The sequence below is a fragment of the Aquila chrysaetos genome, chromosome 4, assembly GCF_900496995.4.
Source record: "Aquila chrysaetos chrysaetos chromosome 4, bAquChr1.4, whole genome shotgun sequence".
Lineage (NCBI taxonomy): Eukaryota > Metazoa > Chordata > Aves > Accipitriformes > Accipitridae > Aquila > Aquila chrysaetos.
The window spans coordinates 59,790,163-59,862,251 of NC_044007.1; the positions used below are offsets into that span (position 1 = coordinate 59,790,163).

At 37.4% G+C, this 72,089-nt stretch overlaps 4 long non-coding RNA genes across 4 annotated transcripts; 1 reads left to right on the forward strand and 3 right to left on the reverse strand.

The window, feature by feature from the left end:
* Positions 1–8,610: 8,610 nt before the first annotated feature.
* LOC121233275 lies at positions 8,611–12,398 on the reverse strand. The gene is made up of 3 exons (XR_005932301.1): positions 12,329–12,398; positions 10,339–10,525; positions 8,611–8,952 (listed from the first exon to the last, which is right to left on the reverse strand). It is a non-coding gene; the product is annotated as an uncharacterized LOC121233275 (long non-coding RNA).
* Positions 12,399–19,316: 6,918 nt separating this feature from the next.
* LOC115340847 lies at positions 19,317–37,112 on the reverse strand. The gene is made up of 5 exons (XR_005932300.1): positions 36,875–37,112; positions 36,222–36,344; positions 35,788–35,906; positions 23,669–23,785; positions 19,317–20,301 (listed from the first exon to the last, which is right to left on the reverse strand). It is a non-coding gene; the product is annotated as an uncharacterized LOC115340847 (long non-coding RNA).
* An 18-nt stretch (positions 37,113–37,130) lies between these two features.
* On the reverse strand, positions 37,131–52,969 carry LOC115340062. Its single transcript, XR_005932299.1, has 9 exons — positions 52,560–52,969; positions 52,048–52,136; positions 48,239–48,308; positions 45,362–45,438; positions 41,598–41,621; positions 41,452–41,516; positions 38,952–39,052; positions 37,441–37,493; positions 37,131–37,342 (listed from the first exon to the last, which is right to left on the reverse strand). It is a non-coding gene; the product is annotated as an uncharacterized LOC115340062 (long non-coding RNA).
* Positions 52,970–66,309: 13,340 nt separating this feature from the next.
* LOC115340858 lies at positions 66,310–69,640 on the forward strand. Its single transcript, XR_005932306.1, has 4 exons — positions 66,310–66,617; positions 67,389–67,495; positions 68,649–68,693; positions 68,777–69,640. It is a non-coding gene; the product is annotated as an uncharacterized LOC115340858 (long non-coding RNA).
* Positions 69,641–72,089: the final 2,449 nt, after the last annotated feature.

Here is a 72,089-nt window from a genome sequence, read left to right on the forward strand (position 1 = left end):
TTCAGTGGAGCCAGCAAGTAGCTATCTGAATTTGCTTCAGAAAAAACATGACTTACCATTGTCTACAATTTGAAACTAGCTTAATTTTTTTTGCATCAGGCTGGAACTAGTCACACAAATTTTTAAACCCAGTGACATTATGTGCAGAATTCTTGAAATCCTTAGAGGGAATTTTTAAAGCTTGATAGTCAAAATGTTACAGTTGCCTTACTTAGCATTGCAGTAGAACATTGCTGATGGATATTTTATTAAAAAAAATTATTGTTAGTAAAATATTTTAAGGTTAAATAACCTTAAAATATATATATATAACATTAGTGAAATGTATAGATTGTCTTCTTAAAGCCTTCAGGTACTCATATGACATAAAGCTAGGTCAATTACTTCCAGAGTGGGTCAATTTGCTTGAGGATGAGTAACCAGACTAGATAGCATTTCTCAACCCACACTTATCATAAGGTACTTCTTACAACTTGAGAAAAGCTAAAGAAAAAAGTGTCGATACTGACATACTAAAGTGCCCTGCTGAAGGGACTCTAGGAAAATAGCTCCTAATTGCAGTCCTCATTTAAGACATTGGATTCAGTGATATTTTCCCCGTCATGTATTCCTTGTCTATTTTTCCTGGAATCTTGCCAGATCTGATAAAACTTTCAAAAAACTGTATCACTTACATTTTGGAAAAAATTTACTAGTAGTATCTAATCAATTTTTTCAATTCATGATTGAAAGGTGCTTTGTTTTATAAATTATCCTATCTTTCAGTAATTAAGTAGAACAGACTTTGAAACAGCTTTCAGAAAAGACAGATATTATTGTTTATACTTGCATTTGATTCTATTCTATCTTTCAATTTTTCAAATTTGTTTTTAAGAATCCTTCAAACATTGCACAGAAAGGTGTTTAACTTTGTCCTTTTGTTGTGGTTTAAACCCAGCCAGCAACTAAGCACCACGCAGCTGCTCACTCACTCCCCCCCACCCAGTGGGATGGGGGAGAAAATTGGGAAAAGAAGTAAAACTTGTGGGTTGAGATAAGAACGGTTTAATAGAACAGAAAAGAAGAAACTAATAAAGATAATGATAACACTAATAAAATGACAACAGTAATAATGAAAGGATTGGAATTGGAATGTACAAATGATGCGCAGTGCAATTGCTCACCACCCACCGATCGACACCCAGTTAGTCCCTGAGCGGCGATTCCCCCCGCCCCCACTCCCCCCAGTTTATACACTAGATGTGACGTCACACGGTATGGAATACCCCTTTGGCCAGTTTGGGTCAGCTGCCCTGGCTGTGTCCTGTGCCAACTTCTTGTGCCCCTCCAGCCTTCTTGCTGGCTGGGCATGAGAAGCTGAAAAATCCTTGACATTAGTCTAAACACTACTTAGCAACAACTGAAAACATCGGTGTTATCAACATTCTTCTCATACTGAACTCAAAACATAGCACCGTACCAGCTACTAGGAAGACAGTTAACTCTATCCCAGCTGAAACTAGGACACCTTTTGATATCCTTCATAATATTTTTCTCCTGTGATATCCTCTTTTCTGTTGTGTTTTTATTTCATACAGTTCTTTCTCATCCCTTACTACTTCCCAGACATTGTTATTTCCTTCAACTATTTTGTTTTTACATATAGCATTGTCTTTCCTTAGGAAACAATGCTTATCTCTCATTATGGGTTTGTATTCCAATACATAAACCCAGAAACATACTCTATACCCACCTACTTGCTGTGACATTTCAGTTACTTTATGACTACGTCTCCAGTGAAAATGGGCCACATTTCACAGGGGCTATTTCTGGCACAAATAACACTTTTGCTTTGGTTGGGCCACATGGCTCTTAATTCTGAAATTGAGATTGCTTGGAGCACAGGAGGATGTAGGCTACTCTTTGCACCTGTCTGAATCTGGTTGTCTTCCATTCCAAATGAAGGACTCAACAGAGGGCAAATAAAATTTCCAGAACCACAGCAGTACCTGAAAGCTCAAAGTTATAAAACATCATACAACCAAAAACTTCATTTTCTCTTCTGTCTCTTTCTAGTTATTCTTTCCAAATACATACGGCTTTTTCTCCGCAGCCTTCTCCCTTTCCTCTGAAATGGAGGGATGTTTTTTAGGGGTATTATTGTTGGGTGCCTGTTAGACAAATGCAACTGAGATATAATATCAGAAATAAAGGATCATCAAGGAACATTTCATTTATGCAAGATTGGAAAGAGACTAGAAGTGCTAGGTTAAGACTGGCAGTTTCTCTCACACTGAGCAGAGTATAACTTTTCTTGATAATTTATTCTTCTGTAAATTGCATCAGCAGCAATATTAAGACAACATAAGAATCACATTCTGAAATATCATTTTCATTATCAAGAGTAATTATCAAGAAACATCTTTTTAACACGTTTTGGTTCATCTTAATTATAGGAAGGTTTATAACACTTGTTATGGTGGATTTAATTCACCCTAAGTGACGAATGCGAATCATTATCATAATAAGAAAATATAAATCAGACAGCAGATTTCTCTGTACTGTATTTTATGATGCTTAGTCATATCTTTAGACCTCCTAATTTTCTTAGGGAAAAATATAGATGTCTATTGTAGGGTACGGTTACAAGTAATTATGGAAATATGACTGGAATAAAGGTGGTGATCTAAAACATCATGACAATCATAACCTTATTTTATTTAGAAAATATTCCTAATTTTAACTAATATTAAACATGTTCAGATTTTCCTGAATATATTAAAACTATTGTTTATGGGTATGGGGTTCTCAAGTTTTTATTCACTTATAAGCGTATATGTTTTCTTGCCAGTTCATTTTTAAACTCTCTAAAGTCATCATTTAGACTGGCCTTCTTAATTAGGGCACACACACCTAAGCATTTCCTTCACTATAACCTAATTCTACAGTCTCAATGCAGGTCAATTTTAGACTATAGTCAACTGAGTAAAAGCATTTGCTTAATAACTTAAGTGGGTGCTTAAGTTATTTAAAAATTGGACTCTTATAGGCAGGACTGGACTATGGCTACTCTCCATAAGACTATAAATTTAGAAAAATCTTAGATACACTTCTGAGCTTTCATTTTAACTTTTATCCATATAACAACTTGAACTCAGATGTTTGACTCCTGAGCCTGAACAGCTTGACTTGATTCCTTAGGAAAACAGTCTAATTATTTTACCTTTTAAAATATACTAAATATCCTAATGTGGGAATGCATATTACTGGAGGAAAATTGCAGATGCTAGTAGAGCTACAATGGAAAGGAAGAGTGACACCATTAAGCTACTTGTCCCATCAGTGTGTGGTTAGTATAGAAGCTAGCAACCTTGTTTTGGAAAATTGACAACATATGAATATTGCTGCTAAATTATATTCATAGACATGTGGACTATTATGCATATGATAAACTGCAGGCATAGGAAGTGCTCTCAAACATTAACAAATCCAAAATACAGGAAAATATATTTCTTTTAAATTCTTTAAGGAGTAATGTTCTGAGGTGTTATGAAACTTTAGTAGATGCAAGTTTTCTGGAAATAAATGTGAATTTCACATGAACCAGTGGTTCCAACTTTAGTGATAAATGCTCTGTTTCATTATTAGAAGCATTAACATTTGAATGATCATATAGGTATATGGAATTTCAGACCCTTTCTTACACTGTTGAAATGACCCAGTGTTCACAGGTCACGGAGCATTGCGCAGTACAGGAATGGAGTCTCTTAATTGTTATTCCCAGTCCAACAAAACTGCAGGTTTGCGGGGTGGGGCCTACTGTTCAACTTCAGACAGTTTTTGGTGATACCTGTTTTCGCTGTGATGCAATTCAGCTGTGCCCCTCTAATGCTGTGGTGCTAACAGCTAGAGAAATGACTATAAATGTGTGATATACGAGCACAGATTTGCAGAAAGTCGCAAAAATTACAGACGCTGTACCATGGGGATCAGATATTACTTAATCCACAAAAATCTGATTGTTTTTACCTTAAAACAGGAGGCTTATTGTTTGTCCTTTCAGTGCCTGGAGGATTAGGCTGCAAATGCCTCAGTGCCACAGGTACAGTCTTCTGCCTCCGAATGGTTTCGGCAGTAACACCTGTCCCTGTCAAGGTGCACTGGGAAAGTGTGCATTGGGATGTTTAAAAATGACATCGTGGCAGTTGAGATCATTTAACATGCTCAAGGTAACAGGCTCTTGGCTTAATCACAAGGGGCTGGAGTCAAGGCATAATCAGTGATGGGTCCTTAACTGCAGGATTTGCTCCCCACCTCGGTTCATCGGAGCCTGAATCTTGCTGATTTCTCAGGCATGCCACAAGACCCGTTTGTTCTCTGAAGCTTTTCCAGAGGTGAGAAATAAAATGAGGAGAGTTTTCAGGTGATTTGACAGGATCTGGAGAGTCATTGTCAGGTTTGTTTTAAATGTAGTGCATGACAGCGTCTGTAAATACGCAAGGAGTGGGAAGGCAGGCAGGCACAGCTCACTGCAGATTGAATTAAACTCCACGCAAAACATTTTATTAGGTTCTAGGGGTACAATACTTTCCCAAAACTTTAGAAACACCCTCCTGCTCATGCTTATTTCAGTCACTTAGCATTTATATCTGGTTAATTAATAATTCAGTATATGGACTCCTCATTTGCAAGACGTTGTGCAAGGCAGGGCCCATGCGACTAAATGAAGCTCTATTGACTAACTTAGAAGTTTGCCTGAGCTGAAGAATTGAGCCTTTATGCATTTAACTTAGCTCTGGAAGAAATTATCTATTTTTCAAGGAATGTAGTTTTTTCTCTTCACTTTTTCACTACTTTTAAGTAAATATTTATTTAGACATATTTAACTTTGGAACATAGAAACTTTGAGATTCTTTTTTTGTGCCCAGAAGCACCCAAAAGCAGGTATACTCTGTAGAAATGAAGGAGAAATCAATGCTCCTCCTATGAAATGAGAAAACTTAAAAACATTGTGTGGAGAATTATGATGAAAGTGGGCCTTACAACCTGTATAATACAGAAATATTGCTGTTCAATTTTTAAGTGGACCCAGCTCTAATGAAAAGCTTGACTTACTGCCTAATCTTGCAATACAAGCCAGTGAATTTTCATTTAAATACCCATGAGAATGTTGCGTATAAACATAATACAGAAGACACAACACTATTAAGATCTTTAGGATACAGGTTTAGCAAATGTATCTGTCTGAGGAAGAATATCTTTTCCTCAGAGCTGTCCTACTTATGACAACGCCTCTAAAAAAACCGCAGACCCCCAAACAAAACACTCTCCGCACTTAATAGCTGAATTCAGCTGCAGATTAATTTGTTTTCTTAGCCTGAAGGGTACTGCATACTTCACAACAGAATGGGTACTGAAGTGCTTGCAGAGTGCATGATGAAGACCGGCGGGTTTATTTTGTGAGTTATTCTCCACTAGCTACTGTTCTCAAGTTAGGCTGTATTTAAAAATGTTAGTGAAGACAAAAAACCAAATTTGTTATTTTTCAGAGGTTTGCTAGTTTTATGCCTGAGTATATTAGGAAGCAGGGCACACAGTGCTGTACTGCATGCTACTGATTTCATTTTTCTTTTTGCATTGTTCTGACAGCAAGGTCATTTATCTTTTGGATAAGGAATAAGAAGCAAAAAGAAAACACGAAAGCTATTTGATTTGAAAGTTGTGCTGTGTTGAGAACATTTTGCCACTGCCTACTGCTAATTTTTATTCCATCACAAGCAAGGACACCTCCTCATCAATAAGTTGACTTGGTGATAGGTTTAGCAGGGAAGCCAAAGAATTGATGGGCATGATCTAGTAGGTTAGGATTACTTGCATTGCAACTGCTTATTCTTTAATTACATGGAGGACTAAAAAGGGTGAAGAGGAAAAAAAAAAAAAGGTTACCTTTATTTGCACGCTGTTGGGTAGTTCCAAAACCAGCAGTCTATGGGGGGAAAAGCTCACACTTTTCTCTAAGAAACTCACCTTTCTTGAAGGACAGTGCATTGGAGTAAGTGGACCGCACTACAGTATGCATAAAAAAAAAAAAAAAAAAAAGTTGGGTTTCAAAATAAAATAATAGGGTGTGCAGTGAAGTGTCTCATTCCAAACCTCTCTTCAAAGTATCCTAGAGAGTTTTCCAAATAATGGAAAACTATTCTACTGGGTTCCTGCTGCTTTCTCTGTGAGAAGGTCCTTGAGCTGCAAGATTCCACAACAGGTGTGAGATGGAAAGTGTTCACTTCTCCATTCCCTGCATGCCTCCTCCACAACAGCTCTCCAAACACTTCCAGATGGAAATCAGAAACTGACATGAAAACAATCCTCTTTTGAGATAAGAAAGGGGGAAAGGTGTTTCGTGAAAGACTTTAAACTTTCAGATTTGATTCCCACCCAACCTCCCTCTCAAACTTAAATGCAACTAACTTTTGAAAGGCTTTAATGAAGAAAAGAGAAAGAGACTGGAATAGACCATCTGAGTAGTCAGTGCTCTTGACTGGGATGGCAAGGGTTCAGATAGATTTTTACAGTTTATTCTAACAGCTTCTGGACACTTGCATTTTCAAATTAGAAACATTTTGTCTGAATATTCTGTCAGCTTTTTTCCTGCACTGAAAAGCAATAGACATGACTAACAGAAAAGTCATTGTTATTTACTGAATTCAGAGGCATTTGAAGAAAAAAAAATCAAGTACAAAGGCTTACAAAATTTGTAAAGGTGCATCTGTAAGTGCAGAAGAGTTTACTGATCTTAGATCTTTGAAATCCTCCAAGGTAGTCAAAGTAAGTATTTCCAACAAGGTACATCACTTAATTCCTTTTGTTTCAGTCAGAAACCCTGTACTTCTGCTTGAAAGACTATCAAGAAAAGAGTGGTCAGAACTAATTTGAAATGTTTATAATGGGAAGGCAATCAGAGATTTTCACACTGTAATTGATACTGAACATAATACAAAACCGGAATGTTATCTGTCTAATCAGGCTTGATCTCTTTTTTTTTTTTTTTGTTTGTTTGTGAAATGCTGAGGGGTGTGAGGTTTTACTTTCACTTCTTTTTTTTTAATTCCTTCAACAAAAACTTTTACAAGTTCACACAAATGATGCATATTTTCTATTTTACTTTCCAAACAGCTTGCATGCACATAGACCTATAACAGGCAAATTGTAACTCTTCTTCAGATACTGATTTCCCTGACATCCAGCAGCCAGTCTCTATCTTGAGTTGTTTACCCTTCTCTGTATGTTGTTTCCCCATTCTGTTTCATGTCACACAGCCTAGACTTGATTATTGATATCTGCCTCAAATACTGTTACCTCTATTGCTGATTTCTGGACTAGTGACTTTGACCCTTACATTTACCTCCATCAACGCATTCCTTCCCACAGCAGTTCTTCTCAGCTGAAATACAATGCTCTGCATTGACTACCAAGACATATAGGGAAAGATGTTTAAGCATGGGGAGATATACACATTCATCTCTGTTTTCTGCATTAGTGTAGAAACATATATGTACAAGAAATGAACATTAAAAATAAAGACAGACAATAAACACTAAGCTTTAACTCTTTTGAAAATCTTTCCCATGACAGAAGTACACATTCTTATTGTATATACATACTACTCCTTTCAAAAATCTGAAGTGTTTGAATAACCAAAGCTGAAATTGGAAGGATTATCTGTAATCCTCAAGCATTTCATCTGAAGAACTGATGACTTGCACTCTACCTAGCAACTTAAACCTCAAGTAGGGTTAGATGATGACTGACATAGTAGTCATTTGCTCATCCTCATTTCAACCGTGTACTTGTGCTATTCCACAAGTGCCATTCTGCTATTTGAAATTATTTGTCTTGCCAGTAGCTTTTAAACCAGACATGAAAAAAAATCATTTTCTAGCAGAACTTTTGAAATTACCTTTTACCTTCTGAATCAGTGGGTTTTAATGTAACCATTTATAACAGTTGGACTGATTCAAGAACTTGTTCAATCAGCAGCTCCTTTTATGAATATTCATCTTCCGCTTATCTTAAAATTGGATTTCATAGCTGTCTGTTGCCCGCTGCTTAGAATCATTCAAGCATTTGGCATAGACTTGTGTTATGTTTGCACTTTTGGGGGGTAGATTCAGCCTTTTGTTCACAGTCACAAGGTGCTTTGCCCACAGCCAAACCAGTAGTCATCTCCTCTGGGTGGGAGGATGCAGCTTCCCTGCACGAGACGATGGAGTGCTGAAAAAGGACTTTCTGAAGGTAGAAACATACCAGTCAAATGAGAGAACTGGATCCAGTATAAATGTAGACTGTATGAATCTGCCAATTGGCATCCCCGTACAATGGAGGAGAGGCGTAACAGCCCATGGGTAGAACAGTCCCACCTCAGGCTTTGTAGCTGTTAGGAAAAAGCTTTGCACACATCTTGTACCTCTGCCTCTTCCATCCACTGTGTGAAGGTCTAAAACCAAATGGTTGGGCTATTCAGCTAAAGGAGAGTACAAGAAAATTTTTGCCTTCAAAAGAAGAGACAGAGAGAAAGAGAGAGAATAGCAGTGATCCAGTGGTGTATATGCCACAATAATACCAGGCGAGAGGAGCACAAATGGCATAGGCATTCACACAATACTGTTTGTTACAGTTTTTATAGTCCTGAGCAAAAGTGGATAGAGTATGTCAGAGCTAGGTGATGCTAGTAACTTTTTCCTAGCCAAATACAACAGTTAAATTTAATTTTGTATTGCTGTTCCATGGTTATTAAAACAGTGACTGTGTGAAAAATGATATTGTCTTAAAGGATATGCTTCTTTAGGGTACACTTTCATAATTTGCCAGAGATTCACCAGCTTTAACTGAAGTCCAGTCAAATCTGTTAATTAAAACTAATGGAGCATCTGTCCCAGCTCTGCTTCCCTCTTCATAATTGTGCCCCCTGCAGAGCTATTAAAAGAGAGGAAGAACAAACTTGAACTGTATTTTTGTGTGCCTAAAATAACAAGATGTCTTGTGTCAGAATATTTATTAGTGTTAATTCCCCAGACTGACATTTAGATTTCAAGTTGATTTTTAGGAGTCAGGTTTAGTTGGATTTTAAAAAGTATGATTAGCAGGTTTTCAGTTAGGGACAAACAAATAAAAATTACTGTTTGGTGTTAAACATGAAATATTCCCATGATAGCTTTATTCAGCAAAAGTAATGAATAATCATATTCAAGACCCATCCACCCAAAACCCACTACTAATTTTGATTAGCCAGAATATTATGAGGTTGTGTGGGTCCTTTTTTTTTTTCCTTACAAGAAAACAGCACTTTGCTTTCATGTATACTGCATGACTTGGTTCTGTACAAGATTCAGAACTTGCATTAGCGCTGCCAATACCACAGAAAGAGTGTGAGTGGCTGAGAAAAAAATTAATTGAGGTGGCATAAAATCCAGACAGCTGTGCTAATCACATTTAAGATTTGTCTCATAGATGACTGACCACCAGGTTTCTAAAACAGACCTCATCACTTTTCTCTCCTAGGTTTTATGATCATTTTAATGTGTTTTACCATTATTCCAGATGTATGCTGCTGTCTAGTTTCTCTTAATACGTGAAAACTGAAAAAAGTTTTACACCCTGGTATCTAAGAGACCTTCTGATCACGAAACATTTCATTTATTGGCTTACTGTGAGGTGACATACAGTACATTTGGCAAACAGAAGCAACTATGGTGGCATGGCCATGAAACTAGTCTCCAGGTCGCAGCAGATTCAGGTCCCTTCTCTCTGTAAAAGTTAGGTTTCCTCTGAGTATATACAAAGGTATGATTGCATCACTCCTGAAGTCTGTACATGAATTCAAATTCATTTAAGACTATTTTTAGAGCCAGAGAGAAATTAGATGTCCCAGGCCCTGAGGAATTTCAGTGTCACAATGTCTACTTTTTTCTCAGGTGGTAGTGAGAACTGTCTGATTTATTTTAAAATAGAAAATTTTCAATAGCAATATATTGTAATATATTCATTTTTTATTTTATCTAAGCTTTTAAACCCCCCCCCCCCCCCCAAAAAAAAAAAAAATTAAGTGGAACATCCCTATACAATTCAGGTTTTTAAGAGATAGGCAAGGGCCCTGTAACCTGAAATGCAGACTTTTCTAATATGTACAGGATGAATCCATTTCAGTCAATACTGACTGATGGAATTAAAATTGCAGTGAACTTTTCTCAGTTTAAGCATAAGAAATATAAAAAAATCAGTAACAATCCTAAAATGAACATACTCATAATGAATGTTATTGGTGCTCACAGTACAAATCAACATAGAAAATCAAAAGCTTACTCTCAGAGTGAGCAGTATGAAAAATGGTTCCAGTTAGCTTTGATCCGTCATTACAACTTTCTGACTTGGAAACACTTTACATGTTCAAAACTGGTCAATGATTCACTCCACAGTCATTAAACAAACATCAGCACTTGTAGAGATCCTCAGTGCTGTAAGAAGAAAGCTAATTTTCAATTGTAGCAAGCTGTAACAGAGATAAAAGAACAAATTTTCAGGACTAATATCACATCAAAATAAGCTGCGTGTCTTTATACTCAGTGACTTGTTGTAATTCTAGACTATTGACTACTTCCATGGAGCATTTTTTGGATGCTGTCCATCTTCACGGTGGATTATTTTTGCAATACATACACTTCACTAAAGCATTTAAAACCATTATCCTTGATGTAATACAAAGATGACATAGGTTATTACCATTATCTGGCTACTCTTTGGCCAACTACATGCATGATACAAAAATGTTATTTAAAGTAAGCATAATTTCTCCCTTTCTATATCATTGCTATTTGTTACTATGGTCATAATCAGTGATCGATAGTGGCTATAACCAACTAAGACAGGCACTGAGCATCAGTCATTACTCAATCTAGAACTGAACATGTGTTATCAGTCACTGGTAGGAAGCACATCCGTTTTTTTAACATGAATGAAAACGAGTTTTTTAACAAATGCCATGTCAACTTCTGACATAATAAAAATCAACACTAGCATTCTTCTATTTTTTTTCTGTGTAAAAAGGCTTCAAATGTGAAGACAAAATACCCATACCTAAGAAATGCAAGTAAAAGTGGTGTAAATCGGCATAGTGATACTGAAAAATAGGACCTTTCTTGTGGATGATTACCCTTTCAGATGGCCTGGAAGAGAGCACAGACTGGGGTAATGCAAAAACTGGTTGTACTTCCTCAAACCATACTTAAACCTATACTCCACTCATGTATGTTCTGAAAATTAATTGCCCAAGCAGAGCATTTAGATTTTTACAATATGATAATTTCTGTTCTTATAGGTAAAGTTGGATTAGTAAGGAAAAAAAAGACATTAACAACATGGACATTTTAAACTGCCATCATTTCACTTTAGAACGAGCATCTGGCTGAGATATATGGGCCAATCTAATCCTCAAAGTAAATTTTTTGCAGCTCATTTACACATCACTGAGTTTATATGTAATTCAGCCCTCATCTAGAGGTGGTTTTTAGGGACAAACAGTTAAAGGAAAGTTCTTTCCCTTTTTCAGTAGAACAAACTGGACTGATTTAGTCAATGCTGACAAAAATGATACAAAGTGAGTATTAATCAAATTATGGTAGCAGACAGAAGGAACAATACATTGGTCCTGATATAATGAAAAAACCCACAATCAGTGTTTCCAATTTGTGAAAATAAAAGCCATAGCAGACTGAATTTGGATTCTTAGTTTGTTAGCGTCAAAGTGTAGCAGTGACAGAGTTAATCTTAGAAGATGTGACTCTCTGAAATTTCTTCATGGAAGCTATAATAATAACAGTACTTTTCAGTACGCATTCACCAGGAGAAAGAAAAAACATATAGAAGTATTACTAGTTACTCCAACTGCTTTGCAAGGTGCATATATCAAGGTCATTTCAACATAAACACTGAGAGAAAACTCATCGATGAAACTGGTTGTTCTAGACATAGATTTCCTTACTTCTGCACAGATCTAGAAGATGGAAGATGTGCATCAACACACCCTATTTCTTCTCCAACTTTGTAAAAGCTAAGTAGTAGGTATGAAAGTGCTGTGTTAAAGTACAAAGTCTCCACTTCTGGCCCTCAGAACTCACATAAACCTGCTGTAAAAAGCACATATATTATAAAGTTGTACGTTGTCTCTATGTCTGTTTTGCTGCTTGGCAGAAAGATATAGGCTCGTACCTGTCAAAGAAAATTTCTCTCCAGTGGTATAGCATCCACATTTTATCAGAACGGAAAACTTTAGTTTTGGTAAAAACATTAAACCCACCTCTGATCTGACAGGAGATCCTGGGAAGACTAAATTTCCAAAAATATAGCAGCTAATGTTATCTGGTTTATCTGCAAAAATGATTATATTGACCAAGTGAAAAACCTTTGGAATCAGCAAATTTTTGTTTCTGTACCTCAGCGTGTTAGCACCAAATGAGAGTGGAAGAATACCACTTTCACATATATTGCAGCAAATACATACAGATCTGTACATTTGACTTTGAACTTCTATTTATGCTTAGATTTTTGTCATTTAAATAATACTAGCAATTGGGAAGACTATATATTTGTATTTTGTTTCTTAAAAATAGCTTTTTCAGTACAAAGGTTCTCTTGGACACACTTTATATTAAGGCTACATTTATAAGTAGCTTATCAATTTTCAACAATTGTTATTGCCACTGGTTAATTGCACGTTACAGCATCTGACTGGAGAAAGTTTGGTTATAAAACAGATTGATAAGCAGTTGCAACACATTTCGCAGATGAGCTTATATGTAATTACAGCACATGAGCTCCACTCCGGAGTATGCTTATTACAATCTATGTTAATTATTTATTAAACTTTTTCAAATTGTACTGTTATAATGAAGTACAAATTGTACCATTACTCAGAGACAGTGCAAAGGCTACATGTGCAAATTTAGTTGCCATGCTTATTTTTTTATGAGTTTAAGGATCTTACTGTCAATTATAAGAAAATTATTTTTAAGAATATGTTTAACCTTAGTGATTTTATATTAACATAGAATATCAGTTTTGAACATGGAAGTAATGAGAGTGTGCACTTCAAATTTAAAGGATTTATATTAAGGCCACTTAGAACCATATACTGAGAACAAAAGAGAAGACAGCACTTTCTCACAGCCAGTAGTTAGATTATTGTTGCAGGCAATGGGATTATGGTATTGAAAGCTCTGAGCCAGAATGGCTTTCCTTCCATGAGCTTTTGCAATTCATATAAACACATTTACTTCTCAAGATACTCTAGTACATAAATTTTCATGTTGAAAAGTACCAACGCTACTCAGCTACTTTTCCGTTCTACCATATCACCTCACTGAAATATACCTTTGCCAAAAGCCTTTGAGCAAGCTCATTTTTGACCTGTGAAGGAAGAAAATGGAGCTGCCAATGTTCTTCTTTGCTCTGAGGAGAAAACACATCTTTTCAACCACTTCTGCAGTTCTAATCACTTCCTTGACAAATACAATTACTATGGTTTACGTGGCAGAAGCCTATCACAAAATCAACTCAACCTGTGTTGCTGTCTTTCCAGCGGCACAAATGCAGGGTGTTGATGTTCAGGGGAGAACTGGTACCTTTCAGTGGATCTTCATGCATAATCTTCTTTCTGCTTTCTTCACAGTCATTAGGTGGTGTTGATCATGCACAAAGGTGACACTCAAATGTTTTTGTAGCACCTGAAGTCTATATTACCTTAAAATCTGAGGTAAGCCCACATCACAGTGATCCAATCTTCTTTCAAAATGCATTTAATGGTTTAAATAGTTTCACAAAGGTAAAGGGCAGTTGTGAAATTAATTAAATGTAGATATAAATTCCCCAAATGTCTGAGTTTGTTCAGATGTGGATTATTGTTGTAGGTCCATCTCTAGTTATGTTTTAATTAAGTTTTCAAAACTGAGACAGGGAAGAGGGAAACTTTTGTTTAGAAAACAAACACACATTCAATCCACGGCCAAAAGAAATAATAAAAATGACCAAAAAAACCCAGACATTCACAAGGAAACTTCAGCTCTTCACATCTTAATCCAGATCCCAAGTTCACTCATATGATTTACATAAAAAATATAAGACATTTTCCACAGTCAGAGAAAAATGAAAGTCAAATGGACCTCAACTGACTTAGATGAAACAGGTCTAAAGCCTGATTTCTTGGAGCAGAAGAAGTGCAGTCATCCCAAACATTTTCATTTTTTCCCTCCCCCACCCTGAAGAAAATAATTATTTTCATAGTAAGAATGATTCTCAAAAAGAAACTTTACACATGGCCTAAACATCACAGTAGTCATGGTAACCTCATCTTAACAGTAGGACATCTTGATAAAAAAAGATAGACGTAACAGGAGGCAAGCTACAAAGCGCGTCTTTAGAGCAGTTCTGAAATAACTTCTCTGAGGTAAATGATGATAAAGTCTTTGTTCCTGTTGTATGGTTTGAGCTGTTTCCCTCTCTGTGTGAAAGCAGTGCATTTGCTCTAAACTAATTTCAAACTATTTACTTTAGCTACATATTTTTTTCAGTGGAGAGTAAATATCGAAACCTAGGTATCCAAGTTTAACTCCTACAATGTACAACTAACTGGAAGAGCCTTGATTTTCCACCATGCTGTTTACCCCCTTGCATCCCTGGGTTTCCCTATAAGGAAGAAAAAAAACCCCAAAATGTGTGTAGTGATGATTTCTAGAAGTATTTCCATTTCCTTCTATGGGCAGCCAATTGGATGTTAAAATCGAAATTTCCAAAGTATTTAGTTGCCTTATTTCCAACAAAACTGAGTGGAATTAGACATTCATGTATCTTTGAGTCTCTGCGTTGACTGACTTATTTAAGAAAGTGTAACTCCTAAAAGGATTTGGCTTAACTGATGCTGAGGTAAGAACCTTGTCACCTCACCTGTCTGTAGACTAAAGGACAAACCAGAAGTTTTCAGTTCATTGAGGTCAGAAGGTAACCTCCACTTGAATCTTTAAAGTTGTTTTTTTCATTTCATCCACAAGCTTGTATATTAATTATAAGTGTTTTTCACTAGGCAGATCGCTATCCCCAAGGTTAGGGGGAGTCATGAAAAGACATTCAGACAATATTGAAATAGTTAATACTATCTTAAGCAAATACTGTCCTTTTGCCTTAAAACTATGCATTATCTGAAAACCCATTGAAACATATAAATCTACAGGTTTATCATACTGTCATTAACTTTTTTTTTATTCTTCTCTATATTTACAAATCTACTTCATTTTCAGGTTCAACAGTCAGAAAAGATTGAGAATTATTTACATTGTAACCTAGATTCTTCAGCTAGTTAATATACAAAATATATTCCCTCACTCTCAAAGAGAAATGGACTCCTGAACCTTTTACTTGCCATTGCTCAAATAGATTGGACTATGAGCACATGTGTGAAATTTTGAAAAATATTTAAAGTGTTTAATTTTCTTGAGTTTTTAAATAGATAACAGTGAAAGTCAGAGACCAGTCCTCAGCTGGTATAAATTGCAGTAGACTAGGGAGAATGGCAATGTGATGATTAACACCTGCTGTGCTCTGGCCCTGAAACGTCATCACTTCAGAAATAACTATTGCTGTGCTGTCAGTATAAAGAAATTATTTTCTTTTTCCTACTCTTAAAAATACTTCTTAGTAAAAAAAAAAAAAAAAAAAAAATAATCTTCTGCCTTAATTTCTTTTTTCCCCTCCTCTGAAAGTAGAAAAACTGTACGAAAACGTACTTTGTGACTGAGGCATCAACAATGTAATTAATTGGTACTCCTATGGGTTGTATTAAAAGACAGGACGAAAAAACAACTGGGCTGTTTCCCCAGCTCAAAGTCCTATAGATTGGGGACGGATGGATGGCAAGCAGTTGTCAGAAAGTATGTGTGGAAGCTGCTGAATATGTTTAAAATAATAAAAAAACCCCGCAAAAGATGAACCAACCTACAAAGCAAAAAAACCCATCAGTTAACAATGGGGAAAAGCTGACTCTTAACTCTAATCTTGATGGAGATTGTTTTACCTGGCATTGTTTTCTCTTCTTTTTTTAAAAAATTATTTTCTAAACTTTTATCTTCTTTTTTGTGTGTTTCATTTTATTTTGCATTTTTGTTTGGTAACCCAAACTAAGGATTTTTGGGGCCATGATTTTCACAACTGGTTGCACAGCTTTTTACTACTTGCCTGATATTTTCTGAGAAGACTGCTGACACAACAACATTATAACATTCTTAGAAACAGATTCTCTGCTAAAGTTTCTGATTATAAGCAGTAATAACAACAGAACTGCCATGTAAATTTAAAAAAATTTGATCCATGTGTTTGATAACTAGTAAGGAAATAAAAATAATTAACAGCCCCAAAAATACACTTGTATAAACTAACCTTCTGTTAACTATTTTTTTGAGATTCAGAATCACCAGAGCAACAGCAACATATATACTCCACTGAGAGTGCAAATAAGAGAGAGGGTGCTGAAGATATTGCTTCTTTTTCACTACAAGATTTCAATTTAATGTCTGAGTTTGCATTCCTAGCAACCTTGGTAATGCAGACTTCTCATGGAAAGTACTGACGTTCTGCAGGGTGCTGTGGTCACAGCACTAGACTATGCAGAATGTGCAGTTGTGACAGCTTTCATAATTGGTCCTTTGCTCCAACACATTTTCTGTCATGGCTGGTAGCGAAACTTTGTCTTTATATCTTGTGGAATGATTTGGCACATTCTTTCCAAAATATAATTAAGTCATTGACTAATTCTCTTTCCCTTTTCATGCTTTTTGGGCTGTTTCTCCTGGCAATACAGAAGTACTTGTCAGGTATTTAAATAAACAACACCTCTATAGATGACCTGGTTTTCAGAACTTATTTCGGTTTTGGTGTTTTTCATGGTGTGTGAGGCAGAAGAGGATCCTTTAGAGATTGTAACAGGTGTATTGAGAATTATGCTAAGTCTCACCCTGGTTTACCTATTAAAAACAATGCAGCAGCTCACCCCATTATTAAGCTGTTCTTTAAGCTTCATTCTTGACAGTACCCATTGATAACAGAAATATGAAACAGCAGCAAAACGCCGAAGGTACTGTAAATCTTTATCTGAGTCTGATGGAATCATCACAAGACAGAAAGTATAACTTAAGCCTCACAGCAGACTGGAATCCTGAAAAAGTCTGTTTGCTCTGACTGAAAGCAGATCATTGCAGAACATCCACTTACCACAAGGAAGAAAAGGCATCACTGGCTCCACAATGTGTACCTACCAGATTATTTGACTGAAGTCAGGCTTCATTGCCAACAGGTAAATAAACAAACCTTAGCTTCAGTGATCACTTACTTGTCTCTCACAAATGTCCGAGAAGCATGAAAACCAAAGATAATTTAGGTTTTTTCCTACTCTATAAGAGCATCATTTCCTTGGTACTTAAATGTTTTCCTGTCAGCATTTTGGAGTTGTCCATGTGTTCCTTGTAATCCAAAGGCTATTTCTCACCAATAGTCCTTTCTTTCCTCCTTACTGACTGAGCTGTCATTATTCAAGTTACTGAAAATCCTTTGTCCCATTTTAAATGAACATTTTCTGCAACATGTTTTTTCACCTTCATTTGATTTAAAACAAGTGGAATTTGCAAGTGCAGTTTACATCAGTCTCTAGAATGGCATGGCAGACAACTAAAACAAATTTACTTTATTTAATTCTCACAGGACTTGATATTTTTCAAGTAGCTGATGCTTGAAAACATCCATATGTATCAACTGAAGAACCTGAAAAAGCTGAAAATTAATTTTCCTCAGGAAAGCAAAGAACAAAGTGAAACAACATGCTTGCAAGCTTAAATTGCAGAGTACACACACCTGAGCTAATGATAATGCTTTGGTGTTTTGCCATGACAGCCTTTTTACCACTTTCTTTGCAACGGAAAATATCAAGTCATTATGAGCTGATAAACAATTCTATATATATGTGAGTGTGTGTGCATATATGGGGTGGTGTAAAAACAAACATGTTTTCTTCCTCCAAAAGTAGAAATGCCAACAATTAAAAAAAATCACACAAACATTATCAAAGAGATAGTACCTACCCGACGTTCTACCAGATGAGGGGGGAGAAAAAGGAGCATGCAAAAGTTACATGCTGTCATTATCACATCTGAGGTCAAACAAGCAAACACAATATTCGAGAAGCATCACTACCTAGAAATTAACCTCTTACAGCTATCACTGGGTTCATATACACATGGCTCTTACTTACAGCCAAAGTCCCAACAGTTTCAATATAAGCTGAATATGAGGGCAAAGGGCTGAAGAACTGTTACTTAAATACTGGCCCACCACCAGCATTTTCTAATTAAGCAGGAGGAAGAGTGGAAAGAAAGGAGCCTTTAGCATCAGCATAATTTTCTGCAGCCCTGGGATCCATTTGCTTGTGTAAATAGCAAATGCCACAGAAAAAGGCCACACAATCTCTTACTCACAGTTTCTGACTCAACTTTCAAAGCCCTGTTGACTGCTGAGGGGTTTTTTTTGAGTTTATGAGTCAGTATCCTGACTCTTCTTCAGGACACAAGGCAAGTTGCCTAGGACTGTATCTTTTTATATCAATGACTGAAACATGCAACATGGGAGTATTTTGTATTTCCATCAAAGATATTTGGAGCTGCTGATGACAAAATATCAGTCAGTAATGAAAAGTTACTGAAATACATAGCTATGATGAATGTTAATTGTCGTGGTTTAACCCCAGCCAGCAACTAAGCACCACGCAGCCGCTCACTCACTCCCCCCCACCCAGTGGGATGGGGGAGAAAATCGGGAAAAGAAGCAAATCCACGGGTTGAGATAAGAACAGTTTAATAGAACAGAAAAGAAGAAACGAATAATGATAATGATAACACTAATAAAATGACAACAGCAATAATGAAAGGATTGGAATGTACAAATGATGCGCAGTGTAATTGCTCACCACCCACCGACCGGCACCCAGCTAGTCCCCGAGCAGCGATTCCCCGCCCCCACTTCCCAGTTCCTATACTAAATGGGACATCACACGGTATGGAATACCCTGTTGGCCAGTTTGGGTCAGGTGCCCTGGCTGTGTCCTGTGCCAACTTCCTGTGCCCCTCCAGCTTTCTCGCTGGCTGGGCATGAGAAGCTGAAAAATCCTTGACATTAGTCTAAACACTACTAGCAGCAACTGAAAACATCGGTGTTATCAACATTCTTCTCATACTGAACTCAAAACATAGCACCGTACCAGCTACTAGGAAGACAGTTAACTCTATTCCAGCTGAAACCAGGACATTAATCTAACAACCAATGAATTAACAAATATAAAAATGAAAGCATTCTGATATTAGAAGAGGGATTGGTGTTACAGATAATTTGGTTTCAGTTAGATTTTTCAAGGAGTACAGCCTTCTTAAAGAGTTAGTTTCTGCTCGTATGTTACCATCTGAAAGCCAGTACAGGAGATGCACAAATATATATACATATAGGAGACACATATGTGTATGTGTGTGTATATATATACATATGCATATATAGCTACACACATGCACACAGAGGAGATGTGGCGATAATGCACAATATCTGAAAGCGGTTAGTAAATTCTGTAGTAAGCATGGATGCTAATGCCTGCCACTGTAGAAGAGACTTTTGAGAGTACATATGAAATGCATGCTTTGAATGGCAGTTTAGGTGGGAAAATGATCCCAGAGATAAAATCCATCTGTCAAATGACGATATTAAAACAAGGTGAACATGTATTAAATCAAAAGACAATTTAATAAATCTGAAGTCTTTGCTGTTCTATACAGTATTTTTTCTAATGGGATGGCTACCATCCCAGCTTCTGTTAATGAGGCTAAGGATACTGAAAGGGACCTCCATGCCTAGCAGATTCAAGCACCTTTATGCAATAACAACTATATAGCTACAGCCACTGGTTACTACCACTCAGTCTCCGCTCCCTGGTATATTTGAGCTTGTATAAATTGTTACTGGAGGAGTATAGAAATAAAAAATAATAACCCAATAGGCATTTTTTCTTTCCACTCATATAGTGCTGGTCTTGATCCTACAAATGATTTATAATAATGACGACTTTACAGGTTTGCTTAGTAACTGCCTCCATGGTGCTCCTTCCATGGATGAAGACACTCTTTGAAGTCAAGTATTTGCACAATCACTAGCTTAGACAATAAAACCTTCAGAGGCTTGCTCCATTTGATGTGACTAGCAAGAAAAATAACAATTAATTAGATTCTGTATTTACTTTTCTTAAAATCTAATGTTTTCATTCAGAAAATGGCTCTGTGCAAGTAGACCTCTTGCACTTCATACTGAATCCTTCTGGCTCCCCCCAAATGGCTTTAATGGTATGTTAAGGCTTTAAACAGTCTGTTTCAAAACAGTTTGAATCAGGGAGAAAAATGGGAAGAAAACGTGACTTCTTGCATCCCTGACCATTCAATGTTGATACCAATATTCGTTAGAGGAGCAGGGCAGTTATCCTGATTTATACCAACTAAGCATCAAATCCTAAGATTAGACAAAATTGTTTAGTTATCTTTTCCATTTCTCAGTTTCATCTTCAGGGAAATGAAGACAAGAATGCCCATCAGATTAATCTTTTTTCTTACAATTTGTTGAAGGGCTCATTCGAGACAAAGAATTAATTTCCTTTAAATGCTAAGAACAACAAGAACTGATTTTCCATGAGGATGAGTTATCATTTCTCTGATTAATTATTTACAGCTACTATAGTGGGTTACTTTATATACTGGATTTAAATACAATGTAGCCTTCCTCTTCATCTTTCAGCTGGCCCGACTCATAAGCACATGAAAATAATTTTATCTTGCCATATGACTATTTAAATAAAGTGATATCTGTAAGTTTAACTCAAAGCCTGAATGCTTAGCACGGAAACATTTCTTTGTAGCTAAATTGTCCCTGGGGATGGCACAATGCACTTAATCTTAAATAAAAATATCACCTAGAAAGCCAGCTTAGAATTAGGAAAAAAAATAAAGATATATATATACATGTAAAAAAAGACTCTCTTTAGAGATTTTTTTTCCCCAGACTTTGAGGAAAATAACACAATCTCATGCCTTTTACCATGCCTTTTTATTACTGAAACACTGCTCAAGGCAGAAGAAAAAAAGGTGCTTGTACCTTCTAGTTTTGTTGTTCTTTGGGGGGAAAAAACGTTGCCTATATATATTTGCATAATGTATCTCTCCTTATAAATAGGTGCAACTGTGTTGCAGTGTAGTTCAGAGAAACAATAAAATGTGGTATCAGGAAGCACATTAGCATAGTTTGGAAGCAAGATGAAAAACTGAGTGTTCTACTACACTGATTTTCTAAGTAAACATACTGATTTCATCCTCTTACAAGAAAGGTGAAAGTTTTCATAGGGTGAAAGATACACCCTGCATTGATACGGTTGTGCTACTTCTCATATACCTACTAGACAATTCTATCACAGAAAAAGTGATTGTTCCACAACAAGAAAGATAATTAATCAGTGATTTCAGTTCGCTTAAGCACCTCATTTCCATGGTCTTTATAGAAAATCAATAAATTCTGCCTAAATACCTTGAAATCTCTTCCTTTTTAGGCAGAGGCACAATCTGAAATATGTAAGTGAATGTTGTACAAGGTGACAAGGTGTACAATACACAAGGTTAGAATTCCTTATATTTATACTTAACATTACAAAAGGCTTGGGACATGGCTTCTTTTCATTTTTAAAGCCTCAAACCTGTATTTAAACTTTTTGTTTGTGCATCAGAAGTTTGGTTCCAACAACTGATTATCGCATTTTGCAAGATAAACATCCTCAGCTTTCTGCCTGAAATGTTTGTATATGAGGAACTGAAGTCATGCTCAGATTTGACTATGTTCCATAAATGTATTGAAGTAAAACACACTCTAGACCCAACTGAGGTAACAACAAAATAATTAAACAGTTGATTTAACTTTCTCTAACAGTCTTGAAGTCTGATTGAGCCCTTATAACGTCTAGAGAAGACCTGCAGTAGGATGTCACCTCATTTAAGTGGAGTGGGAAGCAGCAAGGGGAAAACCAGCATTGTTTCTCCTACCTAGAAATGTTTGATGGCATAGGGAACTAGTCTGAACATTAACTAATGCTTTATTTTTCTCTTAGGTCTAAGGGTTCCTAGACCATGGGGTGACTCTGTGTTTCTACAATCCATTCATCATCACCAGCAAGAACTATCTTCAGAGAGTTGCAAACATGTTGTGATTCTGAAATTAGTTTTCTTGGTGATGATATATGATGTAAGAACATAACAGCTTGAATGCCGTAATAATGGAGCTTAGGCAGGGAGGGAGGCAGAAGAAGGGGGAAACATGAAACACATTGCAATTTAAATTCTGGTGTTGGTCCAAGATTGCTTTAATTTTACTCATTTACTCCCAGAACCAGGAAAATATATTTTTTTAAAGCCTTCTGATGCTAAATGGCACTTCGGGGATGTAAACTTATTATCTCACCCACAAATTTCTCTGTACTCTGTATCCATGTTTTACTATGTGAGTTTTATTAGTCTTGGACTCATTATTTTTACCTTAAGAAAATATTCTTATTTTACTCTAATTGGTTTCCCCACTACAAATAACAGAAAATAAAAATGTAACACTTTCCTGTAACTTGACAAGTACTTAAAGAACTGTGATGGGAAAATATAAAGCTAGAGAGATTACAATTGTTTTTCTTGGGTAACTGTCATATTAATAATTATTGTCTGTGAAAGTAAAGATGACGAACAGCTTACATTTATATGTAACACATTTGAACAGAAAAGGATCCTCATGTGTCCTGTACTATTCATACATCTATATATATATAAAAAATACATAGGAATACATATATATACACATTTATTATACATAAGCAACAGAATTTTGCATTCCAATCAAATGTACTAATTACTCGGTAGTGTAAGGAAGATGAAGAGTAGTTCCTGTAGAGGCAAGCTGCAGGTAAAATTCTAAGTAAGTAGAACACAATTTCAGTGTTGTAATTCCACTAAAACAACAAGGTCAATATTCCCCTGTGAAATGTTCCACTGTATCTTTACTACTTACTACCCAAAGTCTCCATGCCGTGGAGTGATAGTAAGGTTCAACAAACAGGCAGCAGAGCTGCTTGAGCTAGGCTGTCTTCATCTCCCCTCCCGGCCCCAATTTTCAGAGTGATTGGTGGTCAGTCACTCTACCCAGTTCATCACACAGCTGGACAAATTCTTGTGCTGGCAGAGAGGTCAGTGGCAAATGGACTATTTCTTACAGCAGAAACAACAGTTACTGCAGGTCTACAGCACTTTCTGAATTATATCCCAGGGTATTAATTCATGGGCAAGACAAGTAACAATGATATACAGATATCCCAAATGTGTCACTGTCTTGTTTAAATACATTTCAGATGTGATTCTGACCCAGAAAAAGTGTTTAAATATAATCAGCTCAAGAAGTGACATTGATAAATGAATATCAAACAGTAGAGAAAAAATATTAGAGTGCATTCAGATTGGAGGGTCTGAACTCCTCTGGGGAGCTATGGTACCTGATTCTGCTAGGCAAGATGACCAGCTTGCTAATCACAACATGCTTTGTGTGCATCACTGCTTTATGGCTTTGTATCTCCTGGTGGTGCTGCAGAGGTCTGATTCTGCTTCATTATCTAGGTGAGATCCAAGAACAAGTATTAATGGTGGTGCTCAAGCACTTTATCTCCTAGACTGAATTCCAATACACATATATGGAGGTTCTTATTTAAGAAGTCACAATGAGAAAGGAGACTTGAATCTGGATATCATGACAAAATAAAGTATTATCCTTTCTTTAAACCATCTCCAGAACGAAGTAATTCATAAGAATTGTGAATGCCCTGTATTACTACTACTGTTGCTTTAGCAGAATACTAGGGAGTCAGTATTCCATTCAATGCTGCAGCCTGCAACTGTTACATGGCATAAATGCCAGGGGACAATAATGTGTCACCCTCTTTAAGTAACAAAAAACGGGTTAATGCCATCCCAAGCAATAGTAAGCAATGTGGTTTTCCTTTCCCCATTATAGTAGAGGCTGTTTGAACAGTAAAAAAACCTCGATTAACTCAGTGACTACTAAATAATATATGGTGGTTGAGCCTGTCAATACTCACTGACAAGGTTATCAGCAAGATGTCAATGAGAGATAGTGGCAGAGTGAACATGTTAAAGAGTTCAATGGTTTCCAGCCAAGAAATGATAGAGGGGAGAGTGGCAGGGATAGACGGTAAGCTATTGTACCACTGAGGAAAATCAGAAGAGAAGGGAAAAAACAATGTCTGAGCCCCATGTTTGCTATGAAGATTTGTTTGGTCACAGCGAGAAACTGATAGTTAAATCAATTAAATCGGAAGCAGTCTGTGTTCCCAATGTTCCTTGTACTGAGGCCTAAAGGAAGTTATGCTATTGGCTCCAAAAGCAGTAGAACTGGCTACATAGCAGCTAGGACGGCTCTTAAACAAACAAACAAACAAACAAACAAATCTCTCCATGGTTTGTGTATGGTTTAATTTTGTACAGAAAGATTGCAAAGGCATTTAAGCACTCCACTTAATTTCATGGAGGAAGAGATGCATAAAAACTTTCAGCAAAATATGTCCTCAAGTTCTTTGCAATCTCTCAATACCTTTGAGAGGTAGATAACTGCTATTATTCCTCCTTTAGAAAAAAGACAATGCACCACAAAACTAAAAGACAGATTTTTAAAGACACTAAGGTGTTTAAAGATAAAAATGTGAGATTTGTCAAAAGCAGGTGACAGCTAGACATGCAACTCAAAGATATTTCAATCATTAGAACTCAGTGGAAATTAAATGTGTAGATGCTTTAAAAAATAACATTAGTTAGATCATTAGTCGCAGACATAAGTTTCAAAAACCTGTCATTATGTGGCTTTCTGGTGTCACAGAGGAACTCTGGAATGTAAATAGTAGTTGAAACTCTGGAACATAAATAGTAGCTGAAACTCATCTCTGAAAATCTGCATCTGAAACCTTTCCTGGAGCCATTGGCAGTTTAACTAACTAACTAACTAACTAAAGTCAATGACAGTATAATAATATTACATCACTAATTCATATAAAGATATTTAGCTGAAAGCCTTACGGTCATAAAAAAATCTTTGCCAGAAAGATGTCCCACCTCTTCATGTGCTTTGATCAATTCTTGTGGGTTTGTGCTACATAAGGATTTGGCAGACTAACATTAAAAGGTGTCTCACAAATGAACAGAAAGTCTCGTGGAATATTTTGTTCTAAATGTTTCAGAAGTAAAGAAATCCTAAATTCAGAGAGCTACCATTTCTTCTTCGTAGTATATTTTTACTCTTTTTCATTCATTCCCATGTTCCTGAGCTACTCCTCACAAATCTCTTGCCACCTGAACTTCTCTGCTTCATAATCTTCCTTCATCCTATAATCTAGCTCTCTGATCTCCTATCCTCTTACCACAGTTTTCTTTCCTATTCCCTCTGCCATTTTCATTTTCTGCATGCCCCATGGTTTGCTTTTGGCCTCATACTGATTCCTCTTCCCTGTTCCCTATATTCATAATGTTTGCTACAACCCATGAATGACAAGGATGTCTGAACAAATCCAGTATGCCTCTTTTATTCTCCACAAAACCATGTGAACAAAAAAGTGACTGTCTGCATTTCAAAAGGACAGGGAACACAATGCCCTGTGCTCAGAGGAATAGGTTATGGTTTATTTTACTTTGAGTAAAGAACTTCATTGAGAGTGGCAGGAACTGAAGCACCTTAGAGATTACTGTTTGTTCCAGCTGAATTGTCATTGTCACTCTGCAATCTGTGACCTGTCTGCACTTCTTTACTGAAGTTGTCTCATAATTACCAAAGCTACTGTGTTCTGAACCTTGTGAATACTGTCATAAAGGGCATTACTTGGATTGTCCAGCTGGCAAATAGAGTTTGGCCCTTACAGGAGCCTTGGGTGTCCTGTTCTGCAGGTGACATTGATTAGATGTGCTGTAAGGAAGAGATGACATTTTAAAGGTTTGAATATGCAAATGATTTTTTTCCCCACAGAAAGGATAGCCTTATGAAATGTTGCAGAATGATTCTTAAAGCTCATCAAAAAAAAGAACAAAAAAAAAAAAAAAAAAGAAAGGAAAGGCTCATACCTCCGCACACACTCTATCTCTGAGAGAAAGAGCAAGCAGGAGCCCAAACTGGAATGACCTGTGGTAAACCTGTGTGTTGAAAACTAGCTTGACCACTTACATTTTCTTTGCTTTTAAATGTGTAGGCACTGATTGGCTTTCATGTGTTAACTGCGTGAGTGAAACAGTCTCCTGAGTTGCTACAGTTATGCAGGTTGGCACGTTCTCTACCTTCCCCCTCTCTGGTGTCATACACTCAGCAACTCCAGTCCTTCTTCCCACCAGGCCAACAAGTTCCTGACATTTTTGGTCTCTCTCACCGCCTCTTCTCCTCACATCCTCCTGCCACCAGCAAGGGTGATTAGCAAGCCTGTCCTCTGCACTGCAGTTCATCTCACTGTTCCCTTTCCTCCTTGCTGGGCATAGCAGCAGACCTATCAAGTCTTGCTGAGTGGCAGACTCACATAAGCACTCCAGGTGTTTCCCTGCTGCCAGTGTTTCATGCTTTTGAATGGTAAAACCACAGACCTTTCTCCTGTGGGAGAAGCCCACGGGCCTCCTGAAGCCCCTGCACAGGCAAGCTGCTGGATCTGTTCCCTGCACTGACCTGTGCTCGGTGCTTAGGGTAGTGAAACAAAGCAGCTGCTCTGTACTTCAGGTGGGGATGCACATTATAGTCAGATCCTGCAAACATAAAGTTTGCCTCCTGTAGGGCACACTCCCTAGTGGCAGAATAGGGCAAGGACTCCCAAGTCTGGACTTAAGCCTTAAGATATATGATTCTGTGCTCCTGCATGGTCAGAATAAAGTGGATCTGTGAGGAGCCAGCTGGAAAACAAACAAACAAAATCCCAATATGAAAGCTAAATTTGTTTTCCTCTCTTCGTAAGGCTAAGTGAAAAATTGTAAATCCATTTTTTGTGTCAGCATAGGTGTGAGCATTCAATGACTCCCTTTTCAACCAGATTAGTCATTGTTTTCCACTGCAGAAGTAGTTGGCATGTGTAATATAAGAATAGAGATGGTCAAGCAGAGAAAGACAAAACTGGGCCCTCACGAAACCCAGCTTTAAGAAAAAAAACATTCAGATAAGCCATATAACTGTGAGCCAACAGGCGCGACACATTTATTCTTCAACCTCAAGACTCTTTTCCCAGGTGCTCCATTACTATCCTGTTTCCAGTTTAGTAGTAGCCACCCTACAGATAATTTTGCATGCTGCCAGGCATCAGCCATGTAACTTAATTTTGTTTGTTCTTCACTAGCTGTTAAGTCATTTAGCTTTAGCACTGTGATTCCAAGAAAGCATCAAAACTTCGCAGAAGTGATGAGATATGAACAGTGCCCAAACTAGACATTGCCAATCTGCTATTTTAAAATAATTGCATGAGGGATACTGGCATTAAAAAGCAAGCTTTGAACTATTATTAAACAAACAGCTTAGCTCTTATATAATTCTAAAAAGAGTTAAGAAAAACAAAGCAGAAGTGGAACCAAAAACTTTTCTGCCTTAGAATGCTTTACTGGGCCCTGTCATTGCAGTTTTATAGGAACAGTCCTTACCAGATGTTAGGATACTGTCTTAATGTTATCATATCATATATCTTAATATTATCATGTTTCATTTAGTGATGTCAAACATAAGGCATGATAAGATGCCAAAATGAAAACCTTGAAGACTGAGCTATGGTCTTTAAGGTAGCATCAATTTTTTTTATGAGTGCAATGCTGAATGGCCCATAGCAGTGTCTGAACATCCACATTTTCTGCTCTGTGTCCTAACTGGGTGTTTTGATGGGCAAATGCTGAATCTCAGACTGTGCAGATGGAATTTTGAGAAGCACTTTGGCTTAAACTGAACATGGGTGCTAAGGGCTGAACAATTTTTCAAATCAGGCTTTCAATTTGGTGGCCAGAATTAAGGAACACTCCTGAAAATACAGGCTTAAATGATAACAAGAACAAATGCAACCAACAGACAAAACTTCACTGTGCCACCTTGGATGCCTGTGTCAGATTGTAACTAGAGACATCGAACAAAGAGATAAAAAATTTTTGCCCTCTCTTCTGGTATTGTGACCAAAGGCATCAGGGAGTTTAACCCATCACATGTATTCTTTTACACTGTCAACACACTATGCAGCTGTAACAAGTATTAAAGATGATGTGCATATTTGTGTATACATATGTGTATACATATAGGTTACATATATAGCTGTAATATGCAGTAGTATAATAGTTTATACATGTTTTTATCATTTATATATTTACATAGTTATACACATAGCTATATATCTGTGTATGTATGTGTACATATGTGTGTATATATATGTATGCATGTGTATAGGTATGTATATATGTAAAAATATATATACACATAGATTTTAATACCACTTTCACATATATGTAAAGTTGATAGGTGGTATTTCTTTTGGAAAAAAACCAAACAAAACCAAAAACCAAAACACCACTACACAACTGGATTAGGTAAGTCCAATGGAAAAAATAATCCTTTTCATGTCACTAAAACATCAATTCCCAAACATTTCAACACCAATATACTTAAAAATACGAATTTGGTGTACATTTAAGGGCTCACTTCAGTGAAGGTAAAGTGCTTCCAATATGCAAAATTGAAACGTAAGATCTTAAATGAAAAAGAGAGAATTTATGCACACTCATTCTCCAGAAGGAAGTAGAATATAGTCATCTTTGCGCTGACTTTAAGACTTCACTTTTAACTAAAGTTCACAGTATGGTAATGAGCTGTTGATTTTTGTCTTCAGAAAATGTTTACATCCAGCAGAGAGGCTTTAGACATCTGGCATATGTAAGCATGGTAAAGGGTTATTGCCTAAGGGATAATAAATGAGGGGAAAAACATCCGTCCAAAATACACACAAAATAAGAAATGAGGTTGGTATCTTTGAGGTCAGAAATTGTACATTATCTCTTGTGGTTATCTTAAGTCCCCCTCATTAGAAAACACATCAAGAATTATTTGTCTTAAAACAAGTAATATAATTAAGCAAAGATTTTAATCATTTTTGTAGGAAAAATATATTGTGACTTTAAGTCTAATTCTCTATGCATATCAAGTTTCTACACACCTCAGTTAAAATCAACAAGATTTAATCCAGCTTGAAAACAATATACTGGGTGACCCTCGAAAACCAACAGAAACATATTTTAAAGCTTACTAAATAATCACAAAATGCCTCAGACACAGAATGCTACAGCGCCATAAAATATATATAATCACTTTTTAGAAGACTCCTATGTAATGAAATAGGACTTCCAGTATTTAGGTCAGTGGATCAATGTATTAGTCTTTCCAAAAAAAAAGTGGTTTTGTATAACAGGATGCCATGCCCTGACAGAAAGGGGAAAGTAAGAAGGGAGATCTCTAGAGGATACCCCAGTGTAAATCACTGTGAATGTAAGCACATTCTCATAGTAGTCATCTAGCCCTCCAAATCACAGTCCATCAGTCACCTAACTACTTGCAGGGGTTAACACAGTGTTGACATTAGTGACTTCCAGCATTTATGGTTTAAAATCCAGTGATATATTAACAAGCATATCTTTTTATGGTGAGAATAAATATTCAGGCTTGATTGTAATATTTTGTGTGCATTGTTGTTTTGTTTTGTGGTTTGGGGGGGGGGGGGGTGTTGGGTTTTTTTTCACCTGGTAGGGCAGAGAGCAGCAGGGAGAGGAGATACAGGAAACAAGTTTGAACAGAGTGGAACATTTCATAGATTTATGAGCAACCTCAAAACCATCATTTTGAACCAACTTCTTTCCTCAAGGATTATACTGAAATATGTTAAAAGGGCACAGAGGGAAAAAACCTCACATTTTGAAGAAGAATATTTTAATGACTTAGTCATTATGAGAAAAAAAAAGTCACCAGAATTAAGTGTCATGAGTGATGTCAACTGTAGTTAGCTTTAACTCAGTTAGCATCTTGTCTCACTCTAGCTCTATTATATAAACAGAGGAGAATGGGTAAATCCAAAAGCCATCAGGGCTGTCAGAGCAGTGATTACAGAAATGCTTTCCAGAATTGGATTCTGCTTGCTTTTGATAAAGGTCTCTCTCTATACATCTTTTTTAATGGATTCTACATTACAGACACATTTTCTTCAAAAGTACTGAAAAGGAGACCCCATTACCTTTCTGGAAGTTTGAGCTTCATGGCTAAATCTGAGGTCTGCAGTGACATTATTTGGGCTCTTTTGGTTTTTTTCCGTGGTCTTATAACACACTAGTGTCACTGCAGGTAGAAAAAATGAATGGAAATATTAGAAGCCCATCTTTGAAGTTGTTCTATGCATCAGGACTTCACAATCAGCCAGGACAAAAGATCCTGCTATTTATGATGATCAGTAGCAAATATTATTACCAACAGGCATTGAAAAAATGAATGAAGAGACTGTGAAACAGACTTGCACTGACTGATGTGGAAAGTAAAGTATTCTACCAAACCGGACAGTAAGGGCAACATCAGTTGTACCTGTACTGGGGTACTGTGAAAGGCTTCTATATCCACATTAATCATTAGCCTAAATAAGCTATTTCTAGGTTGAGAAAGTAAGCTCCTTTTAATATCTGTTTAGTTCTGATAGAAGAAGTTGATACGTGGAAACTTGTGAACTCTCAAGAAATGACACAGCTATCTCCTTTGGTTTCTCTAACTCCCAGAAAAAAAAGTTAGTTTTCTCTAACTTCCTGGTCTTCAGACCTGTTCTACAGATGGTCTTGGTCAGGATCATATGAACACCCTGATTTCCAAATGAAGAACTGGGGAAAACGAGTGCTGCTCAAGTGATACGCAAATGTTCAAGTAAAAATTCCAAGGTTTGGAAAAATGAAGATTTTATAACAGATGTGCCAGCCAACCTTAAACAATAAGGGAAATTGAGTATAATTTGGTTGGCCTCTAGGCCAACCCATAACTTTTCTTTTCTATGGACAACCTCAAATAGTTTTTTTCACAGGGCAATGATGTCTTAAGAGGTCACCTTTTGTGCCAAACTCAGCTGTTTCTTGATAAATTTCAACTGCTTCCAGGATGCTATACTTTCTTCCCAACCATGCAAGAAGAAAAATTTTTTAGAAAACAAGTCACAGGTGGATAATACCTAAACCCATAGGAATTGCCAGAATGTTAGAAAAGCAAGGGTTAACACCTCAGTAGAAGTCAAAGCTGATGGCTGTTTGCTATTCAAACTATGGACTTTAAGGGATTGATAACGATTAGAGACAGCGACTCTGGTTAGTAAAACTAGTCTGTGGAAAAGCATGCCTTGTTTTCTCCCCCTCACTATCTATGTAACAACTGGGAGGAAAACTGCAGAGATTTTCACTGCACAGAAGAGCGGTGAAGGCATTTCCTCCCTTTGAAAATTTCCAACCCAGCCAAGTAAGGATAAAAGTAGGTGGAATAAATATTGTGGTATATATGAAGATGAAAGAATGAAAGCTGAAAAGCACTGAGTAGGTTCTAGGCAGCAGGAGAAGGAAGTAAAAGGGCAAGTGGAACAAGATGTTGATACACTAAGTGGGACACTTTTGAATCAAACCTGCACTAGTAAGAGATACTTTAAAATGATGCTTTCTTATCTGATCTATTCTGGGCATAGAGTAGGAGTGCCCAAGCTTGGGTTCAACCCTGAGCTTTTCTCATTGACGTTCATGCATTGTGTGGGAGAACTTGTTACACCAAGTTTTGATGCCTGGCCCATAGAATTACATTGGCAATTTCTCACAGATTTCTTTGAGGTTTGAAACAGACTACTTCATTTTTTTTTTTCTTTCCATTCACTGCAAGAAAGTTTGTTTTTACTGAGTCATCTTATCACAGAATGTATTCAATTAACAGCTTAGTAAAGATGACCTGTAGTGGTAAACAATAATAAAACAACACAATCCAGATTTCGATCATATCTAGTGCTATGATAATTACTAACATCTGTACATAGACACTAGGGTACATACATTACATTTTCTGTGTTGGCTAACTACCACTGTATCTATTGCTTTCTACCTCTCTTCACCAAAGTATGTTTGGGAACTAGTTATCGGAGATTTTCAATAAAAGCTCAGTCTTAAAACATTCTTTTATTCTCTGCAGGTAAGAACTGTCACTTTTGCTTTTGTTAAAAATATATTTTTTAGACAGCTTCCTTAAAATGTATCAAAATATAGTTTATAATTAATTGATGGCAGCCTGCCCTTTGGCAAACAAAGTGCCAAAGAGCTTCTAGATATGTTCTAGCTAAAATACTACAAATAGAACTAGTGATCTCAGGCAGCATCCATTTCTCTGAAGTGCAGGCTGCATCAGCTCTGACATCTACATAAAAATAAATTTAAATGCAGTTGTCTTTGACATAAAGAGTAGAATGAAAACTATTTTAACCAGTGCTTCTGCAGTGTGGTAGGTACACTGCAAAATGGACAAAAGAATAAATAGCTCTAAATTCTATCAAAAGGTGCTTTAATTTTGAGATTAAAGAAGCAGACAGATGGCAAACAGCTTTCCTGTCTCAGAAGATCCAGCTTTGACCCAGCCACAAATGCATCTTCTTACTAATCCATAACCCACTTTTATTTTACTTTATGATATTTTCTTTTAAAATCAGTCATGTTTTGGTAAAATATGTATAGCTTGAGGACAATTCTTACTGAAATATAGTATTAATGCTCTTCCTAACAGACAATGCATTAGTTATACCAGCATGCTGGAGATCAAATGCAACCTACTATGGTTCTGTGGAAAATCCACAAAATACATCTGGAAAGCATGAATTCCCACTCCCACTCAATGGTGATCAATTATATCTGAAAACTAGTGACTACCCTATAAACTAACAGTAATTTTACTGCCACTAATGTCATCTCGCAATCTGAGATGAAGGACAAGTCTGCAAAAGTCTCGGTAAGATCTGATTTCAGTCAGTGAGCTCAGTGTAACAGAAATGTTATACTGATGCATAGTATCACGAAGCCATAGAAGATGCTGAGACATACAGCAGCGCTGCTGGCTGCATCTCCCGCATGAGTCATGATCCCTTAATCATCACATTTTCTTTAGAAATTTTCAATGGTTGACCTTCTCCAGGGCAGGAGAAAACACAGAAGACATTTAAACCAAGTAAGCAAATATCTTTTTTCTCTGTGGCTTAATTCTCTTATTTCTCCTCTAATTGCTGAACAATGGACACAGATATTTACTGTCATATCTGTGGCCCTGAAGTCTGCATCTATTCCTTGAAAAGCACGGTAATAACTAGAAAGTGGTGCCCAGCTACTAAAGGTGTGTTAGTAAACGGCACTGATCAGGACCACATGCAAAGAAATGTGAAGGTCCTCTGGGAGAGCATTTGCTTCTGGAAAATTTTAGGTGCTAGCTAGGGAGGAAGAAGGATAAAAGCAGACTAAATCTGTCTTATTCTTTGGCACTTGCAATAAAAGTAGCTGTGTCAGGATTCCAATGCTGAAGTTCAGAAGGGAGAAACTGTTCCTTGTGTAGCAGATGAAGGTAGAGCGATCATAGGAATCAATGTGCTCCTGCGTTTTTTCATGTAAAGTTGGGATTGGATTAAATTGAAAATGTAAATTCTGGGAATACTGAAAATTCAGTAACATTCAAATATCCAAATAGATATGACATTCTGGAAAACAAATGGGGTTTCCCTGAAAACTACAAGGAAAAATATTCTAGAGTGGAGCTAAAGATCTGTTATTTGTAGTTATAAAATAATAGGAAACAGGTCATTTTTCACTTCTTTCTCAACGTGCCTTGACGGATGCCACTCAAAAACATATCACTGTTTGGATTGGATTCAGTCTGCATTTCATGTTTGCATTTGAATTTAGGTCTGTCACAACCGATAAAGAGTGATAAATGTGACATTACTGCGTCTAAAGATCATTAAATGTCAGTTCATGCACTGGCAGCAAAATGGCTGGCAGAAAGTCAATGATGCAAGAACTGTATGGAGTGTGAAGAGCAGAGATGGATCTAGGGCAGCAGGGAGTCATGCAAGCTGTGAGCAATCAATCAATCATTTTATACTGAGGAAGAATAAAATGAGACATAAAGGCAGTTCTCTGTGTACAGGTAGAGAGAAAAACATCTTATTTGTAAGTGTTTTGATTCATGTCTGTGTGCATCCAGTAACCATGAAGAGAAATAACAGGTCAGTAAAAGGCATGCATTATGCTCCAGCCAATTTCTTTCGATAATTCATCTAAAATTTGATGTTCTTACCTGGGTTTCAAAAATAACCTATTTATCTATTGCTAGAGTATGGATACTTTAAACAATTCCTGGTGAACAATGCACAACTTCTTGATGTTTATGCAGAATGATAAAGACAGAACTAAATATGATTACAAAATTACTTGAATTTTGTACAATATAATGCCATCTCCCTTGGCTTCCTGCTTTTCAGGCTTTATAGCTTGGTTACTAATAATTGCTAAGTACAAAATGCACTTTACAATGGATAAAAATAATGTCCATATTTAGAAGTTCTTAAAATTATTTCCAGTCTAAGTTCTGTGTAGTACCATAACCTGCAAAGACTTGTGTAACTAACACAATTGGCTTCTGATTTAGACAGAAGACAGTAAAAAAATCCAGCAAAACAAAAAATAGTGCGCACACGTAATCCACTTCTGTAAGAGTACCTATAAGTAAATATATGCTAACTAACTTCATTTTTCCTTAATAAATGTGAAAAATAAATAAAAAAAAATTATGGCACAATTTGTACTTTCCTTTCTTTGAAGAATAAATCAAGAGCAAATCCATTTGGATTGTTGGAGTACGCCAGCAAGAAAACTACACAAACTTGATGTAACGATTCTGTATATATAAAGATTTCTGGTTTTGATTCCAAAAGTTACTCCTTGAGTAAAGACTGTTGTTAGGTTACATGCAGAAGACTCCAGAGAACACACACACAGGAGCACGGAGGAACAATGGCCGGGGGGAACCCAAATAATAGCCTGACCCTGCTATTCCTGTGGCCATCAGAGGAGATCGATGAGCCCATTAAAAGGCCTCTCTCCACAAACACAAGGAGCACAGAGGCAGGATGGCAGGTGGGGAAACCCCAGGAACATACTCAGAGAAAGAGCCCCAGCACCTCCCAAGGGCTGTCCCAGGGGAGCCATCAGCCTCATGGCCTGGCTGTGAAGCCCCCAGAATGAGTCTGCTGTAGAGGCTCTCCGATCAACCACTGGGCAGATGGAGTGTCTAAGCCCAGATACTGGAGGGATCAGCATTGTATATGTGTATGTTTGGATGTTCATACTGATCCACCAGAGAGGGGAACAGGATTTAGTAACATCTCAAATGTTATTAAAATTGTTTTAACTGTCCATTCACGATAAATTCTTGTGTACACCTTACAATCTTTTTTATTTGGTTTACTTTCAGTAAGTTTAATTTTTGCTTTTAAGCAAGAACTATGATTGTCTACTATTTTATATTTACCTTTTTTCACGATCTGGCATGAGAAATCCTCATCTTCCTACTCTACATACATACTTCAAATATGGCTGCCATATCGCCTTCTCATTCTTATTTAAAATAGATCAAGACCAAAGACTGATCTGTGAAGAAGACAACAATACTCCTCTGATCACCTGACTTCTTCCAGGCATCTGCTTTCAAGTGGAATACTCAATGGTTGAAAACACAATGCTAGTATTCTCCTGAAAGAAAGATATTTCTGTCTTTGAAATACTTTCTACAACTCCAGTCAAGATTGAAACTCTTTTGAAAATTCTAGGAAAATACCTTTTCAATTGGAAAGTGAGTAATGTTTAAAACTCTTTTGATGAAACTTCCACCATGAAATAGTATCAGGTATGAGATATTTGGTTTATATCTGAGATGTGTCACTGTCACATCATTCAATCATTTACCTGAGACATAAAAACCAGAGCTATGTTCCTTTTCCTGTTTCATTTTAGGACCCTGCGTGTGGCTCTCTAACTTCCTCCTACTTGTTGGTATTCCAGAGTGTGGTATTCCTTCATTGCATCATCCTGAAGTAGAGCAGGAAAAATTATGTATTAAAATAAATTAAAAAAAAAAAAAAAAAAGCAGTCTTTCCAAATCATTATAAACTCTCTGTAGCATTTAGGGTCTCCTACAGAATCTCTTTGTTGGCCTGTAAACATATACTATCACACTAAAAACTCACAGTCACAAATGCAAAAGTTGAATTCCATGTATTTTCCTTATACAAAAATGGCAAAAAATTCTTATCTCTGTTTTCAGAACATAAAAGAGGTCATCTGAGTTCATGCTCAGTGTTTAAGCAATATTAGAATAATGCTAAATGAACATGACTAAGTCTGGGATTATGTAGTAAATGGGACTGTGAATACATACTTTCCTTCCCTTCTTACAGGTCAATCAGACCTTGTATTTTAATGGAAAGCTTTTATTAACATTCAAAGAAATTTTAGATCTGACAATGTTGAGAGCTTATATTATAGATTTCCTTTAATATTGTTATTAAGAAGATAAATGTGTCATTAATTAGAGAAAACATTACAGCCTCCAGTCTTACCTTCTGTAGGTTTGATTTCTTAATTGGCAAAATAGAGGAATCGGAGGCAAACAGGCTCTCAGAGTTCATTACCACACCGTCCCAATGACAACTCAATTCCTGTCCCCCCAGCAAGCACGCCTCCTGCGTATGGACTGACTTCTTTCTTAGCTCCTCTTATTGAGGAAATTGAATTAAGCACTTTTTTATTTTCTCCATCTCTCCTTAAACAAGTCAATCCAGGCGAGCATTCCGGATGTGTCATCCTTATCTACAGAAATACTGAGGACTCTTGGTTCACAGGCCATTGCCTGTCTTCCCTTCCTTGACCAGCGGTGGGAAGGAGAAGCACCTTTCCAAGTACTTGCTTCCAGGGCCCTTCACTGGGGATGTGCTGCACTTCACTGGGGCCTTTTGGGGTGCCTGTGCTCCCCAGGGGTTCACCCTTTGCGCCGATGGGGAGCTGCTCATGACTGTGCAGCCTGCCACCTAGCCAAAGCAGAAAGTCAAAGTCACACTCATTCGGCTGCCTGCTTTTCACAGGCTGTAACATTTGGAATTTCACATTTTTCAGAGTTGTTACATACTGTTACACAGATGTCTTTCCAGAATTCACACCTCTTTGTCACCAGAGCCATTCCTGTAGTTAAATTACAAATACTTGAGTACACTGAAAAAGTGACAAGGGGTATGGAAATACACAGTAATTCCTAAATATGAAGCTGGCCCTAGCTCTTCACTTCAACAGTTAAGACAGATATCAACTACACAGTTAAGCTCCTATGTTTCTTCCCTAAGTGAATTATAAGGAAACAATGAAAAGAAAATAAGAAAAAGTAAGACTCTGAAGACTGACTTATCTTTTTTTCTATTTTGACAGCCCCTTGCTCTCTTCACTTAATAGTTTGAAAAATCAAGCAGAACTTTTGTCATGTGCAAAGGTAAATTAAAAAATAATTAAATGAGAAAATACTGTGTTAAAAGATAATTAGGTAAGTCAAGCACCTAGAAGTTATAAAGTACCAAACTGTAACTTGACTTGCATTTAATATACAACTATATCACAATATGAAGATAAGGAATAACCAATAATCAACTCATGAAATCCTCATTAACATGACTTCCATTAATGAAATGCACACAGCAGAGACAAGGCTAAATTACAATACAAAACAAACATAAAAGGATGATGGAAACATGTAGGGACGAAAATCAGAAAAGCAAAGGCACACAAGGAAATGCTATAGCAAATGGACATAATGGACAATAAGCCCTCAGCTGGGCCAGTATGTCCAGCCAGGACACCGTATATAAAAAAAGATGTTGACTTTCTCCAGCTTATCCACAGGAAAGTGAGGAGAGTGTTGAAAGGCAAAGAAAACATGAAAGTTTTCTATGAGGAAAGAGTTAACGAATTAAGGCCTATTTAATCTTACAACTGAAGGGAAAACACAGTAAGAGTCTTCAAACACATGAAAGTTACTTTTAAAGATGATGGGAATACTTTTAAAGAGGATGGGGATATAATAAGATGTAACAGGTTTAAACTTTAGTGAGGAGATTTAGGTCAGAAATCAAGAAAAAAACTTCTAATGGTACAGATAAACTTGGAAACAGGTTGCCTAGGAGAGTCCAGAAACTCCAGTTTTAGAAGGTTGGATAGGCAACTGCAAGAATGATTTAGATATAGTCAACACTGTTCATGGCACGGGAATGGACTTAATTACCTCTTGGAAAAATACTTACCTGTGGCTACACGCAATTAAAATCTGTATCACATATTCTTATCTACAGTAGATAGACTAAAGGGTGATTTTTTTTCCCCCCTTCTATCCAAAATAGATGAACAATATCATTACTTTCCTTACATGCTATAGGAAAACGTTTACTTATCGACCATGTGCTGTAAGTTTCCCTTTTCATTCTTTAAAGTCACTGAAAAAGCCAAGAGGTAATAAAATTCTCAACTAGGATGCCAATAGGCCTGAATATTACTAATAAAATCTTTAATGTATCACACAAAGGAAGGAAAGCCTCTGAGGATCTCAGCACTCCGAGCTATAATATATTGAATGAATAACAGAAGCAGGATACCTACCTATTAGAAAACTATAGTTAGGGTTAAATCAAAAACTCATAGAAAATCCTCTTATCTTCAACAAAGAAATCAGGATTCAATCCTTACTTACAAACGAAGTCCTGTAGAAAAGTACAGAATAAAGATATAACAGGTGTTCTCTTACTTTACTTTTCTGTTAATATATAATAGGAAGATGGGAAGGGAGGGGGAAGCAAAAGTAAAATTAAACTTGACACTTAAACAGTTTTTGACTAGTAAAATATGTTTTTAGTGATATTTTTACTCGAGGAGCATGAAAACTGTTGACCTCCACAACTGTGGAAAGGTAATTTTTAAAGTTTTCATAATCTTCAGCAAGCATTTGCTCTCTCTGTTGTCACAATATCCATACGTCCCACAGTTTATTTTACTCAGTAATTTTCTTTTAGGTCTTCCCTCTCAGAAAAGAACACCTGTTCAAGTAACAGTACTTTAACTTACTGGGGAATAGGAATGGTTGTTTCCATGTTCTCATTCCCAAAGGATTTACTTAATTCTTTAAGATCATTGAGTGTTTTGCTCAGGAAACCAAAGAACTGTCCACCCCTCCTTCATTTATTTTTGTGTTGTAAAATTATTTATATTTGTTGATGATAGGACTTGATGTCTGACTTGTGCTATCAAGCCTGGTTATGCACAGAAGGCATTAACTATGCGCCTTGTTGTTAAAAGTGCTTTCTACCTATGAAGCCCAGTTTATATGCATAAGCTGACAATTTTGGGTGTCAAACCCTCCCCCCAAAACCAATCAGTATTCTCATGTGAAAAACTTGTCCCATAACATTTCTTCATTTGCCATTGATTTTACAGTTACTCAGTTGTCAGTGTACATTGTTGATCACAGCACTGCCAAGAGGGAGGGCTATTGGCTGAAGGAAGGAGAAAGAATGGCATTTTTATTCATGCTATGTAAGTTAGATTTATGGAGTGAGGAAGTTATTTGCCTCTCTCAGGCGCTTGAAAGAAGATACACTGCAGTCTATATAAGCCTCTTGTTCTCTGTGCTTTACAGCTACCCAGATGAATATGAATATGAGGCATGGGGGGGAGTTAGGAGAGTTTTTTGTGAGCCTTGGATAGTAATTTTTTTCAATACATGAAAAAAAAAGGTTCACTAGTTTTCATTTTAAAGAAAATGTATCACTTCTGCTCAGTGCAGCAAGCAGAAAGTTTCAAAGAAAACATGCACTTCCTGACAAGCACAAACTGTGAAATGTATTAGAAAATAAAGGTTTTAATGTCAATTATCATTAAAAACCTTATTTTCAAAAGCACTTCACAGCTTATTCATGCTGAGAAGTGCTTCTTATCTTTGAAATTTTCAGCCTGCTACACTGAGCAAAATGGGTGCAATTTTCTTTTAATTGTTTTGAACACCATGTGTGAGAGAACATGACAGAATGCAAATTGCTTCTACAAGATGTAAGAGGCAGAGAAGGCTGTTGAATTTTGTGGCATCTCTCTGCAAGCTAAAAACATGAGACATACTACTTTTTTAACAATAGGTCAGGAAGGAATGTCTGCCTCCCTTGTTTTCAAGGTAATGCATGCTCTTTCTCTGGTTTTAGTTTGCAATGCAAGACAAGAAGCCAAAGGTTTCATGGTCACAGTGCACTAACAGTTCTGTCCTCAGTAGCAATAGTTCGGACCCTGGATCAGAACTAAACCAGACTCACAGAATTCGGGGCTTTTTCAAAGCAACCTGTCTGCCTCTCAGCTACATATATAAGAAATATGGACTGCAAAGCAATCTGTTTTCTTTTGTCGTTCTAACTGGTCAGGCTGAACTCAGGCAAGAAATTATTCTGGATTCAGCTGCACCAATGCAGTAGTCATAATGTGGTGCCACACTATTTTACACAACAGGCCAGCATCTCATGGGGAAGTGATGCTTCTCCTGTGAACATTAGACACCAAGAACTAAAAAATAATAATAGAATGTACTGACTGTCCAGCTTTTTTCCCAGAACCTCTGCAGAGCTAAACATTTCTCTTTTACACACCTATTAGGAACCTCCCCATACACACATACTGTAGCAAAATCAAAACAGAAAGAGGACAAAACTCAGAATGTCTATGAAATGAGGCAATTAGCAACAATGAAACAAACACTTTGATACTATCTCATATGACCAATTAGGCACTGTTGATGAGGCTACCAGAAGATGTTTCCCTCTGCAGTACTTCTCTGGCTTTGCCTAGCTAGTTTGCTTTCTGTAGCACTGTGTTATGAAGCACAGAGGTCAGATTTCTCTTTGAAAGCCTCTAATGATCTGACAAAAGTTTTCAGTGGAGTTGGAATAGAAATTCCCCCAGGATAATTTGACATTGCATTATTATTGCAATAGTTTCTACAGATATTCCAAAGTCAAATTAATGTAATTTTTTTAGGGGTAAGTGCCTTATGCAGTGTCATTTCTTTGTGAAACATGACAGAACTGTCACACTATTTTTTATCAAACTTGTTGTGGTTTCAGACCTTTTCTCCTTTTCTTTCTTCATCTAGGAAACACAGGTATTCCTGGACATAATCTTGCACTTCAGCTGCACAGGAGAACCTTCATTTTATGATTTTTCATTCAATTTCTGAGCCTTATCATGGAAGTTCCATGTGAATTTCCATACTTGGTCTCACTCTTCTGAGGGTCACTGAAATGAAACGAGTAACAGGACACACTTGTGAGAAAAATTCACTGGGCCGTAACATAGAGCAGATCTTCACATAGCTGAAAATCTCTGTAAGGACTGCTGGAGGCATTCTGAGTCCACCATTAATGTCACAGGAAAAGGTTTTCTCTGCATAGCACAGTAGCAGGAGGCTGTTTTAAGAGGAATGAAGGGATAAGCCAGAAAAGGACTGGTCAATCAATCTTTTTGTAGAAACCATGAGTATAAGGATGCTGCAGGTATTCTGGAGTGCTCCTTTCCCCTTCTTTCTCTCCTTCCCCCCAAAGCCAAAGAAATTAAATCTATCCTTTTTCTTGTTCTGCATAAATGAAATTAGTTTTATTCTATTATGAAACTGCTTTTCTTGTTTTACTTAAGCATGACCATTATTCTTTTACTTGGTTTCTTCTCAAGACATGTCTACACTACAAACATTTGAAATCAGGCTAGAGTTCTTCCATGCTAAACAAGAAAAGAAGCTCTGTTCAGCTTGAGTGTAAATGCCAAAGCTGGATTTTTTCACAAAACTCTCAAAGGCGAAACTGTTGAACTTTTTCTACTATGATTGTGTGTGAGCAAGCCATGATTAAGCAACAGCATAGATACATCCACATGGCATAGACATTTTCTAATATCCCGTATAGCAAGAGTGGGTGAAACTTTGTTTCTTTACATGAGCAATCATAAAAAGAACTGCTTTAAAAAAATAAAAAAAGAAAAAGAAAAAAGCGACCAGGTATCAAAAATGCATATTCATGGCCACGTTGTTTTCTGAGCAGTGTAAACTGGAAAGACACATTTTTGTAGACCTTGTGTTTTTCTCATTTTAAGTCTCAATATTTCTTGAAATTCTGATTTTTCACCGTGTCAAACACTACTTCAAAAGAATTTTCAAAGTTTGGTAATAAAGTTTAGGTTTACTTATCCAAATGATACTAAAGGTGTTCATGGGTGCAGACCACAGAGCTTTACTTTCTTCCTTCAATCTCACAGATTTTAGTTACAGTCCAAATAACTGGACATTTCTGTCTGCGACCTGTCTTTTCAGTCTTCTAAGGGGGAGAAGGGGAATATTTCATTTTAAATAAAGTCTCGTGTTCAAGCTAATCAGAAAGGGAGACATGTCCTGGAGGCACATCAAGACAAATGATACAGGAAAATGTACTATGGATGAGAGCATGGCTGAGAAAGCAAGCATTGCAGAGCTTTTTGAGCCTCTGTATAACCTTGTGTACAATGGCTGTTATGTGCCTTTAGGTGCTCTTCACATGGCTTTTTTATTGCCTTTCCAGACTGTACCCTTGCTGACTATAAGTACAGAAAGAAAGAAGCAAGTTTATGTTTTCTGTATATTTTATACTGGACTTTTCACTTTGGCATCCGAAGCCATATTGAGATTGTTGCTTTTAATAAGGAAAAAGTATAAGACCACCTCAAAGAAGTAGGCATGATTTATTCCAAATAAAGTCATCTAGTCAGATACCAATGTATTACCAGACATAACTTTTAACTTTGTCACAGAAGTATCAGCAGCTTTTAGCACCTTTGCTTTACAAATAATTAGTCATAAATATTGTGTTATTAATCATAACTCTATATCATATATAATTAATCATAATCACTTATACAAGCATCAGTCATATTACATATACTGCCAGAAACTAACTACAATTCTGGCCCATCCTGATACACAAATATGAAAAAAGGTTTACAAAACATTGTATAGATATAAACACCAGTCCCAAATACATAGCAAACAGATATGCTCTGTGTTCTAGGAGTGGGGACTAAACATGAGCCTTGGGATTCCCAAACACTGAGAGGTGAAGACCTACTGCAAGAGATGTACAAAGCCTAAGGTAGGACTAAAACCAGTATGAGTGTCTTCTACAATGCAAACCCACCTTTTGTGACAGTAGCTTACATGTATAGCATGTTCTCCAAAACCACCATTCTCACCAACTACCAACACATATGTGGATAAGAAGCCTTACAAGTGGCTCACGTGCCTTTTATACATTGAACAAATCATAACTATTTTAGCTTTTGTGAAGTATGTGTGTATATGTAAATTATATGTACAATTCCACCAAAGCCTATTTGGGAATGTGTGCTTTAAGAAGAGTGATGAGTCAGTGAAATTTTAAACATAAAAAAATGCCCTTGGTGGTGGGAAGCTGAGCAGTGTTCAATGTTTCAATTGCTTTGCACATCTTAGAGTGTCCTTCAGTTCAAATACCTTCTTAGATCAGCAAAGGTCTATGCTGTAAGTGACAGCACTGAGCTTCCTATACATGCATGAATTATTCATTTCCTAAATAGATACATTAAAAAGAGAGCTATTTAGAATTTAATGAATATTAATAAGACCATTCACCAACATACCACATATATCTATGCTAAAGAAATCAATATGGAGGTGCAGTTTATTACCAGCATGCCTGGAAACATACAACAAGGTTCCACTAATATCAGAAAAAAATTCACTTTCAAGACTGGAGTTACTTCATCTTCAGCCTCCTGAAGGCACACAGGGATTTTACTGAATTGAAAGCAGAATATTACAGAGAGAAGCAACGATTAAGAAAGGCCCTATTTGCTTAAGCCTTGTGCAAAAATTGGTCTCTAAAGGAAAAGTTAATTTCAAAGTAAGTCACATTCATGAAAAGATAAACAACCTAAACTACAGACTGCAGATACAAATATCCACACCACAGACAGTCAGATCTAGATTTTTAGTTTATTTTACCACAATCCTGCATCCCTTGCTCTGAAACTGTCTGTCAGTCAGACCATAAAAATAACAAACTATTTAGCAGCAGATTGCAATGCTGAAATCCACAGTGAATGAATTTTAATAACAATCCCTAACAAAACCTTTGATTTCCTAATAAACCCTTTTAAAAAACTTAATGGAGTTGAAATTTGTTTTTGAATTTGTACAATTATTTGTGACAACATTTCTTCCACTGGTCATTCAGCACTTTGCATTCATACAAAAATAAGGTGCAGAAATCCACAGTGTAGCATTTATTTTTCTCCTGAGTCACGTGCAGTATTTTGAAACAGTTCTGCATCCAAGCTAGATAGTTACACTAATTAACACTGACACAACTTCCCACAAGCACTATACTATTTTTTGGCCATAAGACAGTATCAGCGCAGTTACACAAGCTTGCTGGAAATTCTGTAGTTGCTCCATTGCAGGTGGTCAATTTGCCCATGAAGAAAATGTTCTGCTTAGCAAATCTTTCTCCTTGCTCCCTCCCTCTGTGCCACCCCTATTTTTCTCTCCCCACTCCAGTTTTAAGGCCAGTGACAATATTTTGCCCTTGGGATGGATGCCCTCTGCACTTCTACCTCAGATCAACCTTTGTGTCTTTTGTAACAGCTCACTGTCTCCATGTCTGGATGCTAAAAGGTCCTTCAGGTTGTCTGGATTTCTTTATTACTGACAGCATGGGTTACAACAAACCTTTTTCTTGCTAGTGACCATTAGACAAGCCAAAATTAGTTGTGTAACACTCAGGTTGGCTCAGATATAATGTGCTAAATAGAGTAATTTTATTGATACGCACACATTAAGAAATCAATTTTGTTGTGATCTTAGCTGAATGAATGAAGCTGATTCATCTAGTGCAGAGCAGAAATAGATGGCTACAATAAAAGTAACTAGGATTCATATAAGTGGTGGTGTAGTTTTCATAAAGTGACTCACTCACCTGTCAAAAAAGGCTGAGATCTCAGCAAGAAAAGATCACTGAATTCATCAGAAACTCTTACCCTGCACTTTCAAAATCTGTCACAAAGAGAAGAAAAATTATCAAATAGAAAGGCCAGCACTGCATCAAGGTCACAGGTATAAGTCTGTCTCACCAAAAAATTCTGTCCAAGACCCTGGTGACATTACACATGATAAATGTAAGAACACTTTTGACAGGACCAAGAGCATTCCAGACATCATCTAGAAGAGTGTATTTATGTCTTTATTAAAGAAAATCTGAGCCTTTTTTTTTTTAAAACAAGTTCTCAGCTTTAGTAATATCAGGAATAAAGGTAAACGTCCTGCAATTTGAATGCAGTTGTTGCCTAAATCTGCCCACTTACTGCTCCTTTTATCTTTGTGCAAATCACTTTACACTACCTTATAATCCTGCAATTGGTCCCTTGTAAAAAAACTGCTGCTCAAGCATCCACAGTTTAAAATCCCTCTCCCCTTTGCCTCATTTCAGATAAAAAGAAAAAAAACCCCTACTTGCTCGTTTAGGAGTTTTTATTTTCTTGTTCTACCAGCTCAGCTCCAGCTGAATGCAAGGACAGAAATGGTTATAAAGTCATCTGCTATACTCAGATCTGGCAAAGGCAAAGACAGTCCCTTAGCACAGCTTCCTTCCATGCACACAGTTTTGGCAACGTGAACTAAAGGAGTCTCTTCCTTGGCCATGTGGCCAGTTACTTCAGAGCCTTTGGTTCCCCCAAGTCTGCTATTAGCTGTATGTAGAAGAGGTGTAACAACACAGCTTTGGCCAATTAATGCCCTCAAGGTGCTGTAAGATTATAAATATAAAGTGCTAATTACATTTCTTTTATAATAATAAAGCACTCAAGTTTGGATTTAAAAAAATCCTCCATGGAAAACATTGCTGTTTCATTTAATCCAGAGTGCCTAGAGGAGATTCCATCTTGCTGCTCTCAGTTACATTAAGCACTTATTCTAAAAATCCATGGGGAATTTCTGTTACACAGAATGTTGAAGTATGCAGCGTTTTTCCAAGTATATTGGATTAAATGAAACATGAAAATATATGAATTATTTATACTAATATATATATATGAAGGGATTGTTCATTTAATAGGCAGACATGTTTTTCTGTCACTAAAGGATTTAAGGCTCTCATCTGAAGCACATCACATCTAATGTAAAGCTGAAAAAAATGTTTATTAAAGCTAGTGTCTTTTCTTTGACAGCAGTTCCACTTTTCCTGGCTGAAGCAGTATGAATACATATTCTTGTCTTGCAATGTCCACTTAATAAACATCCTATATCAACTTTTATATGAGAATCATTAACAAGTTAATTTTCTTTGGCCTAGGACATTTCTATCATTTTCATCCATTCAAAAACTGATTCCAGCTGTGACCAAGATATTTGGTTCCTTGTTAGCATATTCCCACCAAATATTGCCTTTCATCTTAACAGAATCATCAGTGACCCTGGGACTCCAATTGGATTCTGGACATACTGGTCAGATAATTGGTGGCCTTTTGGAAAAATAGACAGCTCATAATTTCTGCTTATAAGCTTCATGATTTTTTGCACCTTTCTTTCAAGATGTTTTGCATATTCCATAAAGAAAAATACAAAAATCAAAAGATCTTCTACAAACAGTTTCCTAGATTGTATCTGACTGACTCTAAGGACTAATACTTGGATAAATGATTATTGGTAGCTGCGGTGCTTCTTCCTAAACTGAATTTTCACATAGGGAGATCAAGGTGAGTAAATAAGAAAATCATATATTACGGTCTAGGTAGAATACTACAAAAGCTTCTAATCAGATGTATATCATACAGGAGGTTATGTGCCTGGTTCCTTTATGTGGAACTCAAAACAATCTGTCAGATGCTCATGTTCATAACAAGGCACTGCTGGATTCCTAACTAACGGAAAGGAGTTTCCCTCCATTATGAATGTATCTGGAAATTTAAAAATTTGAAAATTTATAGTATCTGAGCAAGGGACAGAAGTCCTGTCAGGGAAATAGGTATATTGTGTCTCTGAATCTTAAAAAGTATGGAGTGGTCTTTAAGAAATCAGTTGAAAAGCAGTGAAATTGTTGTGCGGGTACATACCACAGTATGATCTTGGTATCATCTTTTTAATTGTCATGTTTATCAAGATCCTTGCTAAGGCATGCTATTTCTCTAAGGTGGCTCTCATGACAAATTTTCCATGGATGCCAGTATATAGAAAATAGTATTCATGCAGGGCTGTCCTTTGAATATCCTTTGAATCCTTTAACTAGGATTTTGCAGGGTCCAGTCATAATACCTCAGAAGTGTTCCTAGGTCTTATAGTTTTGCTTTGCCCCCAGTTTCTATCTCTGCCACTAAGTGACATAAACTGGATCTAAATCACTATGTGCTCTATGAAAAAATTTCTTTAAAGCTTCCAGAAATGGTTATTCCACTGCCTCTCCAGACAACATAGAGAATTCTACTGTGGTCTCAGAAAGAACTAAAATCCTGTGACATGTCTCTTTCTTATGCATCTGAAGAAATGTGGAAGTGAATCTTATTTAGGCAGCAGTTGCAAATCAACAGGAATGGTGTTTTCTGTAGAGTGAATAGGGCTGCTCAGAAATGTGGAGAGTATTGCCTCCAGTCTTGTATCTGCAAAGCACATGTGATCCTAGTTTGGCTTTGGAAGTTATTCAAACAGGTATACTGAGGTATTTGCAGCTTTTAAGTAAACTGGCATGAAAGCAAAACATTGCTGATAGAAATGGTATTTTGTGGAAGGACAGAAACAGACTGACAGAGTTCATGTTTGTGAGAATTCAGGACACAGAGAACAGAAAAATGTGGTAGAGACTTACCATTCAATAAGCCCAGGCAGCTTCAGTACACAATAAAGCTCCTCCTTTTGCTAACACTGTCCCTGAAAGACTGAAAAGCATCTTCTCAACTATAGCCTTACAAAACCCAACCACACTCACTTTGATTGATTCAAGAATTTTACCTTTGTTTCATGAAGATGATCAGAATCAACAGAAAGGGAAAAATAATGCTCTGTAATGAACTCTAAGCTCCCTTACACTGTAAGAAGCTTTCTCATGTGAGACCATTTCTACAGTGGTCTTACCCATGCTTCAGTCCTTTCAGTCAGGTCAAGCAATGCTGGCTGAAAAACCTCAGATATATCATACTGTCAGAAAATGAGCAATAATCTATTTCAGCATATTTTGTACATGTGCTTCATATGTGTTTATTTGGTATAGAGTTGCATATGTATTCTGCTAAACTCCTACAATGTGGAAATGTAGCGGTGCTTGCCATGCAGCAGCAAAGTTCAGCAGTCTCCTCATGTAGGATAGGGGTCTAGACTAGTACCTCATATGTGACACAAGGTGGATTTCATCCTTACTTCTACTTTTCTTTGTACTTTTTCCTGGGGGAAAATGTGACATTTTAATATCTTTTACAGAAATAAAGTATCTATACCTGGCAGTTACTAAAATATACATTTTACTGTATAAACTGTAACCTCCTTGTTAACGTGGTTTAAAACTTTCAAATCTTACTGAAAAAAAACATTTTAAACAAATCAAATATTAATGCTTAATAAGAGGTAAGAAAATATTCAAAATTGCAAAGTTTAATTTTTAAAAAATATGAAGTGTTAAAACCTAATTACTATTAAATATTCATGGTTAAATTATTAAAATCGTTATTAAACCCCAAATGTCTAAGTCATCAATTCACAGGCTCTGTGTAACATAACTTCACCAACTATAATTTCTTTTATGAAGGCCCAATGATTGCACAGCTCCTGTTGAGTCAACTCATGCACCTGCTACAAGACAAGGGCCAGGCTGGTCTCAAGTTATCTGCTGCCTGATTCATATAAAGCTACATCCAGACTTACATCCTGCCTGTTGAGAACAACACAGTTACGACCTTAAGGTACCAGAGAATCCATATGTCTTTCCTGAGTTGTTTCACATGCAGCAGTGTATGGAGCATAAATGAATCCCATTTATCTGGTCAGGCCTCCTGACAGCTGCTTCCACTTTCTGGTAATCTATACTACTTTTGAAATAACTGAAATGAACCATTATCCCACAGATTGGCAATACTTTGTTTTCTGAAAGTGATATAAGAAAGCAGCAGGAAGGTTGCCTTTCAAATCCAACTCTGACTGAATAATAGCAAAAGCTTATAAAGCAAATTCCAAAAATACATACAGAGCTCCCAACATAGCTTTCTATCGATTTTTAAGTATTGTCCGGTTCAATTTAAAACAAAGACAAGGGACCTGCAGACCTTTCAGTAGCACGGCAATCTTTTCCAATGAGAATGCAATGCATTATAGAGTTACATCAAGCATCAGCTACATTAATACCCAGCATATAAAGAGTGCTCATTCAGTGATGCAAGAATTGGAGGTCATTAACAAGATAAGGAGACTTAACAAATGTATGAATGTGTTTTCCTTGCTTGTCATAAGGAAAGCTTTTGCAGAAATGGGGGACAGAGTGGGAATGCTTTATCTAGCCCACAAATTTTTAGGGGAAAAAAAATATGGAAAGAAATGTCCTGGGCATCATTATCTTTAAGCTGTCTGGCACATGACAATTTTTACAGTGACACATTAGCACAGAGCAGTATTTGCAGTCTTCCTGCACAGTGCTCATTAAACTTTAATGAAACACAATTTCCAAAATTCACTGCCAAATGCACTTATCCTACAAATGTCACTATCAGCAATTTTACATACACTTTTGGCTGAGGAAAAAAATTGTAGGTCCAAGTATTTCCATACTTTTTCTTTTAAATAGCTGAGTAAGGTCAGCTACAATATAGAATTTCTCTGAGTACTCCTAGTCACTTGGGCTTCATTCTACACTTTCTGCCCTTGATTCTGCCTGAATATTCCTATCACTTAAGATAGTTTCATCAAATTGAAATTGAGCTTGATGAACTTTCATGGCAAGTGTAGGGTCCAGTAAGTACTTTGACACCCTTAGTTATGGGAGTGATGGCTTAGAATTTTGTTTTTTAGCAAAATAACAAATAACTTGATGCCTAACACCATAATAACTTTTTTGTTTGGTAATAGTTTGAAGTGATCCAGTGGCTTTTCATTTATAGTGCACACGCAGAAGTGTGAGCAATGAGACAGGAGACTTAGCAGGCAATATTCCAACCCATATAGACGCAAAAGACAGAGCTTTGAATGAAAACAAAGAATAGGGAAATTATGCTTTAGAGAATAATTAACATGTTAGCCTACCCTCCATTAATAAAGTCCTTATTGACAGCTCATTTCTCAGCATCTTTCTCCTGCACATGGTTTTCCCTTATGATAATTACCTTTCTGAACACATGAGAAATACTCCAAAACATTAGAAGTTCTGTTATTCTTTTCTGCATTAGCATTATATCCAGATAGGGTCTACAGAGAACCCTACCAGTCCAATAGGGTAATGATTCTCATTTTTACATTTGTTCAGATTTACTTGCAGATACAAAACCTCTGGCTATCAGCCTGTGTTAGGAATGGTAGATATGGAAACAAAAATCAGTTCTGTTCAGTGGCACTGACGCTAACTATATTTGGTTCCATTCCTTCAGTATATTGCACTTGAGCAGATGCAGTGGCTGCAAATTTTGCTCAGATCAGAAAGACCAGTGTAGATATCAGTCCCTGTGAACACTCAACAAATGCAGGTATGGCCATTCAAACGGTCATATTTTACTACTCGAGAACAAAGATATGCTACGTGTATGTATTTTTTTTTCTTTTACTGTGTCAGTTTGAAGAGCAGAACTACATGCTGTTAGTTCATTCATTTTTATTCTATGTATCCAGTGTGTCCTGTATTTTCTGTAAATCTAGTCAACACAACAAAGGTAGCAGAACATTTTCCCCTTTCTGTTAATTTTTCTCTAAGTCAGTTAAAAATGACACTACCAAAGGGAGCATATTCTGTACAACGTACCTGCCTGTTCTCCCTACAGGTGACATAAAATTTTCAAGTTAAACACTAGAGAATGTTTTCTTTCTATTTCTTCCTGCTTGCAATGAGTTGCAAGCAGAATTTTCTCACTAGAACCTGACATTCTTCTTCACTCAGGCTTTTTGTTTTGTTTAGTGCCATGTATTTGACAGTTTTTGGTTTTGGCCTCATTACATTGTGAGTTTTGAACACTGAAGTGCACTGAAAGGCACTAAATGTGCTGGCTTTCCTAATTTTTCTTCCCTTTCTGAATTTAAATACCATCTGCATTAGAATAGATGCTTATGATTCTTCAGCACTTTTCTACCATCAGTACTTTTCATTACCTTGCTCAGCATAAATTAACAGCAGAAGCAGCATCATTTTGATGAAGTCCCTAATGTCACCCATGTTGCAGTAACAATGCTTTTGCTGACTCCCTAGACAAATAAATAGAACAATCTCTTAATATCATCTGACATTCCTTTGTAGAGCAGAATGTCTCCTATCATTGCTACTAGATCTGCTATTCAAATCCATTTAATCACCACAAATTTCATAATTTAAATCTAATTCTCAGTGTACTGTTACATGTATTAGAAATACAGATTGATATAAGAAACTTTTCAGGGGGGTGAACTTTTTTTTTCAGAAGCAAGATGTGCATAGAGCTAACTGCTGCTTACCGTCTCACAGTGTTGAAAAAATGATGCCAATGAAACCACAGGAGGAGATGACCTCACACGAAAATGATATACTTTGTTACACACGTGTTCTGTAAGACACAGACACATCAAAAGATATAATTTCAAGTAAGGTGCTAACGTTTACCAACCATAAGTGTATTTTAAGAAAATCCTACTGCTTTTCATTGTTATTTTGTAAAAAATCCCACTGCTACCTTTCTTCTATCGCAAAAAATAAATACATCTATCATTTAATGTATGTTCTTCAAACTTAAAATGTGAACACAAGTAGCATCGTTTACATTCATCACTAGCTCGACGACTGGGTACAACTTAGATTTACCTCTACATGAACATAATTCACACACTCCTTTAAACTCACTAGCCCAAACTGAGGAATGCTGTCTCAGGAAGAAAAAAGTACAAGAATTGAATGAGATTTAAGTAGTCTGAGATTACAAAATTCTTTTGAAAATCAAAAGTCTCGTATTTAGGTACGAGTACAGGCTTACCATCTGACTGCTGTAGGCCACTGCGAGGGACAGAAAGCGCCAAGGCCCCAAAGCCGGCGCCCGCCGGGCCCGGCCGAACCGCCGGGCAGAGGCCGCTCAGCAGCAGCGGCAGGGCGCGGAGGCCGGAGCAGGGAGCATGCGCAGTTCCCTCTGCTGACAGGCGGAGCGGGGCAGCTCCCCGGCTACGGCCGGAGCTCAAACCGGGGTCCCGCCTGCAGGGAGGGAGAAGGGACTCCCCAGAGGACCCCCGGGCCCGCCCGCCCCTCTCCCGAAGGCTCCGGGAGCGCGAACCGCCGGGACGCCTGATTAGCCTCGTGAGCCGGAGGGCCCGCCCGACGGAGGGGCACGGAGAGGAGGAAAGGGCGCGAGCGGAGGCCCCCCTGAGGGCGCCCGCTCTCCGGCGGTGGAGCGCTGGGCGGGCGGCGGGAGAAGTCGTCCTCTTTTCTCTGTTTTCTCCCTCTTTTTGCCCGTAGCCCCCACAGCTCGCCCCTTTCGAGACGGACCCGCTGACCGAGCCTGGGGCGGGGAGCGGGTCCAGCCGCCCCCGGGCTCCTCTCTGAGAAGGAGCCTGGAGCGCGGGGGGCTCCGCTCTGAGCCTCCTGACGCGGCGGGAGGGATCTCCGGAGCTTCTCCCCTCAGCTGGTCCCCAGAGAAGCAGGGCTCGTGGGGCGTGCTGGGTGACGTGCGGTTAGCGCGTGTGGTGACACCGTTTGCTGAGGTGGTTTCCCGCCAACTCCTGTTGTGAGCGACTAGAAGTTTTGTGAGTCAGAGGATCCCTGGCGTCGTTTCACCTTAACCCGGACCTGGGAATTGGCGAACCTGGGTCGTCATCCTGAGAAGTAGGGATGTGACATGTAGTTCACATAGCAATAGAACAGATTACATTAAGAGAAACAAACTCACCCTTGTCTTAATTGTAGCTTTTTTTAATAGGAATGTCAGTGTGTTATATTCACAAACAACTTTTACTGAGATTGTTCTCACAACTATCTAGCACCATTGTACTTCATACAAGTACAGTGCATTCTGAATTCCCATCAAAAGCAAGAGAACACCACCAGGAAAAGTATGATATCTACTTTTGCAGCCTCTAAAGGTGAATGGTGAAGCTAAACATTTTTAAGTATCATCTCCTCAGTGATGTATTTGTAGATCATTTACAAGACTTCACCTAATGAGTTTTCAGTGTTACAAAACAAACCTTCAGGGATTCATGAGTTGTCTTCTGCTTTTTTGACTTCTACATTGAATTAGCTAGTAGTTCTTCAGTCTCTCTTCTACCTCCCTAGTGTCATATGAAATACTTTTATTTATCACTTTTGAATTTGGCACCACAGATGTAAATTAATTATCAGAACGTTCAGACTAGGATTTTATTCTAAAATTCCTAGAGGTATTTCCTAAGTGACAGTCTACCTCCACTCGATGTATTAATATGGTGTGCTATAATTCCCTTAGTACTGCTAAACTGCATAAAGGTTTAGTGATCAGAAAAGCCACCTACACATTAGTATTCCTGCTTTTCCCAGGTAGAAGACACATCTCAAATCTTTCTCCATTTGCAATGAAAATATTTTGATCCATTTGTGTTGTCTTTGAAGTACTATTTGTTTACATATTTCATAACTATACAGAGAGGAAAACAGCAGCATGAATTCGTTTATTTTCAAATCAGAATGGCTAAAGACAAACAGTTAAGTTATTGGCAATACCTATGTATTTTTCTGAAGTGATTTATACTGCCTAAGTTTTAGTCTTCCTGTACTTTTTGAAATAAAATATGATATTCACACTGAAGCTTTAAGTCACAGGTTTCTTGAAAACATTCAAATGTAAGCATCTGCATCCTTCTACAGCTACAGTCAGTTTTTAGGGCTTGTCATATTAAAAGCTCCATTAATTATTCATTTATTTTGCCATACGTCCTTAATAAGAAGAAAGCCCAAGTTACTCCTTTTAATTTTCTTGTCATGTTGCAGGCAACCCTTGAATGGTCTGAAAGGAAGAGAAAAAGGCTAACCTTCAACACAAAGGAAAAGTTATGGGTCTTTTTCAGCTCAAAATACAAATTAAGGGCAGAATTCACTTCATCTGAACTGTTAATAGCTTGGACCCAACATTCAGGGGATGTAAACTGACACAGCTGAATTGAAATCAATGGAATAACAGGTATTTATACTAAGAAGCCACTTTTTTTTGTTGAGCAAATGCAAGTAGATGGGAGTATGAGGTGCTGAAACACACTTCCCACCATAATAGTGGAAGCAAAGGTATATCACAACCTTTTCATTGCTATTATCCATTAATAGGCTAGAAGGGGGTATAAGTGTATTCCAGGTCCCTTGTAAGAGATTTAATGACCACTAAATTTATATTGCTGTACAGCACATAACGAGAAAGAATTTAGTTGTACTTCAAACTGTAATTTGAGTTCTACCATAAGAACAAAGAGCATTTCTGTATCTGGAATAACTTCATGCTTATTACACTAATTTAACAGTACCAAGATTTTGTTTCTCATGCATATATTGGCAGGAAATATTTTTGTGGACTCAGTGTCGATACACTGGCTGCAAGTAAGGTAATGATCAGATTAGAGATTGTGAAATAATTCCATGCAGTGAGATTTTGTAGATGCTGACACAGAAATATGCTTCTACAATGTACAAGAGGCTTGCTTTTAGACTTAGAAACCTAAAAAGCTAACAATAAATGCAGTAAATTGTTTAAATTATTGACTTCACTGATCAGACTCCAAAGGATCTAGGTTTCAGTCAGCAAACATTTGCTAACAAAGGTCTTTGATGCTCTCAGGCTGACAGGAAGATGGGTACCTTCACCGGCTGGATCACCAGCTTATCCCTGTAACTGTGAAAAAAATTTCTCCTGTCATTTTCAGCATCCTTTGCTAACTGCTACTTGCCATATTTTATTACCCGTGGTATATTGTGTCTAAATTAAGCAGTTGATGTACCATGAGCTTTATGGAGGACTAAGTCTTTGCCTTATGGAGTTTAGCATAGTCAGTGCTAAAGTCAGCAAGTTCCAGGATCTTGTGCTACAAAGCCCTACTGACTCTCAGGATAATAGACATTACAAAACTTGAAAAAGCTTCCTGTACGTGACATATGACATGAACATAACATGGTTTCTTGTTTTGAATGATCATCTCCCCTTGTTTGGCATGGCCACATGGCTGGGGGGTGGGAGAGACTAGTGGGGACTGCTGCTGCTTTACTAGATAAACCTATTTGCAGATAAATGACTCATTTTTCTGCAGGGCTGTTATTTTGACTATTCTATCAACAGTAGCACTACCAATCTGTAATTAATCTCCTTCCTGTTATTTTTTAAAAGGTTAATAACCTTTTTAAAATAAGGTAAATGGTGATTTGGTATTGCAGAAATAACACTAGACAAAGCTGAGAAATGTAAAAACTGTGAGATGCCAAATACAGAAGTTATGCAGATTTGCTCATATTTTTATCTAAGTAAAACCAGAAGTAAGGGTTACAAAATTCAGGGATTAACAGGAAGTAAAGCAGCTATGAAACTTTAGACTTTCATTTGTTCTTCAAATGCATGACAGTAACAATTATGCTATGGTGATATGTTTTCTGCTATTTCAGAGAAAATGTTGAAAAATGTAGATTCCATTTTAGACAGGGAACATTACAAATGATACCTGTACATGTGTCAGAACAATGCTTGAGCAAAGCTCTCTTGCCAGTTTTTGAAAGCAAAGTGTAAAGACTTAGTCTTCAACCACAATCAGACATGAGCTCTCCTTGTTGAGATTATTGCAACACACAGTTGAATTGTAAACTGATACACTGTAGATTTTAAAAATATGAAAGCAGAAACAGAAAGAAGACAAGACTGCAGCAAAGGAACAATACTAGGATTTATTTTTTATTTGTTTTCTAAAAAAAAAAGTTTCAACCTAGATTTTTAGAGACTACGAACTCTATTCTAATGATTAGATGATAACCATACATATTGTATATATTTATTATTGCACATATGTATAGTATACAAACATGCTTAGACTGCAGTCTATTTGGAACAGAGACTACCTTTGCTTTCTGTTTCTACAGTGCCTAGCACAACACAGGACCCGTTATATTCTCTAGTCATATGTTTTGTGGGGTAAATATAGTGAATCCTCTTGGAAACTGAAAATCTGAAAATGAATGTGTCCATAATTTTTAGGTATCCTGGACCTAGACAGGATTTTGCTGGGACAGACTATCCAGCATTGCTTGCAGTATTTGACAGACTGAGTTAGCCAAAAACCTGCAACTATCCTAAGCGTTTCATAATCAATCTGTTGAACTGTCTTTCACGTTCTGCCTACAGTTAACTGTTACAATTTCTGATGGCTAATTCTGTGTCTAAAATGTATTGCGAGATATAAGGTAAATGTACATATAGATACAATTTTACAATGGCATTCCTTGGCATGCCTTTCGTCTCAGAGGCTCTTAATTTGCCTTTTTGACCTTTGCTAAAAATACTGCAGTTAGAGCTAACACTCGTGACTACACACAGGGTAAATCTGGCAGCTACCAGATTCATAAGCATGCAGATCAACCATTCATGGTCACACAGGAGATGTTTAGAAGACCACATTTATGGAATTTATTCTGCAAAAAGGAGGAGAAAAGCAATTACAAAATGGCATTTTCTCATTAAGGCTGTCTCTTTTTTGATGGCTAGGAAAAAGGGATGTAGGTCATTCAGAATTCAGAGCAAGTGAAGCAGAGCAAAATCCTTTGCAATCATTTCTTGTGACATGAAATATAATATCTAATGGGTGTTGCTGATACTGGCAGCTACATTCAGGATATATCTCTTCCTAAACTGTGAAGGGAAGCTAAAAGGAACAGTAAGATACCTTGGGGTTGAAACATTAGCTTTGTCCTGCTGCAGCAAGCCAGTCTGACAAGTTGACAGATGTAGAAGTACTGCTTTATGAGAAGAGGTGCAGGTAGGGAGGAGAAGTGATTTTTGCACTAAAGGTGAACTCTGCTAAGCACAGCCTTGAGTCCAAAAGAGAGAAAATGCAGGACCAGGAGACCCATGAGACACAGTCCATCAACATACCTCTCAGAAAACCTTTGATACCAGGGCTTCTCATGTATTGAATTATCCAAGAAAACCTAAGAGTCTAGCCTCTTACAATGCTGCTATAATGACTAGGCAGCAATTTCTTTCTTCATATGGAATTTCTGTACTATGTTAGTTGCAAACTAATCATAAATAGTATTTTCCTTCAATTTAAACTGTAATATTTGTTCCATTAATACAAAAAAATCAAACTCCAGACAGAACATGATTTCACAAATGGAGTAAAAGCAAAGTTCTTCTCTTAATGTTTTAGAAATTTGAAATAGAAATTCAGTGTTACTCTAAATTACTAAATAATGTCTCTCAAAGTCATTAATGCTAGGGCTACCTTTTTTGTTTTGACAATGCAGAACAGCAAGGGAATTAATATGAGTACTTTTTCTTAATCTCCTGTGAACTAATTTAAAATACATCTATTTATACTATTCCTTAGCTGTGATAAGACCTTAAATTGAAAAAATAATTCTAGTTTTCATTTAAAACTGTTTAAACCTTCAAATCCCATCTCTATTTTCTTACCATCAAAAAGAAAATAGCTGTCTTTAAGGCATATAAATTTCACTGTGAGGTGATGGCTCATCATCATAGTCAGAGTAGGCAAATGAAAGGTGGCTTTTTAATGTGTTCTCAAACTTGTCAGCTTGTCTTTTGAACATTGATCAACAGGATTTATATGGCCTAGGGATGGAAAAGCCAATTTTAACAAAACTCCCCATCTCAAATTCTCCCAGCTTCCTCTCAACTTTTCCAGTTCTGGTTTGGGAAATTCCCTTCACATCTCTTAACTTTTTTGACACCGAAGAAATCCTATCCTCCAAACTGCAGGTCTGAATCTCAGCAATGATATGTAATAATATTTTAAGGTCTTGATTAGGAAATTCTTAAAATTCTAATGTATTAGGGCTGGTTAAGCTCATTATTAGGCAAATGTATGAAAATAAAGTAGTGCTTTTATTACTCTTCTTGACTTTTACACCAAGTTTCAGCTCAGAGGAAATGCTTTTGGCCAAGTTATAAACTTCTCAATTAGAGACGTATAATAAAATTGCTGAGAAAGATGTGCCACTAGTGATATGATCTATAGTGGATAAATCGTTTTGCTGCTGTAGGCAGTACAGGTTCTTGTATTGAAGCTTCCTAATGCAGTCTTAGGCCTAATCTTATTCATATCTTAAAATCTAATCTGTTTAATGTAGTATGAGAAAAATCTGGTTTTTTTCTGAAGTCTTTGTAAATGATGAAAACATTGAAGTTTTATGATATCTGATCTTCTGACCGGACAACTCTTCCAATGATACATTTGCATGAGCTGGCACTACTTAACAATATAATTTCAATTACTTCATATTGGCTAAGAAGAAAATTGCCTGAGGTGAATGCTTTAAACCTTCAAACAGGAGAAAAAGGCTATACTGGCTTAAATATCTGGAATGTGGAGCACTCAGGAATATGTGTCAGTGAGCATCTAGCAGAAGAAGTGCTCTCTTGCAGAGCTGGGGAGGGCTGGGGAAGAGCTTACCAGAAATTGTTTTGTCCCGGTTGTTGCTGTGACCATGAGGAAAAGGCAGGGGAGAGTGTGGTGAACAGACTGTAGGATCTTCTTGTCTAGGAGATCATGTGAAATGGTTGGCAGACTGCCTGCATTTCATCAGGTAGTAGCGTGAGGAGTTTTTGAATTGACCTATATTTGAAAGGTTTGTATCTTGGCCATAAACTTTTTCCCCTGAATTGCCACTTGGTCAAAAAGGAAAGAAGTTTGAGAACCCCAGAAGGCTGTGTTCCTCCCCGTCCCCCCCCATCTATGTTCCTAAAACTATAAACACAGTGGTTAAATTACACTATTTCAACAACAGTATTATATTTGGGGTTTTGTTTTTTCCATGACTGAAAACTGAGGGCAAAACTCAAACCAGAGATAATAGCATTTATAGTCTTGGCTCCAACCTCTGTGACAAGTTCTCTTCATGTTGCAGCCTCTGATGCCTCCAGGAGAATGACTGTACAGCTCTGTCCAACTCTGTCTTCTCTTTTTCTACCTTTAAATATCTCCTGAGTGAAAAAACCATCCTGCATCCTGATCTAAACTCTGTTTGAACTGTTAAGGTAATTTTAGAAATAAGTGAAATTATTGTAAACTTTTCTTTACTGAAATATTTAAATAGCATGGACAACATTTTAAGGTGACTTATAAGGAATAACCTACCCTGGTGGAAAGACTACTAACACAGAAATTGCTGAAAGCACAGTGAGGCGGGTTGACCCTGGCTGGATGCCAGGTGCCCACCAAAGCCGTTCTATCACTCCCCCCTCCTCAGCTGAACAGGGGAGAGAAAATATAACAAAGGGCTTGTGGGTCGAGATAAGGACAGGAGAGATCACTCACCAATTACCATCACGGGCAAAACAGACTCAGCTCGGGGAGAATTAACTCAATTTATTACCAATCAACCAGAGTAGGGTAATGAGAAATAAAACCAAATCTCAAAACACCTTCCCTCCACCCCTCCCTTCTTCCCGGGCACAACTTCACTCCCAGATTCTCTACCTACCAACCCCAGGGGGACAGGGAACGGGGTTTACGGTCAATTCATCACATGTTGTCTCTGCCACTTCATCCTCTTCAGGGACAGGACTCATCACACTCTTCCCCTGCTCCAGCGTGGGGTCCCTCCCACGGGAGACAGTCCTCCATGAACTTCTCCAATGTGGGTCCTTCCCACGGGCTGCAGTTCTTCACGAACTGCTCCAGCATGGGTCCCTTCCATGGCGTGCAGTCCTTTGGGAGCACACTGCTCCAGCGTGGGTCCCCCACGGGGTCACAAGTCCTGCCAGAAAACCTGCTCTGTGGGCTCCTCTCTCCACAGATCTGCAGATCCTGCCAGGAGCCTGCTCCAGCGCGGGCTTCCCATGGGGTCACAGCCTCCTTTGGGCACCCACCTGCTCCGACGTGGGGTCCTCCGTGGGCTACAGGTGGAGATCTGCTCCACCGTGGACCTCCCTGGGCTGCAGTGGGACAGCCTGCCTCGCCATGGTCTTCCCCACGGGCTGCAGGGGAATCTCTGCTCCGGCACCTGGAGCACCTCCTCCCCCTCCTTCTTCACTGACCTTGGGGTCTGCAGGGCTGTTTCTCTTACATGTTCTCACTCCTCTCTCCAGCTGCTGTTTCTGTCTGTCCCGCAACTTTTTTCCTTCTTAAATATGTTATCACAGAGGGGCTACCACTATCGCTGATTGGCATGGCCTTGGCCAGTGGCGGGTCCGTCTTAGAGCCGGCTGGTATTGGCTCTGTCGGACATAGGGGAAACTTCCAGCAGCTTCTCACAGAAGCCACCCCTGTAACTCCCCCCGCTACCAACACCTTGCCACACAAACCCAATACACACAGATCTAATGCATTTGTGTCGTGCAATCTTGACACAAGAATTAAGACTTTTTTCTCTTTCAATTTAGAGTATATGTATATTTATTTCAGTTTAAAATGTAGGATTGTTTATTCACAGCAAGTTGAAAGTTTTTTTCCTCCCTTTTTTATTTGAAAGTGAGTTTAACATCATTTGGAAGCTGTAATTGTCCAATCAATATATGAACTTACTTCTGGCTGGTTCTCTTCCATAACTCATAATCTTTTTGTGTCATATCCCTATATTGCAATTTATTTTTGATAAAGATTCATTTAAATGTTTGTTATATGTGTTCTTAATGAAGGTGTTAAACAGGCCTGTCCGGAATTTTCTATGTTAAAAGTCCTCCAGAATCAGTTATTTCTTGGGTATTACAGCTGTATGGGTAAATGCTTTTTGATTCTCTGGTCAAACTGGAAAATCAAAACTGATTCTATTTGACTTGATTGCAATATTCATTGACCTGAAACAAAATATAACACTTCTTGTAGAAGAAAAAGGATGATAATTTTATTATTTTTTGCTGTTGTTATTATTACATACAGGCAATTCTGAAAGACAATTGTTTAGAAATGAGAAACTGGAATGTTTTATGTCTAAAATGTAAAAATGAAACTTTTTCATTCTTTATTAATTATTTTTCCCTGTTTTTAATAATATGTTTTCTCACTTGCTCTATTTAATGTCAACTTTTGGTCAGCCTAAAATCACTTGCGATTTTTCACCTAGCTCTTGTTTATATGTGATAATATAGGGAAAGGATGATAAATACATATTTTGCTTATCTATCCAATGAAGTGGGAAATCCTACCCAAGAACTTGATTTTTTCATTTGGGAAAACACGTCTATAAGTCTTCTTGTGGCTAAGTGAGAATCACATAAAATGGGATATAGAACCTTACCCTCACTGTACTATTCTCGTCCTCCTAAAATAATATATAGTTTGGTCCTCAGTTTCATTGTATTCTGTGGTTTTTTCATTATTGTTCATGATCTCAGCAAGCGTAATCCCAAATAAAGGTGAAGCTTCTATTTTTCCATCTTCTTGAATATCAAGTTGGGCAGTCACAGATGATCTGAATACTATTGTCTAGCTTAAGACTGCTGAATGCAAATTACGTTTCGTTTTGCCTATCTCCCAGAAGATCTTGAGAGTGTTATAGCAACTTAAATCCTCATCCTCAATGCTAATTATATATATGACAGATTTACTTTTCCAGAAAACAGTTTTGTTTTGTTTCTTCCCCTGATGCACACCCATGCTCATGTATTGTGATCAATAGATATGTTCTTATTTGGTGGGAAGCTTTGTCTTTGCTTTTAGTGTAGATATACAAGATGTTTAAATGGGTATCTCTCCATCACTGCTTAGGCTCTTAATTTGAAGTCACACTTTTCTAGACATATTTTCTGTCAAATTCCATGCCAGCATTGATTTGAAAGAGTTGACATCCATTGATCTAGTATAGGATTGACAGCAATAAGTGGGAGAATAAGCCCCCTTTTTTAATCTCTTTTCACAGGTAATTTTTGTTTCTAAATATACATGCATAAAGTGCTACTAGTACCAAATTTTCCCTATTGCATTGTGCAACATAGGATTTTATAATATATTCTACAGAATAAAATCCACAGCTTGTCAGTCATTATAAAAAGAATTAAGTATTTCCAATCTGCAATTGCATAAATTAGTTGCTTGAAGAAAGAGCCCTAAGGCACTACAAAGTACAGAGTATTAGACACTGTTATAATTCGTGAGGTGGCAAAACTGTCTTGTCTTTCTGTACGCTGTGCTACTGAAAAAAAAACCAGAATTTCCATGTTAAAAAAATACTAAAGACAAGTTTGTGGTTTTTTTAAAATCTATTTGCTGTTGGAATATATGATGATGTTGGCATCAATTTCAAAGGGCAGGTTTTCAGAGCACCTTAAATCCTATTTATAACAGTGGAGCTGAGACTGTGTGCATATCAGTATTTGAAAACACAACAAACCTTGCTTTTAGCATTCTGCTAGTCACAGTGCCAGAATCAGTATACTAGAGATCTCCAGAATATTTTGTTAGATTAATATTAGGGGAAATAGCCACATACTTTACATGTGTAAACATAAAACAGGAAATAAATCCTTCTATTACAAATTCCAGTTATCATTCTCTCTTCTGTTTTTCACAAATAGTGCCAAGAACTAAATATGACAACACACATTTAAAGGATACACTAGCATGGAAATTCATAGAACATCAGGTTAGAAGGGACCTCAAGGATCATCTGGTCCAACCTTTCTTGGCAAAAGCAAGGTCTAGACAAGATGGCCCAGCACCCTGTCCAGCTGAATCTTAAAAGTGTCCAATGTTGGGGAATCCACCACTTCCCTGGGGAGATTATTCCAATGGCTGATTGTTCTTATTGTGAAAAATTTTCCTCTTGTGTCCAATTGGAATCTCCCCAGGAGTAATTTATACCCATTACCCCTCATCTTTTCCATGTGACTCCTTGTAAAAAGGGAGTCTCCATCTTCTTTGTAGCCACCCTTAAATACTGGAACATGGTGATAAGGTCTCCCCTAAGCCTTCTTTTCTCAAGGCAGTTCTCTCAGCCTTTCCTCATATGGCAGGCTTCCCTGTCTTTTGATCATCTTTGTGGCCCTTCTCTGGACCTTCTCCAGCCTGTCCACAGCTTTTTCATATAGTGGGGACCAAAATTGAACACAGTATTCGAGGTGTGGCCTGACAAGTGCTGAGTAGAGTGGAATAATGACTTCTTTATCTCTGCTGGTGATGCACTTGTTTATGCAACCCAGCATCCTGTTGGCTTTCTTCGCTGCAGCAGCAAACTGTTCTCTCATGTTGAGCTTGTTGTCCACCAGATCCCTTTCTACAGAGCTGCTCCCCAGCCAGGTAGATCCCAGCCTGTGCTGCACTCCTGGATTATGTTTTCCCAGGTGCAAGGTGTTACACTTGTCCTTGTTGAACTTCATAAGGTTCTTGTTAGCCCACTCTTCCAGCCTATCCAGGTCTTCCTGCAGGGTGGCTCTCCCTTCCAAGTGTCCGCTTCCCCACTCAGTTTGGTGTAATCAGCAAACTTCATTAGGGTACACATGATCGCATCATCCAGATCACTTTTGAAGGTATTACAGTGTTGGGCCCAAAATCGATCCCTGGGGGACCCCACTTGTGACGGGCTGCCAGTTTGAAAAGGAGCCATCGACCACCACTTTCTGGGTGCAGCCTGTCAGCCAGTTCCCCACCCACTGCACAGACCACTTGTCTAGACCATAACGCATCAGTTTCTCTAGGAGGAGGCTGAGGGAAACCATATCAAAAGCCTTGGAGAAATCCAGGTAGACAATGTCCACCACTCACCCCACATCAACCAAGCAGGTTACTTTGTCATAGAAGGTGGTCAGGTTTGTCAAGCATGATTTGCCCTTGGTGAATCTGTGCTGGCTTTTCCCAATCATGTGCTTCATTTGACTTGTGATAGCCCCCAGGAGGATTCATTCCATAACTTTCCCAGGGACTGAAGTAAGACTGATGGCCTATAATTTCCTGGATCCTCCTTTAAGCTCTTCTTGTAGAATGGGGTGACATTAGCCTTCTTCCAGTCTTCTGGGACATTTCCTGATCTCCGTGACTTCTCAAAGATTATGGAGAGTGGCCTCACAATGATATCAGGCAGCTGTCTTAAGACCCTTGGGTAGATAATATCAGTGCCCATCGATTTGTAAGAGGTCAAGCTCCTGTAATAGTTCACATATCAAAAGTACTCATAAAACTATTTTTGTAAATAATTTCATATTAAATTGACAAAAAAATTTCTTAAACGTCCGTAAATATTAGTTCAAGAAATGAAAATGCCTCCAAGCTTAAAAAAAAAAGTACATTTCTTTTAAAAAACACTTTTACTTCTATTTTATCTAGAAATTAATAGATCTAATAGTCAAATGCAGAAAAAAAGTAATTAAGGAAATTTTGCTATGATAGGTTTGCTTTGTTTGTGTGAATACAATAAAGACTGCATATTCTGAAGCTGGAGAAATATATGCCAGAAGCTTAAATAAGAGAAGCCGAGTGCTTCATATTTATCTGTGTTGTGGACAGGGATATCTAACAGAGATTGTTCTGCAGTATACAATATCCTCTTATTCTGCTGAGAATGAATAGTTCCATTAGAACTGGATTTTCTTTGGCTCATTAAATTATGTGTTATTCTATGTTTAAAATTATTTTCAAGTGCACCTGTGCAGATTCTGGGGTGTGCCGGCAGAAACACTAAATCAATATGCTTACATCGGAAAACACTGCAGCGGACATGCAGATCCACATGCAAAAAAACCCTTTGCAGTTGATACAGCTTCTTCTTTCATTTGGGAAACTGATATTAGCTCTACCCCCTAACGAACCCTTTTGGTGCTATAATCTCTGCCTTTATGAAAAGGGTTTTCTGGAATGATTACACTAGTATATCTATGCTGAGAAATCTCTTCAGGACAACTTTCTGAGTAATCCTGCTGATACCAGTGAGAAGCTCACAGAATAAGTTGCTATCAAACAGGTATACAGGCAAAAATCACTACAGAGGAGCTAAGAATCAGGAGGAGAGGTGGTATAAAATGTTGCTTTTTGGAGCTAAGCAGAATATTCACCCAACAAATGACATAGCCAAGTGACCAACTTAGAGGGAACTGAAACTGTCAGTGAAACAGCCTGGAAAGCCTGCCAAAAAGCCAGATGCTGCTACTGAAAAACTACCTCCCACAAATTGGCATTGGTATCATACAGAGCTGGCACTCAGTAGTACCTGCTTTGCTAAACGACAGTCTGTCTTGAACACATTATTTTACTACCCTTCCCTGTTATCAATAAATGGGTAATATTATTCTGTTTTCACTTATTAAATTCTCCTTGGCAACTGTTGTTCTTTTGACAAATGTAAGCAAAAAGAGAGTAAATGTGAACATGATGTTTTTGATGGGATAAAGAAGGGTGATTTCTTTTAAAAACGCTGCTCAGGGCATACGATCTCCAAACCTTGTTGTTTGCTTACTGGTGTAATTTATTTCCTCAATATTTTGACATTATCCAGGGATGACTGTTGGCACTAGAGTTGTCATTACTTGGAGAAAATGAGCAATTTAATGAATTTCTGTTCTCTGAGCCACTGACAATTAAGGTTACTGAGCCTGCTGGATGTGGAAAGGAAGTTTATGGGCATTTCCGGTGTATGTAAAAGGAATAAATACCTTTCTGTTGTGCTTTCTGCAGAATGCCTATAGAAAGGTCTTGGGAAGAAAGAAAAAAAACCCCAAATTCCTGGATTCGAAAGAACTCCTATATTTTACTGAGAAGGGAACTTCTTTTCAAGAATTAACCCTTTCTTATGTGAAGCTAATTTTTATAGTCATCGTGAAGTTCTGCTGTATGAAATGGAGCTCTTGCCCGGTGTGAGCTGGAGAACTGGTATGATGACTACAAAAGGAGACACCAAAGTATTGCTTATTTTGGTCTGAATTGCATCCATAGAGGTATTTCATTGTCACAGGTTTACAACAGTAACATTGTATCAACAAATTTAGACATAGCTACTTAAGAGGTTCAACAGAATGAATGGAGACATTATTTCTCATGAATTGATGAAAATAGAATTTATATAACTAGACAGAGGTTTTCTGTTTTTTTCTCTCAGAAGAAAGTTCTCAGTTGCTCTTAGTCAAAAAAGACAGGATGCAAATGGAGGCCATCATAAAATAATTCCAACAGAATTTCTAAGAACAAAACTGTCGACACTTTGCCATTGCAAAGAAATGTGAATTACAGAAGAAAATTAAAGTGGCTGCTGCAAAAGCAGGGAAAGCACAATATTATCAGTAGCCATTCATATAGATCAATTAATTGTGACAGCAAATTAAACACTCTTGCTTTGCAAGAACGATTCTTAACTCAAATGATACATAAAAGCTTTGTGTACTTCTGATAATGTGTTGCCCCTTATTTCCAGTGAAAAAAAACCTGAGTTACAGATTGAGTTGAAAAGAGTGTATATTTGCCCGTTATCACTGATGTCTCAATCCACAGAAATGTTAACATACTTTTGGTAATAGTTCATTGTTACGTAGTGGAAGGGGAATATCTGGTGCCTGCCTCATTATTTCCAATACAGCACTGAGATTGCATTAGGAATATCTGAAACGTAAGAAATACGTTGTAATCAAAGGGTTCAGACTTTGCCAGTATGTTTTAAATGAACTGAAGACACTTCATATATCAGGCATGCTCTGCTGTTTTCTGTGTTTCAGTGGATGATCACATGCACTCGGTCACCGCGGGACTCGCTATTTCTGCTAAAATCCCTCCGGGCAGAGTGTGTCAGGGAGCAGTGAAGGCAGGTGGCTCCATGAGGGAGGTGAGCCGGCAGCTGTGGGTGATGGCACATCTAGCAGGTCAGGGACATCACGGAGGTGGGACGTTGTCCCACAGCTCCTGAATAAGGGGGGCAGAGCATGACCAGTCCTGGGAACCAGGGTCAGACACAGCCCCAGGGTGGCCAGGCAGGGATGTGGGGACCAAGGTGGGGGTCTGGGTCAATGAGAAGGTGGCTCCCAGACCTCATCCCACATCACCACCACCCTGCAGCAGAGCTATCCCCCACCTCCCGCACCTGGACCCTGGGAGGGGGAAATGTTACACATAATTTGTCATTTGATCTTAGAGGTCATATAACAGTTCTCCATTATCTGCCAAAAGAGTTTGAAAATTGCAGGTTACCTTTCATCTTTGCAAAATCGAACAAATTAAAGTCTTGAAGCATGTTCCTGAAGGTACTTCATGAATACTATTTTGCCTTTTTCAAAGAGTGTTCTAGAAGTTTTCTCTACTCCATTCTTGAAATTAAGCGGGTAATTCTTGTATTTACTAATGTTTATGGCATTGTCCATTAATTGAAAGATGTGTTTCCACAAAAGATTTGGTGGGTAGTTAGATGATCATAAATTATATCTTCTCTAGAAACACATTTTGGCAAATCATAAAAGGAGAATATATTTAATTCATCATCGTATGCTACGTTTCAGATGCCTAAATTCATGTTTTGATTTCTATGAATAAAATTACTTTAACCAGATTCTCTCTAAACAAATTGGGCAACATGGACTTTTAAGAAAATGGTAAGATTTACTGAAAGATTAAAAATGACATTGCTATATGATATGGAGTAGTTGTTACTGCAAGTGCAGATATCCTTTATGAGTCTTGTAATAGGAAATTGTTTGAAATTTGATCTTCAAATCTTCCATTTCTGAAGTTTCAAGAAATTGACACTACAATCACACACCTAATACATTGTGGAAAAAATATTTTCTTTATGTGATTACATTCAGATAGAAATCTATTTTGATGTGAATTCACCAAATTCAAATAAAGTTATTGAAGGCATAGGTAGTATTACCAATTTAATTTAAAAGCAAACATATATTCAAATGTACAAAATGCACTATAGCTGAAAATAAATATTTTAAATAATGAACTCAAAACTAAGATAACTTTATTTTATATTTGAGGACTGTGAGAAATATGCAGAAGAGAAAAACAGCTGTTTTGCTAAGGTAAATAGTATTTTCTTAATGTATCCCCCAAGGAAATTATTGTCTATTACTTTTAATGTAGATTTCCTTTATTTCCATACAAGGTGGAAAATCACTGAATTGAGACTTAGAGGACGAAAAGAAGTATGCCACAAAAACTTCATTCTGAACATTTGCAAATCGTTTGTACTCAAATGCAAAATGGATGATTACAGTTCTCCATTTCAATGTATTTATTGGAAAAATTATTCTGTAAAAACTCAAAAAGTGTTCACATACCATAGCCGTATGGATGAAAAATCAAAAAACGTTATGTGTAACATTCAGTTCTATTAAAAGTGTGATATTAAGGAAAGGTTTTTATTATAGCTGCTCTGGAATTTTCTGTTGAATTAATTTTCTCAAGAAAAACATCATTTTCACATTATTATCATTTTCCAGAAGAGATCTTAATTTCTCTTAGGCGTCTTCATTTCCCATTGCAAATAAGAAAGTGAAATATTTATCTTCTGATAACATCAACCTGTACCATGTTTTTTAAAAAAAATCCTCAGTATTTATTCAAATCAATTTCACAAACATAAAACTGCATTTCCTCATGGTTCATTGTCTTATGGAAATGTTTTTCTGATTTTCCTTCTTCATATAGGCAGATCATTGTCCCCCAGAAAGGTTTTCCCTGATATTTCTAATTAAGGTTATTTCAGGGGGGTTTTCCCACATTTTTACTGAACTTAGTGCTAAATCCTCATGTATTATGGCAACCTGCAAGCTTGTCATTTTCCAGCGGTTCCTATTCCTAGATGCTATGCCCACATAATTCCTCCTGCATGTTCTACACTGATAAGCACTTTCTCACCATGTGATGGAGGTCAGCTGAGCAATGTACAGAAGGTAAAGAAGAGAATCATGTGCTTGGAGGACCGAAAGAAGGAAAATAAAACACCTTTATATTTATCTGCTATGACCCTTACTTCCCCAGTAGCAAGTGAGTAATCAGTGTGGACAAATAGCACATAAAATAGCTATTTAATCTTGTGTTACTCCTCCCCCAGTCATGGACCCTCTCCAAAACAGATAAGCTGTAAATTATCCACCATAAAAGTTACAGGAACATTAACCGGCAAAATAAAACTCTAGGACAAATTGTTTATTTGGACCAGAGAGTCACACAAATTATAGCATAGAGACAGTTATCAGAAAAATATTTGTGCCATTGTTGCAGAGGAGGAGGTTTTGATCTAGAAAGAGATCGTTTTGCAGTTTGAAAAGTAGTTACCTGCAATATGACAGCAGATTGTGTTGATGATATTAATGGAATGAAACCCAGCACAAGAAAATTCAGAGGCTCGGGGAAAATGCACAGTAGATGTGGCTCAGTTTATTTAACTTAAATGAAAATGCTCCACTTATCTTTTGCCAGACTTATTTACAATATAAAAATACAATGCAAATCAATAAGTACACTAATATGTACAGTTCAGTAAGCATGCACACACCTTCATTATTTAACAGATTAATATGTTAAATAGTTCTGAACATCTTTTACCCATGCAGACATATGTATGAATAATAAAACAGATGGCCAGTTCCTTCTTACATACACACTGGACTGAATTTGTGAATGCAATGTCAACTCATAATTGAGTTGAAATTCTGTAACATTATTTTTTAAAGAAATCTGTCTTTTCCAATTATCATTTTCTGATTCAAATTACCAGGAACAATTAGATGCATCCCTGCAATTAAAAAAAGAACATAGCCCACTATTATTAAGATGGGAATTTTCCAGTGATGGATAGAATGCAATTTGCAACATATGTTGACCTACAGTTAAGTAAAATATTGTCCCATCATGCCTGGTTTGTTTTCTTTTCCTCTGGGCCATCCTGCCCCCTGATTGCCAAGTACATTATTTTGGGGCAGACATACTTACAGATACTCATGGACACTCCGCTTTTCCTTCTGTGCAGGCTGGGGTAGTGATGTCCTCTGGACTGAGATCTATGGGCAAGACGCTCAAGGAGACAACCTAATTCCTGTATTTTGCATTGCACGTGTGGTATGTCTACAGAACTAAACCATTATTTTTTCATTGTTGTGTGTTTCTCATTTCTTCATGTCAGTCAAGGGTAAGTGGTGTATTTCACAGGGGGGTATAGGTTAATTACTGGCATAAGCATAGTTTCTACTGCACATGATGCAGAGCCACAGTGTCTGCTGTGCACTTGCATAAAACTGCAGCGGGCAACATGGGGGAAATGTAGTGTCATGTTGAAGTAATGGCCTGAAACAACAGGAGCACCTGCTTCCTCCTAGGTATCTCCTGGATCTATTACCATATACATCGACAGTGTCTTGCTGTAGCTGGTAACTGGCCACTTAATATCCACATAGTCAGCATGGGTCTGGTGACCACTGCTTCAGCTCAAATCAGTGGCCACAGGCTCAGCATCACTTCCAAAATTAAATCAGTTCCTTATATAGGATACCATTTATGTCCTATGGGTTGCCATCTGTCATCCATATATCATCAGCTGCAAATTTAATTAGTAAATTACTTTGTCCACAAACTAGGTACTCAAACTTCAGTCATTATCAGAACAAAGTGTGGAGTTTAAATGCTTATATTTGGACAGTTCTTAGCTTGTATTTCCTCACTATACCGCTAATGTCTTACATGTAACTCTCTTGTTTTTTTATTAGACTGTATATGTCCAGCTCATTCTTATACCTAGCTGCTTGCAAATATCCAAATAAGCACTGTCCCCCTGCAAGAGTTTTCACAGCTGTAATAGTTCACCTTTTAAAATCTACAAGCTTTCCTCTAGCCTCTAATGTAATGCTTATCTTACACACACTAGGACTTTTCAAAAAGGCATTTTAGTTTTTAAAAGAGGTATTAAGAATGGTCTAAGTGCTTGAATTGTTGCTACTAATGGAGTTATGCTGATGAGATCAATGAAAAAAAATAAAATGGGAAAGGGGATATTGATCAGCAACAGGTTGTACAACAGTAGCACTATAAATAAGATGAATCAAGAAGAGGGTTGGTTCCTCATTTCTATCCTTGACTTAGTGAATGGGAACATTTATTTTGGAGTACAGTTTACACAAAATGGTGCAATGTAGATTTAGACAGGACAGGTCAGGAGATAATGCTTTGGATCAATCGAGCTGAACCTCCTAAGCTGCTGAGATTTTCTCATCATTTGATCCATCTGCCTGTCCAATATCTTATTATCTTCATCCAATAGCACAGAGTAGAAATGTTAATGTTCTAACATATTTTACATACCAAATACTTTGTACACAATCCAAATGTACCAGTCCTGATTCAAACCTGCAGCAAGTACTATTAACAGTAATAAAACCTTCTCATACTTGCTTTAAATAAACAGAGGCAAAGCTAAGAAA